This window comes from Parasteatoda tepidariorum, chromosome 7, assembly GCF_982258835.1.
Source record: "Parasteatoda tepidariorum strain Cologne lab strain chromosome 7, Ptep-v5.0, whole genome shotgun sequence".
Taxonomy (NCBI): domain Eukaryota; kingdom Metazoa; phylum Arthropoda; class Arachnida; order Araneae; family Theridiidae; genus Parasteatoda; species Parasteatoda tepidariorum.
Window position 1 is genome coordinate 64,737,722 of NC_141761.1, and position 72,089 is coordinate 64,809,810.

The window sequence follows — 72,089 nt, forward strand, 5'->3', positions numbered from 1 at the left end:
TCGTCTGTAATAAGAGACCTTATTCGCTATTTCCACCCTTTCACTCTTCACTTTTTCCCTCTCCGCTGTTAAAAAAGATGGGATGACTATTTTAAATTAAAATTTTCTCCATCGGTTGGCAAAGATAGATTATACGTATATATATAGAAAGGATATATCGCCTTAATTAGGTAGCAGTTATATCGGAATGATTAGTTAACAGTTTCTATCTGGGAAAAGACCGTTTCCATGCTTTTGACCGGTTTCCCCTTCCCTCTCCTCCTCTTTTCAGTTGTATAGGAATGTATGTACTACGATATTTTTCTGTTTCTTAATATTTTTTGTAATTAATTGTTTAAGATATTTTTTAAAACTTCCGTGATGCTTTATTTCAGTACAATGTTTAATGCAGTTTAGTATAGTTTCCTTACTTAAAAGATTTAAATCTACTTGAAAATCAAGATATTAACCAACGGACGCCCTCCTTTTATATAACTCTCCACACGCTAATGGTGAAAACATTTAAAGTGTTGCCATAGGTAAAGAACTTACGTTACCTGTAGCTCATGCTTCCTCTGCCCTCCCCAGTTCTACGGTCCCTGACCTTAGTGATTAAAAGATAATATTCTGACAGCCCAAAAATATGCCATTTCAAGTTTTTCACTGGAGAACAGAGCCAGTTGTCTTTCCGATTGGCTGCCTTTCTCCTGGCTAATTCACTGTCCTTAACTTACTATCTTTAATCCATGAAAGCTAAAAGCGCAATTATGAAATAAATTACTCCAAACCAAATCGTCAAATTACTTCTACTACAACTTCTTGCTTGATGTGTGTGGACTGTATTTTGTAAAAATTTCTCCTATTTTCGTCATCTGCACCTTAGAAAATTGGAGAAATTGTTAAAATTATAAACAAGTATTTTTTGACTATAAGTTTTGTCATATGTGAGTAGATTTCGTTTTTTTTTTAATTCTTTCATAATATTAATGGATATGTGTATAATACACGTGTTAGTTTTTACTATCGTCAAGCCGGTATTCTTAAAAAATAATGTGATTGCCTTTTCATTTATGTCCTGCTAAAATTTTGTGTTCATATTCATTCATCTTATATATATACATATGTTTATCATTCTAAATTGTTAAGAAAAAGAAAAAAGATATGCTATTTATTATTAAATTTGTGCTGAGCCGAAATCATTTTTTTTTTTTTATCTTCTTCTTTAAGATTCTTATTTCAGACGCTTCTATTATTGATCTGCAACATCTTAGAAAAAATTGTTATTTAGTGTGCAGATTAAATTAAGTATAAAAAACTATTCAGTTTATTTTTTAAATAAACAATGAAGGCGACAAAAATGATGCTTCAAAAACTACAAAATTCTGTGCAAATTAAAATAAATAAGACGTTATAAAAAATAAAGGAATTGAATAATACCAAATCAAATAATGTTTTAAGAAGTTGAAATTTCCAAAAAGAAGATAAATGGTCTGTCATATTGAGCTAATGCTAGAGTCTATTCTTTTATCTATCAATATGCATATGCAACCAAGTATTTCCTATCAAGATATGTTAACAGTCATAGCTTTAATTTAGATTGATCAAACACCTGCACTTAGGAAAAGAGAGAATTTGATTCTCAGCATTATTTTCTCTTTCTTTTCCCAGGCTACTTAAATCTACTAGCAAGATATATATATAAATATATATATATATATATGTTTTCCAGGATTGAGAATGCTAGATGTTTTCTAATATAGGATAGATAGTTAAAGGGGAGAGATTTATTTATGGCTTGTAATGTTATCTTTTAATGTTTAAGTTACTATACTATATACTATCAGGGGTCTGTCCAGCAGTGTTTTCATTACAGAAAAAAAAATGGTAGAGAATTTCTCACCCTTTCTCAAAAACAGGGTGAGATTTCAAAAAGTTAAGTGAGATTTCTAAAATTTAAAAAAACCAGAATAGACTTTTTAAGAAAATATTTCTTTAAATATAATAAATTTTTAACATCTTCTGATTTCTAAACCATTGAACACTGAATATTTTTGCTGCATTATCATATGGAAAATGTTCTGTATCTACTTTTTCATTAGCTATTCTCATTAGGTTTGCTCAAATGCTTACCAATCGATCTGTTACTATATTTTGTTTTAGTTCGGCTTGGGGGCTAAATAACCTTGCAATAGATGCTGAACTATTCGGAATCACTAATTAAATTTGTAGCATTGTGCAGACACTTTCCTATCCTCTACATCTGCCAGCATAGGTTCTTCACTTATTTCTGTTATGGAATAGTGAAGTTCGTTGAAGTTATTTCCATGTTCATACTCTTTGTCAGGTCTTCCAGATTAGTTTTCACAGACTTAAACTTTTACAAATTGCTCTAAATTGTCGATGAGGGAGTTTGGTAAACATTCATTAACAGCGAATTCTAATTCATTAACAGCAAAAACTAGAGATAACTTTAAACAACTTATTATAAAGAACTCACTTTTTTTCTCAACACTTGTCATAGCTGTTTTCATGTCTTATTCAAAATGGTGGAAGACTAAATTTTTTCCAGAATTCGAGAGATTTGTGCATTTTAAAACTGATAAATTCAGTGCGCGAACTTCTCGCGTTAATCATTCTTTAATGCGAGAAAAGAAAAAAATATGCGAGATTCTCGCGCTGTTGTGAAAACACTGGTCCAGGCTAAATTTACTACTGTTTAGCAGAACCTTCAAAGATACAACTTTAGGAAAAACAATTGTTTCACAAAATACTTTTTCTTAAAATTTTATTTTTGTATCCCGTAAGAAACGATCGATCCATATTTTTGTGTTGAATTTTTAATATAATTTTTAATTTTCACTAAATAAGGTACCTCTCAGAAAAACCTAGACAGACCCCTAATTATTATATTTGATTCTGTTTTGCATATTTGCTTTTTCAGCTTATTAATAAAATATTTATTTAGTTCAAAAGACACTATGGGTACCGAAGTGATTCCTGTTCCTGAAAATCAAGAAAAGCCGTCAGAATTGGAACAAAAAGTTATTCGACAAATAGAAGTAATTTGTTTTATAATCCTATGAAAAAATTTCTAAATTATGTTTGCATAGATTATGTTTCATAATTAACACTAAAATATAAAATTTATATTAATTTGTGTATTTATATCTTATATATTTACATTTATACACTGTAGCCTATTAAGTATTACCCAATATTACAACAGCCCTTTTGGTATAACTTAGGACATGAAATTACAGTTCTAGAGACAATGGCCGATTCAAAATTTTAATGTATAAAGATCTTTTTGTTCTTAAGAGAATCTTGAAATTTAAGAATCTAAGCATTTAAATCTACTATATAAATTAATAGAAATGGGATTTAAGAATCAATATTAAGACATTTTTGAATCTCGTATATAAAAAATTTTCATTGATCAATATTGAAACACTTGTAGTATATTTATTCTGTTTCTTTGAGGTATGATAATCTAAATATGTGTCGAGAAATCTAAAATTCAACAAGTAATTTACTAACTAGGCTTAAATATTTGAATGTCAGCGAAAGAAAATTTTGAAATTCAATTGATTTTTCTTGTGAAATGTTAGTATTCTTGGGTAGTTTATTATGAAGTTACGTCATGTGACTTATGAGAACTGATTTGTTATCGTGTTGTTTTGAGGGTGAATTCCCCCCCCCCCATCTCTAGCCAGTTTTTGGCACATTTTGATTGTAGACAATTCAATTTCACGGCGTCCCAGAACAGAATCTAGGTATCCAAACAAATGTATCGCGAGTACGAGAAATAGAAAGCAACTGTTTGAAAATATTTTAGCTCTTTGACCTGAGCATAAGAATTTACCGCCATTAGTATGCTTAGTATTTCAGAAGGGGGGAAGAGTGGAAAATTCAAAACTCACCCATTTTTCGCGAGGGGGGGGGTCACTTGTCTCAGCCTTAGAGGAGGGATTTGCATTACATGGAGAGAAGCAGTCCTCCTTCTATTGTTGCAGAGAACGTTGTCACATGGTTTCTGGATGATTTTCTCTCCAGTAAACCCTATCCTCAGTCTTTTACTATGGATGTGGATTGCTGAGCTTTGTTTTGAACAATAAAATTCAATAAAAATGGTCGAATACTGCTATGCATATGAATGTTAAGAAAAATTCATTAAAAAAGGACCTTTTACATTTCACAAATAAGATTTTTTATTCTCTTTTAAACAATTTACAATTTGTCTGTTAGCATGTTAGGTTATGGTTTTCAACAAGCAGAATAGCTATTATTTAAAATAATAGATTATAATGTAGTTAACATTTGTAGGTATTTTCATTACAATTAAATTTTATATTGATATAAATATTCTGATATTTTTACGGCGTCATCATCTATTTTAATGATGTATGTTCGTCAGCTTTGGCACATTTTTTTTCGTCAATATTTTGCAAGCAAGTCGCTTCTTATTTTTGTTCTGTAACTTATTTTAATGCGTTAAAATAACTTTTTTTTAGTAATTTCAAACGAATTTAATTATATATTTTAGTTATGCGAACTTAAAGATATATAAAAGTACATTTCATGTAATAAATCATTTTTTCGATCAAAAATAAAATTATATTTCAATAATATTTATAAGCTGAAGAATACCTTTTTTTTTCATTATTTAGAAAATTATTTTTTATATAGGAAAAATTGTTTGTATATTCATATTTATTTAAGAAATTTTATATTTTTACTTATTACTGTATATTTATTATTCAGGAAAATATTAACTAGATTATTATAGGTTCTATTATTAATGATAGGTCCTATTATTAACTAATTATTATAGGTTGTCAAAGGTTAGGCTATTTATTAATATTATATGTATTTTATTTTTATTTCTGAAAATAAAAAGGGAATATTTCTCTTTTTGATTATGAATAAATTTTTTTTATATATAAAATATTAAGTCGAGAAGTATCAATGTTTCAAACTATGTTCTTATAAGGTAATTAGTAATACTTTTTTTAGATGAAGAGACAAATAACAAAACCAAAATTTGTTATTTTAGTTCAAATACTTTTATCATTTTATGTTAACGTATTAAAATTTTTATTGTATACATTGGTTAAAATATATTACTATTGCATGGCAAGCAAACTAGATGCCCTAATTGTAGAACAATAGGCAATATTAATATTTATTTTAAAAATAAAACAAAATATTTTGCTATTTTAGTTGTCCTGTTAAATTTTTTTGTTATTATACATAATCTCAATTTTAAAAAAAATTATGCATTGATTAAAATTAATGATAATCGCATAATTTATAACATCAGTTCACAATTTGGTTTCTATCTTCGATTCAAAGAATCATTATTTTTATTTCATTGTTTGGTAAAGTCATATTTAACTAATGTATGTTATTAGCTTTTTGTGATTTAAAGTAAATATTTAAGTGTAGCGCTCATATTATAATGTATTTTGATTTAAAAACTTATCTTTTACAATCATGAATAAAGTTGGAAAAGCATTCAAAATAAATGAAAAAAACAGTGAGAAAAATCTTCAGGTACTCAAATATTCCTGTACAATGTAACCGCCAGCTATCAATTTTTTGCCAAAAAGGTGACCCTCAATCTTTGAACAAGTTTTCGGAGCCCAAACAGTAGACTGGCTATTTCTACCCTAATACCTCCTCTAAGGTCTTAGCAGACGGGCAAGTCCCTTCCATGTTCCTATTATTAAATCAAAGGCATATTTTACCTGTCAGAGAAACTTTCAGAGAATTAAATATTCGAAATGAAGTGAATAATACGAAATTTAGGACATTTTTTTTTCCTAATCAGCTTGTCTTTCAAGTAAAATGTCTTAATATTCATTTTTGAGACAAATAATTTTTTATGTGTTGTCCAAAAGTGTCGATTCTTAAAGCAACAAATGGGTTGTTATAGTTTAGTATTATTTTTTATGAATAACTGAAGTCACTCCTTTTTTTAGCTCTGTACTTAAAATAGAATTCTAGTAATGACAGTCAAATACAGTCTAAGCGACTCTATTATAAATCACTGTACCAATTTCCCCCTCCCTAAAGCCGATGCCCCTTGAGTGGGAGACTTACCACTGATTTTGCCTGTTCAAATTTTTTCTCTGGGTATGGCATCCTCTTAAGTAGCCCCTTTATCACCTCAGGACATCAAGTCTTTAACGAGGTAATTATTTGTGTAAACGTTATTTGATGTCTAAAATGTGCTGTGAATAATATTTAACATTTTTTCTTCATCATTGTATTTTTAACATTTAATTCATCATAAAAATCATATTTATAATTTTTATTCATATTTATAAGTTATCATCTTGCATGAAGTCCATTTTAAGTACTTCAGTTGAATGTGGATTTCAATTTAAATGAATTTATATTAATCTGAATGAATTAAATTTATATAATAATTATAACGAATATCTGCACAGATTAGATTTTTCCTGATTGCATTGCTGTCCAATATAGCATATTTTGTGTTATTTTTCTAGTATTACTTTGGAAACTACAATTTAGGAAGAGATAAATTTTTAAAAGAAGAATTGAAGAAAGATGATGGATGTATCCTTTCATTGGTTTAATTTTATGTTTTAAAAATTATTTATACTTTTCTTTTGTTTTGAAACAAATTTTAATTTATTGCAGATTTTAACTTCCTGTTACCATTGTTTTCCTAACCCTTGTGCAATATTTACACAACTTGTTTTCTTTTTCGAAATTATATATATATCCTGCTATCAATGCATAAGATTTAGTTTTTTTTTTTTTTTTTTTAATATTTCTTTTTCTCAAGTTATTTAAAAAAAATTTTCAAGTAGTATATTTATTGATTTTTAAATAGTCTTCTGTTCGAAGAAATTGTGAAGTAGAATTTTTGTGTGTGTAGTTTACATAATATAATGTAGTGTTCTGTTTTATTAGCATATTTTATTAAAAATATTTTAACAAAAAAGTAATTTTTTGTTGATATTTTTAATAAAATTTGCTATTATTTTTTACATGTTGTAAGCAAGGGTGCAGAAAATTATGAGAGCCGGATATTTCATTAGAGCAAGTTTTTTTGGTTTGACTTCCCTCGGTCCAAAATTATAGAATGTTTTTTCCAAATAACAAAAACATTTTAGAGTAAAGTTAGTATATTAGAATTTTATAATTTTTTTTAATAAGGGAAAAAGAAGTCATTGGTGAAAGATCTAGCTAGTATATTTGTTAACATTACAGGAATATAAATAATAGGTAATAGTAGTAATTTATATAGTTATTTTGTGTTATGTTTAACTTTACCGAAAGTATTCTTTTATTTTTCTTCAGACTGTAAGTTGTTATGGCACAAGGAATCTAAAAATGTATTAAAATTCATTTTAAAAATGTATTTTTTAATATTTAAATGATGCCTTATTTATCCAAATGCTAAATTTTTTATTTTAGCAACAAGATTTAACATAGAATGTCAAATAGTTTTAATTTGTTCTAACTACATAGCTACCAATCTTTCTGCATTTTTACTTATTTTAGCTATTTTCTCCGCTTTTGTGCACAGAAGATAAGGTTTTCCATAAACACGATTCATATTTACGCGATCTAAAAGTTATGATTTTTATTTACGCTATTTAAAATTTCTGTATCGCAGCTTGTATTTTCTCATTTTCAAAATCGAATATTATATATATGACTTATTCTTTCGACGATTATTAGTATATCTAGGCATTACAACGGAGCGAAACTGGGAGAGAATATATTCAAAACTTGCATTCTGTGCTTGCTAAGAATGAAAAATAGGATTTGTCAAAAGATATTTGAAGATGGGCTATCTGTTTGTGTCAGTTTTGCTATTACCACAAGAATATATGAAACTTCTCCCAACTGGAGCAACCCTCATTCACAAGCAATTTGACCTTGTTAAAGGATTTTTTTTTTTTTTTTGGTTACTTGTTTTGTGAAACATGAAGCATTTGCAGCAATCGGAAATTAAACAAAACAAAAAAAAAGATATAGCAAGTATAAAAGATATAGCAACAAAAGCAATAACATAAAAAGTGATTCAATTTTTTTTTGGAAAAAAAGTTCACTGATCACCAAAATCCAAATTTTAAAAAATAATGTTGCTGTTTTTTATGTTATAAAATGAAAAATAATTATCTAAACTGTTGTTAATTATCATGTAATTTTTCAAACTAAAATTGCAATTTTTGTATGTTAAAGAGTTACTATATATTTCTACTTCACAATTATTGATATGTTTTGCCGGGCTCTAGCTGGATTAGATTATAATATGAACATAGTGATTCCAATTGTAAAAGTTTATATCCTTCTCTAAATAATTTAATAGGTCATGTTACTGATATATTTGCTATAAATCACGTAACTGTTTTTATTAAATGTTAATGTATGTTCTCAATAGTTTTAATTTGCTAAACCAGACAGTTTCTCAAGTAGTAATTGTCTGGTATGTTAACTGAAGAAGAATATAATTTCTAGCTTTATTTTTTCAATTGGTAATTTTACTTTTTACTAAATGTTAGTATCGATGTAATCATTTATATAAAAATAAATCGCTACACAATTGCATGTCAACACATTGTTGTTATCTTAAATTTTTTGGAAAATATTATTAAACTACTTTTATTTTCGAATTGTTGTATGCTATATTTTTGTAATTTGTTAGATGAACATGTTTTTATTATCTGTATGTATATTTAGTTTGTTAATTTCCTCAATAGTACTTAAAGGGGTTCCTTTAGAAACTATGGTCAGGTTTCAACGTCTGAAGGTAATTTTTTTTCTTTCTCTGTTTCTCACTTTCTTAAAAAAATAAACTTTTTAAATCCACTTTCTCTAATCTAGTACTGATCACAAGTTAAAATTCTTTTACTGTGAAAAAAATGATAAGTATTTAGCAATGCAGATAATCATTGAATTTGATGGAGAGTTTTACTTATCTAGTTTTTATTTTTTCTCTCTTTTAACACCATATCACCATGCATCTTTTTTGCTTTGGAATGCTCATTTAGCATTATTTATTGGTATTTATAAAGTTATTAATTACTCAAAGTTAAATTATCTCCTAAGAAATATTGATGTTTTATCATTCCCGAATGTTTTAGGTTCATGAAAACTAAATCTAGTTTATAATAACCAACATTTATTTGTAGTTTGTTTTTATGATATACATACACATATATATATATAATTATTCCCAACATACTCTTATAGTTTATACATAGTACAGGTATTTTTGAAAAATTAGTTTGAGCTCTTGTGCATTTACATTTGAAACAGCTGTAGCAATTATTTGAAATTACCTGTATCTATTTTGTGTTGGAGAATTTTATTAATATTTCCCTTTATCATTCACACTTATGTGCCCTTCAAATTATGTGAATGCAAAAATTAATTGATTGTTTTCCAAGTGTTTTGGTGGCAGTACTTATAAGAGAGTTAAAATAACTATTTCAGTATTTCTATAATCGCTCTTACATAGTTATATGGTTTTATTCATGAGATAACATACAAACATAATGTAGCATATTTTATTCTTATTGATACTTACACAATGTAAGTATAGAAATTATTTTTCAAAAAATTTTACATTTATGTTGGAATCAATATATTAAATATATTGATCCTAACAATTGAATGTAACTATATTTAGGTTTTACTAATTGTTCTACCGCTGAGAAGATGTTAAAATATTTCAAATAGTTATGTGTATTCTATTTTTATTTCTGAAAATAAAAAGGGAATAATTCTCTTTTTGATAATGAATAATTTTTTTAAATGTAAAATGTTAATTAAGTCGAGAAGTATCAATGTTTCAAACTATGTTCTTCTAAGGTATTTAGTAATAATTTTTTTTTAAATAAAGAGACAAATGACAAAACCAAAATTTGTTATTTTAGTTCAAATACTTTTCTAATTTTGTGTTAACGTACTAAAATTTTAAATGTATACAATGGTACTGTGAGTTTTAGTTTGATTAGGGGTGATTATATTCTAGGGATACTCTGGAATTCAGTGTTGAATATTTGGAACTGTGCCGTTTGGTTCTATTTTTTATATTTGGAATCTGCTACCATTGCGATTCCTATTTGCACAGTTAGATAATCAAACATAGATTTTCTTATTTACCTAATTTAAAGGTTACACATAGAGATTTGTATGTATGTGGTTTAAAAATTTTATATTGCAATTCATACAGGGTTTAAGCTGAGTCTAAAAATTCATTAGCAAAAAAGCTAAAATCTGAAAAAAAGTTTTAGCAAAATGCTAAAATGCCATTAGGCTTATAAAATCACTTTATATCAAACAAGTACTGTAAGTTATCGGACAAAGAATAGCTTAATGTACAAGAATATCAAAAAGAATAACTAAAACAAAAAAAAACACTTATTATTTATCAAAACATTTTGGTTTATAATTAACAATCTTCCTTTCTTTCATGTTTGCCCATTTTACAAATGCTTCTTGAAAGTTAAATGCACTTTCAGGACCCTCAATATTAATCATTAACAAATTGTTTACATGGTTGATTAACAACCTGTTTCGAATATTAGTTTTAATCAAATTAAGGCAGCTAAAGCCCCTTTCACAGTCAACAGTGTGCATTGGTATTGTTGCACAATACTCTATAACAGAAGTTATTAATGGGTACTGTTCAGACGCATCATTGGTATATAAAAATAAAAGTAATTCATTAAATGACATGTTTTTACATCGTTGCATTAAGATGTGTTTAAATAATCCCCATTCACAAAGTAATTCAGTTTCTGTAAACTGAAAATCTCTTCTGGGAGATTCCGAAAACAGTTTGAAAATGCAACGGCCATTTTTGTTGATCGCTATGCTTCATCTCGTTTGATCACGTTTTTTTTCGTGAACGCTAGCGTCATGGTTCTTCTTGCGAAAGAGATTTTTCCTCCTTCTTGTTCGATCAAGTTTTTTTCATGGATGTTAGCGTCATGGTTTTTCGCGGAAGCTTTTTTTAAATGGAATTTAGTAAAATCCTTTAGCGAAAATGCTTTGTTGAATTTTAGCATTTTTGAGGGGTCTTTTCGCATTTTGCGAAAAAAGCTACCGTAGCGGAAACCCTGAATTCATATTCACTAGCTTTAAAAGTCCAATGTTACAATTTTTATTTGCACATTTTTGCAATTTGCGTTCACACCTTTTTAAAATCCTGTAACATGATTTGTATTCATTCCATTTAAAATTTATTCATTCGTATTCTCGCGTTTTCAAAGTCATATTGCACATGGTATTCATAAGTTTGTAATATCAAACATCGATTTTCGTATTTTTACATGATTTATAGGCTTTGAATTACGATTTGTATAAAAGTGTTTTTGAAATCCTATATTGGACTTTATATTGACCCAAATTTAAAATCCAATCTCGTTATTCATATTCATGCAGTTTTAAAATCCAGTTTCGCAATTCCCATTCACCCGATTTTTAAAAATACAACATTTCTAAGCACTAAGATTTTTCTTAAATTAGTTATGATAAAAGTTTGGTATTCTTCATTGGTAGGTAATTATAGATCTTATTTCAAAAAATTATGTTAAATACGCAGGGCCGTCTTAGCAGCATGCAGGGCCCCGGGCAAAGAAATGTTTTGGGCCATTATAGCATGTCGCACTGCTTAAAATCGAACTAAAATCATTTGATTTAATAAATGTGTTTAAATTTGGTTTTAGTAGACCCAAAAAAACCTGAATTCACATAAAAATTTCATTGGAATATAAAGAAATAGATTTCGGTTGCCTTTTTAAGATTCCCAGGTGATAAAATATTCAAATTATTGTTGTTTGCCAAAATAATAAATCACTATTTGTAGAAAGAAAAACTAACTACACACTTTATACATTATAATATATTTATTTTAAAAATATATATAAAGTAATTTTGTTTAGTCTTAGTTTTCTTTTTAATACAATTTATAAAAAGTAAGATTCTCAAGGGCCCCTTGAGTGCCTGGGGCCCTCGGGCACTGCCCGGGAGTGCCCATGCGTAAAGACGGTACTGTAAATACGAAGCATATATTATGTATAAATTTATATCGATTCTTTGGGCTTAAAATTTTTCGCCTTTTCTCATAATCACTCCTGTTTGATGTATTTACGAATTTTTACAAAATTATTAATTTTCAAATTCAAAGGAAATTATTATGGGGAAAACATTAGGTAACCTTTTACTGCTTTTTTGATTTGAAAGATTCTTTGAAATCTTGTCATTGGAGGTCGCAATTATAACAGATGAACTTGCACAGCATATATACTATCATAGTATTTACTTTCATTTCTGATATTAGAGAGCTATTCTCTTTACAGAGAAATAAGATTATGAAACTTTAGCTTCTTTGTTCATGCAAATGAGCTATTAAAAGAATATTTTTTCTCTCCTTTTGTTTTTTTCCCCTTAAATATAATGCATTTTTAATTCTTATTTTTTCAGCAAATGAACGTTGACTTTGAAACCATATCTGCTGCATTGAAAAAATCTCCCAATCAATTGATGGAGGTAATTATTTTAGTATTTTGTAATTAGAAAAAATTAAAGGCTAGATATTGCTATTAAAGTCAATGTAAAAATTCATTTTTCTATCTCAGGTTAGTGATGACTGTACTAAAATTCGTCGAAGAGCTCCTGTTCCGGAAAATGTAGATAGAGGAGAAATGGATGACAGATCATTATATGTGGTATGAAAGTTTTAATGAATGTAGAGTAACTTTTTAAAAAGTTCCCACCAAAGACTTATTGAGAATTTTTTCGATATTTATGTAATTCACTGACTGCATTAAATTTCATAATCTAGTATAAATATTTCTGCAGGCCTAAACCTTTTTATAAAAAAAAAAATGTTTTTTTTTTTTGGTCTTATTTTTTTGCCATTCAGTAAAATTCGACAAACTTTTTGGAGTAATTTAAAATCACAAAATCGTTGTTTTAAAATTTAAGAAAAAATTTAGAAAACATGTGCACAATACATCAAAATATATATATATTATTTTAAATACTTATATCTTGCTTATATTATCTAGAAAATTTTGGCAACCCTCACTATAATTTTATAATGGGAATAGGAAGTATGAGGGCATTTTGTGTGAATTTTTTAAGAAGCTCATATGAGTTTATGAAGGAAAGATTTTTTGATTTAAAGTGCTTAAAATAAAATGCTTTTTCATATTTTGTATATCTAGCTTCAAGATATCTTTTCATGTATATCTTTTCAGAAAGGATTCAAGAGAGAAACAACATTAGATCAAGTTCTTGATTTTTTTAAGGACTATAAAGTAGAGAATGTTATGATGCGAAAACGTAGACAGGGAGACAAATTCTTCTTTAAGGTAATATTTAAATTAATAATTGATGCAATTAATTGGCCTTAATAATGTTCCTATTTTTTTAAGCTCATTGCATTACTTTACTACATTTTTAATATGGTTAAATTACTTACATTAGCTTAATGTAAGTAATTCATCTCAAGTGCATATTTTTTTTAGTTTTTAGAGTCTTAGTATTTAGTCACTATTTGTCTATGTTTACTTTGAATCACAATGTGATATGACATTTTCATCAGCAAAAATACTCTACAGCTCTTTTTTTCTTTTTTGTTACTTGACTTCCTACACAGGGAAGGACAAAATAATTTAAAAATTCTTTTAATCATTTATAAAAGAATTACTGAACCAAGTAGCAATTTTATTCATAAAATTTATTAGGGGCCATTCACTAACTTAAATTTGTAATGTGAATTTATTAAAATTTTCTTAGTTTGCTTAATTCTTTACATATCTTTATAAATTCGGTATGATCAATAATATTGATCTTTGTTAATCGTTTGCTGAAAATGCTTTCATAAATAACTATTTAAATCTTATAAAAAATACACTGTTTGACCTTTTGAAATAATTGTTAAATAAATTGAAATTTTGAATTTTTTTTCCTTAAATAGTTGAAGTGAATATTAATTTACAAAATAAAGTTAACCACTCAATATTGAATGTAATTAATATTGTGTGTAAACAGGGGTCTGTCCGGGGTAAATTTACTATCTTTTAGCAGTACTTTCACATATTTAACTTTAAGAAAAAAAATACTTTAAAAAAACAAGTTCTAAGATTCTCCTCTCTCTGCCTCTTAAAACTTTTTTTTTTTTTAAATCCCCGCAAAAAAGGGACAAATCACGGATGAATTACGCATTTCAACTTGCAATGGAACACCCCTTCGGATTGTTATTATGATATAGAAGAATTTGCTTCCCACCCAGTTAGTAAAAACACTGGGTAATAGGAGCTTCAGCAACTCGATCCTTAATGGAGGTGGAAGAAAAGGTGCTAGTACCGTGCAAGCTCTGTTCTCAGTGCAATCTATTGAAATGACGGGCTTTTCTGCGAGCTGTCTTTTATGAATAGGTAGCATGTGTTTGGTCATATAGTGCGGTATGGTAAGCCTAACCAGTCACTTACGCCATATCTAAGCGAGCTTTATTTTAGCTCAGTTTTTTAGAATGAAACAGTAAGGCTCTCCCTCTGTAATTTTTACAGGAAGTCGAAATTCAATCATTATCGTAAATTTATTCTAACAGACCTTTATTTTTTTATGAAACATCTTTTTCCCCTCTGAAATTTTATTGTGTATGAGCTAGTTGAAAATGTTATAATGAAAATAGCTTTTAGTGCTAGTACTGTTAAATGCATGTTTTTGTTAAATTCAAGTTAAAATTTAACTATGAACAATGATTTTTATGACTTTTTAAATTTGGACAAAATTTTACAATACAATAGCAAAATTGTTTTTGAATATGTGAGGAAAATTTATAGGAATTTACCAATCATAAATGGTTTTTATGTTGATTTTTTAATATAATTTTTACAAATTGTATTTAGGATGCCTAATAGAATCAAGAAAATAGTTCTGTGTTGGAGTATATGTAAAGTCCGGAAATTATTTTGCACTTTGTTAATGTGTGCATGAATTACTTTCAACATTCGAAAGAAAAATATTTTTATTAGTGCGCATATCCTAATTATTATATTTTTTAAAAGTCCTTAAAAATTATTTTACAGTGCTTGACAGTTTTTTTTTTTTTTACTTATCTATAAACTCTGTGTGCTGCAAGTCCTGCTGCAATATTCAAACTCTTAATTTATGAAGTTTAAAATGGGTTTCTCTCAAACTCAATAAAAATTTAATTTAAAAGTAAAAATGAAAAAATCTGGGATTATTTTTTTTTTAATTTTCTGAAACCAATTTAATCTAGGCTAAAAATCAGTTGGTAATAATTTTTTTTTTCTAGAATGAAGTCATGATTTTTATTTTAGTTATTCATTGTTTTGGTTTACCTTGCTTCCCAGGTTATTTTGATATTGTTCATTGTAAATTAGAAAAAAAAAATAACCGTGTTGTTTCATGTCGATTTGAAGTATTAGTTTATTCATGGTTGATTTTTAACAATTGTAGGGTTCAGTCTTTGCCACTTTCGAGACTCAAGCTGACTGTGATTCATTTTTTGAGAAAAAAGGAATAAAGTTTGACAAAACAGAAATGTTAAAAGAACGAAAGTATGTATTTGAGCTAATTCTGTTTTTTCATTTTCCGGTGCTTATTTAATTATTACATTATTTATCATTTAATTATTACAGAAAAGATTATGTGAAGAGAAAAGATGAATTTTTTGAAAATTTAAGGGCGTAAGTTAAAAAGCTCTAATTTCTAACTTCCAGTTTGTTTTTATGTTTAAATAATATCTGCATTTTTTTTTTCAGGGAGAAGGCAAAGAAAAAAGAGGCCGGTGAAAAAGTAATTATTAACAGCATAATTTTCATCTCTTCTCCGATTAATTTTTTTTTAAATGTTAAGAACAAAGAAATTTTGCATAGATATTAGAGAGTGTTATTTCTTTTTTCAGTATATTTACAATTTTTAGTGCATCTATATTGTTTTGTTTTACTCGTATTTTATTTAACGTGTCAGTTGATTTTTTGACTAACTTTGATTTTATAAAACTTGCTTGTAATAAAGTTTCAAAAGACTGTTTTTAAAAAAGTAATTTCCATAGCTGCAAACTGTTCTCACGTTTTCTCCTGCATTAAGATTTCCGGATCTGGGGTAAAATCTTGCGCATTGTGGAAATCCGTGCAATGAATTTTTCACTGTCAGGGATACAATCTGCAAGACTTCATGGATTTCCAGGATAATCTGCACCAATTGAGTTTGAAGACCCTCGTGAATGCAAGATAGTCTTCTCCGTTAGAAAATCGAATTAACGATTACAGGTTTTAAAACGTGTGTTTAAAATGTCTGTGATAACTGTTAAATGCACTATTTCCGGGATTGGAGCAGTTGCTCAAGTTGTTTCAAAATGAAATTTCGGCCCCAAAATGCCATTTTTTCCTGAAATTACTACCAAACTCTCATATTATTGAGAACTTAGTTACATTTGATGTCAAATTTCTCCCATCAAAATTAGCTCATTTTAAAGTTAATGTTGCATACCTGGCAACTCTTCCTGATTTCTCGAAAGTTTTTACAAATTTTCCACCTTTTTTCAGATTTGTCCCGATTTATTTTTTTTATTTATTTATAATTTTTTTTAAAATTTTTTTTTTTTCTTTTTTGAAAAATAATAAAAACTCTCCAAATTCAGCTCTTACGAGCCTTTTACAGAGAGGTGTTCCAAAGTGTGCGCCTCAATCGAAACTGTACTGCCAACAGTTTATGTATAACTTTTGTATTATTTGTAGGATAAAGAAGATACACCCAAAGGTTGCTTACTGAAAATTATTGGAATAACTGATGAATCGATTAAACGTGACGATGTCAGAAAAGCTATGGAGGAGTATGGAAATGTTGCATTTGTTGATTTCTTTGCAGGAAATACTGACGTAAGCATTTGAAATAAATTTTTGTTTCATCTTCCTAATTTAAAACACTTTAAACATGCATAGTTGAAATACTTTGGTGGAATTGTGTAGAGTTCTACAAAATTATGGCATTCAAAGGGGAACCTAATTTTTATAGACATGAATTTTTTTTTGGGGGGGGGGATGTTAGCTCAGAAAGTTTTAGTATGTTTCTAATTTTGTGAAGGTATTGTCTGTGCTAATTAACTGTCTCTGCTAATTATCGTCTGTGCTAATTAAAACTGTGTATTTTAAGTTATGCTCTTATACTACAGTCGAACCCGCTATAGTGAACAGTCTGCGGACTCAGTAATGTGTCCACTATAACCGATGGTTCACTATATCCAAATTTTTTGAAGAATATTTTTTGCATAAGACAGTTGAATGATTGAAAATTGGCTTTGCAATTTTGTATAAGTTATTTAAAAAATTATTAACTAATTAATAGATAATAAAGCAAAAATTGATGGAAAAAGTAACTACGCCACTAAATATTAGTTTTATTTTCACTTTTTATGAAAAAAAATTTGTGATTTTTGATTGAACACAATTTGATTTTAAATTGAGTTCATCAATTTTCTTATCTACAGGGTTCCCGCGTCCTTGAAAAGTACTTGGAATTTCATTTTGATTTTCAAGAACCCCTAGAAGCACTTGAAAATGATAATAGATCCTTGAAAAATTCAAAATTACCTTGAAAAGTATCGAAAACTCAGGAAAACAGACCTATTTCTAGCATTTCTGTGATTAACTTTTGACGCGCGTAAGTGTGAGAGAATGACTCCTTTCAGATGATGACACATACTGTTTGATTTTAGGATTTTATGTATGTTTTGCAATATCAAACATCGATGTTGTAATATCAAACATCGATTTTCGTATTTATACGCGATTTGAAAACTACTTGTTGCGATTCGTATTCATGTGACCATGTCAAGTGCGTATGATTGATGCTACTGAAAAAAATTTTATTCAAGTGTGAGTGGTTAATTAAAAAAACAGTTAAAGTGACCAAAATTGTTAGTAAGAATCTGTCAGAAGATATTGAGTTGAAAGTTGGCTACTGTTTCAATTTAAAATGGTTGACCGATAATAAATTTAAAATTATAATTAAGCCGCAACATCCAATAATTAATTTTCTTTAATAGAAAAGTGGTCAAAATTTCAAATTACATTTAAGAACAATTTAAATTTCACTGTCTAAATGCTTCTGCCACTTTAATTATTAAATAAAAATCTCCCGGCAGAGTTGTTTTTAAGTATCTAATTAATATCACAGTATTATATAGAACATCCCCCTCCCCTGTCCTCTGCCCGAATCTTTGCTTATTCAGAGGTTGTATACCTAGCTTAAAATAGGCCATATGCAAAATTCAAATCCAACGTTTTTATGCATCATGAATTTTATTCTTGACTTGATGCCAATCACCCTTGCTTTTTTTATACTTAGATCACTTTCCGAAATCAAGAGAGAGAGCAATGGAAGTCTTATTTTTCAGTACTGCTATTATCGTCTGACATCTATCTTCAACTAACTATTATCGTCAAAACCTTTTAGTTTAAAATGTTAAATTTTAGTCTATCTTTTACTGAAATTTAAGTCCTCGAGAATTTTATAATAAGTCTTAAAAAGTACTTGAATTTTATTTTTAAAGTAGAACCCTGTATCTACAATGTGCAAAGAATGCAAGATTTTTACATTTTGAACAAGATTTCGAACCATCTTAACAAAGCATCTTCTACGTTTTCTCTTTCAGCTCCACGCAGTTTTTCCGATGAAACCATGTTTTTGTCATATGCCGCAAGAATTGCACTTCGATTTTTCTAAATGTTTGAAACTGTAGATTTTGACCAGGAAAATTCCTTACACAGTGTCGATTGATTGGTTCCATCATCAATACGCTTTACAATTTTAACTTTGTCCTCTATCGAAAACGCTTTTCTCTTTAGAGAATTTGCCATTTTCACTGCTTTTGAAATAAAAATCTTGTCTCAAATAGATAATGTAAGAATATGAAGAGAGCAGCTGTAGAATGAGTTAAATTGTTCCCCTTCTTGATTGTCAAAGGGTGATTTGTAAAGAATATGGTTTGAACAGATAAGAAAATTCCAAGTGGCCAAGTTAACTAGTTGTAAAGCAAGCTTGGGGAAAAGAGATAAAGCGAGGCCTGTCAGGGAGGGGGAAGTAAAAGATAAATGATCTGTTTGACATTTATTACAGTATAGTTAAAAGTGATAAGCATAAAGGAGAGTAATATGACACATTTTATAGGAATGCATTCATTTTCAGTCCCAACACCTACAAGTTTAAAGATGGAGGACTGAAAAAGATATTTGAAGAAATGAAATTTGAGTCCACTATAACCGAGTTTCCAAGTTCTAAGCTGTTCACTATAAGCGTTAAAAATAACATTATTTAAATAGGAATACGGACGGGATTGCTAAAAAAAAGTTCACTACCTCCGAGTGTTCACTATATCCCAGGTTCACTATAGCGGGGTTCGACTGTATAAGGATTAAGTACTGTTGGGTGAAAATCTGGTCAGGAGTTTTATAAGGTGTTCACTTTCTTGTTCTGTACATCATTAACTAGAAATCATTAACTACTGAAAAATAATTAAATCAAAGTTTAACTTCATTCTCTCTCTTTCTTTTTTTTGTTTATTTTTTTTAACTTAGCAAAATTACTTTTTTTAAGTATGATATGGGAACTTTCTCTAACTGACAAAATTTTTATCTAAAACAGCAGCACTATAAGAAAGGTTTTGAGTTTCTCCATGCTTTATAGAAGAACTATTAAGTTTCATTTCAATACATAGGAGGATATTACCCCAATATGAAATAATGCTAAATAAAAGTTTGCAGCAATGATAAGTTTCAAATTTCCATAAATGCTTATAATTTAATTTTGAAATTTGAAATCAACAGAAAATTTATATTTTTATGTATTAATGTAAAATATATATATTTATTTATTAAAATTAACTGATTTAGAGGCTGTGCATCTCTAAAGAGTAGGGCACATCGACCAGAGGTTTATTGTACCTGAACCCTAAATCATGATTAATAAGAAGGCCTTATGGCTGAAATAAAATTCAGCAAACACCTTACAGGAACATCTTGCTGTTCCCAGGCCTTAATGCAGTGTTGCCTGAAATGCTCAAATCTTTGAGCAAAATAAACCTCACAATCACGAAGAATATGTTGTGATGTTCTCCTCTGTATATGGCTCCTCTATATGTTGTTCTCTTCAAGATGACAACCTCTGCAGAGAGGATAAGATTCAATGCCCATTACGTATAGGCAGAGTGCGATTTCTTCTTCTGATCTCTGTATGAACCCTGCTTATAGGTGTCTCCTAAGGATGTAGTGAGAAGATCAATTATCTTCCTCAAACTGTTCCTGTTTAGTTTATGAAGCTCTTTTTGACGTACACTGGGACAGTCACGATTCAGGACTCTTTTTAAATTAAATAAAAAAATCTTATATCTATCTTTGATGAATTAAATGCCTATTAATATTTGAAATTTTAAGTAAGCATAACATTTCAAGTAGTTATGTTTAATTTCAATCATAACTGGAAAATATATTTTTTTTCCAATGCGCAACTGTGTTAACATCCGTCAATTCAGGCATTTACAGGGCGATTTTGTTGGCCTTTCTTTCAGGGGCACCATATTAGGTGGGCCAACTTCGCTCCCACAGTGAGGACAGATAGTACAGAGAATGAATGAACATCCATGCCTTGCCCGGGATTTGAACCCAGAACCTTTCTGATGCAAGGACAATTCCCTGCCCCCTACACAGGCCGGTCGACTAACTGGAAAATGTTGCAGTCTTTCTATTTTGATGACTAAAAATCCCTATCTGTAAAATATTTAATACATTACGCAACAATCATCATGAATTTTATATTTCGTAAAATCTGGAATTTTTCCTATCCATGTCTGCAGCTATGCTAGTAAGAAAATGGATCTTGAAGGGCTTGTGAAATCCATTCCTTAGTGACATATAATCAATAGAAATAATAAAAGAGAGAGTATCCGCCACTTGTGAAACAAGGTAACCCCATGACAAGTGTTTGGAATATTCTTTCCATACCAGTCTAAGCTTCAGGATAATCCCCAGATTTTACCAATAGCATTTCTGCAAGACCAGAAAATCTTCTTGGCCTTGTTGATACAGTATTCTAGATGATAACCCCAGTTAAGTTTCCTGAGAAACTTGACATTTTTAGTGAGTTCCAATCTATAGACTAGGTAATACACATTACCTAGATTAAGACTAGTGAACGCTACAAGACTTATCATGGCCGGGTTAACAGATAGGCCAAAGTCAGAGCACCATTCATGATTTCAGAGACTTGCTATGCTTGCTTCTGACTGCAATAACACCATCAGCATACCCAATACATGGAATGCCAAGATCAGTTAACCGAACTAACAAAGAGTCCATAACCATACACTATAGGACAGGGGACAAAACTCTTTCATTACAATGTTATTATCATGCTTGTTTAAATTTATTGGGTTTTTTTTCGGAGAAAATAGTAACTTTGGAAAATTTATCAGTCATGAAAAATTCTTACAGGGTTCCTACACGGTCAGGAAAACCTGCAAAAGTCAGGCTATTCTAAAATTAAGTTAAAAAGTCAGGATTATTCTTACATATTCATAAAGTCAGGAAATAGTCAGGATTTTTCTTACTTATTCATAAAGTTAGGAAAATAAAAAAAACTATAGTTCATTCAAAGACTGACAGGCAGAAATAAAGTTTCAAGGAAAAATTCTGTAATTCAAAATATGTAATTTCCTCATAATAACATACCCTTTTCCCTGGTAGAACCTGTCCTGTTAGCAATTTTCCTCCTGTTTATCCAATGATAAGGAATTTTTGATAGGGTTGCTAGGTTTATTGCTCTTTGTGTGAATAACTGGTTTACAGACAATAGTAGCTGAAACAACAGCTGAAAAATCAAAAAAGGAATTTTTACTGTTTTGTGATGCTGCCAAAAAAAAAGAAGAGCAAAAGAGTTTCTTAGAGTTTAATCCACAGCAAAAGATATTAGATAATTTTTGTCCCGCAGTGGACTGATCGTTAAGACACGGTTCCCAACAGATCACCGAAGTCAAGCATCACTGGCTACGGTCATTGTGCGGGTGGGTGACCACTTGGATCAGCCTGCGTAGGGACCGAGGGTGTGTGGTATTGGTCCTCGTTAAGCTGCTCTACCGTAAAGTGCTCGACTTCGCGAGCAGGTCGTCGGGCTACCGAAGCGGGGGTGCCATCCCCTCTGCAGAGGATCAAAAATTGTGATGGCATGTCTTCGGATCATCCTCAGGGATGTTTCCCAGACCGTCGCCAATAGCCCATTGTGCAGCTCTAGTACGACGTAAATGAAGAAGAACAACAATTAGATAATTTTTTTCGAAATATTTGCACAGAGAAAAAAAATGTTACAATTTGTGGGAGGTTATAAAAAAATTTTCTTATCCTCTCTCATGGTAACGCAACAGTTGAAGGGGGGTTTTCAATCAATAAAAGCTTATTGGTTGAAAACCTCAATGAAGACTATTATTTCACAAAGGCGTGTGTATGATTATGTTTCGTTTATAAATGGACTAAAAAACATTTACATTAATGAAAAGATGCTAGATGCTGTAAAAGGATCTAGAACAAGAAAGATGAAGGCATGCATTAGAAGCCAAAAAAAAAAAAGAAAAACGAAAGAATAAAAAAGCTGAAATTTCTAGAAAACTAATAAAAAAAAAGATAGATTATTTGAAATTTAGAAAATCTAAATTGGTGAAAACTGCTGCAACAGAACTGAATGTTCTTGATTCAGAAATTGTCAAACAACAAAATATGTTGAGAAATATTATATAACATAGGAGCCCCTGAGTTTCTCCTGAAGCTTACAGTATTACAGAAATAAATTTAAAAATACTGAAAAAAAAAGATTTGATTTTATTTTTCTCACAAGTTGCATAATTTTTCTATCTGAATTTTTATTTGTATATAATTAACTTTTTTTTACTTTTTTCCCCTTATTTATTTCCATTTTATCTTTTAAAGGAAAAGTCAGCTGTAAGTGAAATTGTGATTTTTAAAAATTAATACAGTGCACTCCCGATTATCCGGGTTAATCACCGGGACGCGACTTTACACATTGTCGACTCCCGGGCACCTCCACTCGCGCGGTTTTATTTGTCATCTGTTTCACCGCCTTATCTAGTAACCCTCACTCAGAGGCACCCCTACGCTCGCCGCAATACAGCACTCGCAAAAGTCATACACGAATCTTTGCGCTCATGGATATTTTTAAAAGTTGCTTGTTGAATTAAGTTAAAATTTTATCCTCGTTTAAGACTAAAAAAATTCAAATAACGAGATCAAAATACTTCGTCCTTCTATAAAGAAAAAGTTACATACACACAATTATTTCAGCTAATTACATACATATTTCGGTTTAAAAAAATTTCAAATAGAAACTATTCTTGTAAATTAAATAAAAATCTGGAGTAATAAAATATTTATATATTCAGAATAATCAATTTCTTTTGAATATCTTAATAAACAAAGTTTACAAAAATAATCCCCTATATAAATCATCACATTATTAAGTGTACATATTTTTGAAGATAAAAGTATTAAAAAAAAATTTACGCAGTTTGAAAAATAATTATTTTTATTTCCTTCATTTTTACCATGTGTTTTCAATTGTTTCTATTTTGGAAAAAATATGTATTCTTCAAAATGCTTACAATATCTTTAAAAAATTGCATATATTTTATACTGAACAACTTTTGATTGACAATATTTTCTTCATAAGTGAGTCCTTAAAAAAATTTGAAAATATTTTCATTTAATTTGTTCAAATTTTTTCTGTAAAATGCGTGCTATTATGAAAACAAGGAGAAAAAATATTTTTAGTAAAGTCATGACATAAAGAAACAAATCTATGACATATTCACTACTATTTTCGTGTAGTTAATTTATTTTTTATAACATCAAATCATATTTATTAAAACTTAAAGTTGTGGCTGCTCAACTTTTTTTAATGTTTCTTAAGTTTGTCAGGGAAAATTCCGATATTTTCCATTTTTCTTGCTTCTATCACTATTATTTGTATATATCTGAAATTACTCACCTTCGTTTTAATTGTTTCCTAATTAATTTTATCATATATTTTGCTACATATATTTATCCTTTCATTCTATGCTTCATTAATTTCATAACTTATCCATCTTGTAACTTTTTATTCATAATTTTATAACAACTTTAGCTCATTAGATTCTATAACTCAACAATTGGTATATATATTTTATAATTTCTTTATTCAATTTTTGGGCTTCTAAATAAGATATGGAAAAAATACTATGAAAATTATTACATTTATTGTCAATCTAAAATTAGGCCTTTTTTCCTCCTAAGTGCGTTAACTTAAAGTTGTGGCTGCTCAACTTTTTTTAATGTTTCTTAAGTTTGTCAGGGAAAATTCCGATATTTTCCATTTTTCTTGCTTCTATCACTATTATTTGTATATATCTGAAATTACTCACCTTCGTTTTAATTGTTTCCTAATTAATTTTATCATATATTTTGCTACATATATTTATCCTTTCATTCTATGCTTCATTAATTTCATAACTTATCCATCTTGTAACTTTTTATTCATAATTTTATAACAACTTTAGCTCATTAGATTCTATAACTCAACAATTGGTATATATATTTTATAATTTCTTTATTCAATTTTTGGGCTTCTAAATAAGATATGGAAAAAATACTATGAAAATTATTACATTTATTGTCAATCTAAAATTAGGCCTTTTTTCCTCCTAAGTGCGAAAACACATTTACTAACTTAATGTAACGTAATTTAATACGATTCATCTTTTTTAATAAGAACGATACAGAGAAAAGCAGGATCAGTAAAAGTGAAATGTGTATTTTAATTTATATTCTGCTTCAAAAATGAGACAAAAGAGGCACAGAAAACTTTTCTGTTATTATTTAATAGTATTCATTAGTCTTTAAAATTCCAAAAGAATTTTTAAGTTGCTGGAATCATACAATAGTCTCATTTGTAACAACTTGTTTTTTAATTTTTTTTCACACAATAGCTTTTATTGTATGTAATTTGCTTTAAAAGTTCAAACATTTATTCTTAGATTGTCATGCAGTTTGTGTGTCTGAAAACTGTATGACCTATTTTATTTTATTTGTTCCTTGCAGAATGGCAATAATTGTTTCTTATTTGGTAATAAAAATCTTACTTTTGAGTCTTGGCTACCAAAGCTGTGGAGTTGGCTAATACGTATAAAGGAATTTATCGTTTGGGACATAACATTTACAAAAAAGTGTCAAATCTAAGTACAATTGTTTGGAAGCAAATATTATTCGCACTGCAAATGGGAATCATTACATCAAATTTAATCATAGATATCAATGTCAGAAAAGTAAAAAAGAATAAATTCATGTATAAAGCTGACAGCAACAATCTCCTCATCATTACACGTATATAAAATGAAAATGCTTAAAACTCATAAATTGTGTAGTTACTTAAATTAAAGGTTTTAAAAACTAAACAATAAGGTACAAAACCCTGCTGCATTATTGAATATTGCGTCCACATGCTTGAAAAAGACACCATAAATTATTTGCAATAAATTTATAAAAATAATTATAAAGCTATATTCTACTCATGTATCCCACACCCACAACAAAACTTTATCCTAAAAAGGATATAAAAAAGTAAGAAATAAATATGTGTTTCAGGAAGTCCGAATAAAAAGATAATGATAATGCACAAAAACTTTTAAAGCAGCTAAATTTATTCACACCTCATGTTCACTCATGCGTTTTTTTTAAATCGTATGTCGCAAGTGAAACATGCGCGAATTAATATTCGAAGCTTTTCGCGAGAAAATTTGAAACCCGACTTGGCGAATTTCGAAATACGGTGCCAAAGAAGTGCCCGGGAGTCGACAATGTGTAAAGTCGCCACCGGGACAGGGAGCACGGAGAATCGAAAAACACGGAGAATCCGAAAACTCTTTTAATTAGAGAAAAAATCAATATCAGTACAAAAAAATATGAAAATTACTGACATTTGCATGCTGTATAACATCAAACTAGGAATTTTCATTTTAAAAAATTGTGTAATCGTCTTCGTCATATGTTTTACGAACCGCAGTAATGTCACTGTAATCAAATCCTCCCATGTAATCTAATCAAATTTCCACAGAGCAGCAGAAATAGAAATTGTATTTCCCTCATTTACTACATCTTCTGCATCAGTTACTATCATCCCTATTTGATTTAACAACATAACGATGTCTTCATCTGTCAAATACTGGAAGTCAGGCTCACATGCATAACTTTGAAACCAATCTTCAAAATTTTCTTCGTCAAGAATTTCGAAACCTCAGATTTCTTTTGCTTGTTTGAGAATACTGTTTTCTTATTTTTCTTGAACATCTGAAGAAGATTGCTCATCAAGCGATATTATCTTTCTCCAAGATCGTGATAAAGTAGATGATTTTACCTTTGACCATGCTGCTGATATTCAATATATTTCAATCCACTGACGAATATTGCTTCCAAAAATTTGGTAGTGTTGTGACTTCATGAATAAAATTTTTTTTAATCTTTAAAATGTTTCTCTTTATATTTTTCGCGCGACTCCGGAATGACCACAGATAATCCGCGCACGGATAATCGAGAGTTTACTTTAATGTAACAAATGTTCTAGTTTATTTTAAGAGTAACTATTATCTAAGGATACTGATACATATCTCGCAGATTTGATTAACCCTTTATATCCTGACGACACTCATGCATTTGGTTCTTCTTAACATTAAATAAAATAATATTTCCATAATCCAACAGAATTTCTTGATCTTTTTATTTAAATAGTTTTCGTATCTAACTACAAAAACACACTAAAAGTTTAATCTAATCATGATAATTAAAAATATGTTTTACTTTAATATATAAGTGTTTATCTTATTCAATCTATAATACTTATGACTAAGTAGCATATTATTACTAATTGAAACTGCAATGTTAAAAATTTTGTTGGAGTGGGAAACGGCGAGTCAGGAATTTTACTGTAAAAGGTCAGGAAAAACCTGCAAAAGTCAGAAAATTGTTTTCTCAAAATAGTGTAGGAACCCTGTCTTAGAATTAGTCATGAATTTGAAAATCTAAAATGCAGCAGAAACCCTGAATTTTTCTTTCCTGGTTTTGGGATGAAAATTACCCTGTTATTCCTCTAGGAGTGGGGTATATACCCAAAGTTTATGATAATAATAAGGACAAAATTAATAACTTCCATCATGATGTTTGCCTGCCATTTAATTATCCAGTGAGGCGGTATCTATGGGGAACCACATAGAGACTGCTGGCAAATGCCGTTTTAAATCGGGTTGCTTTATATTAATCCCTAATATTTTCCAGATTGCAGCTGTCCCACATATTTTGATTATCAAGAATCAAAACCTGTTCATAAAATCTTTTATTTGTACGGAAAAAGTGTCTTTTTAAGTTTGACTTCATAACCTATTGAACAGTTTTTAAACATCTGATTGTTAGAACGAAAATTATTTGTGGTAATTTTACCTGGTTTACTGTAATCTGCAGGCTATCACTAGGCAAATGATTTAACTGTCTGAATAATCACTTACAGATATTTGTGTGGCATTGGAGCCTCTTTTAACTGCAATATAAATTGGTTTGCACGGGCCACCAGCAACAACAATGACATTGAAGCAATCCCAATTGATATTGTTCAAAGTTGAATGAAATGGAAAAATTAAATGTGTACTCATATATAGTAAAATAAAAATCTCATTTTACCCCAAATATTTTCAATTCAAAATTTTGTTATTGCTTTCATATTAACATGCTTACGTGGATTAATTTTTGTAGCTTCTTTTACCCATGTTTTATTCAGAAATTTTTTTCTTAGGCTGTTATAAGATTCAAGGAAGGAATAGTATCTGAACTTTTATCTAAACTAGAAGAAGAAGATGGTGTAAAAAAGCTACAAATAGGATCTGTAAAAGCAACTCTTTCTCTGATTGATGGTTTGTATAACTTGCTGATTCTTAATTTCTAACTAAAATTTTATTTTTACTTTCCTCTTAAAATTAACTTTACAAATAGGTAGAAGTCTTTTGTTTTTAAAAAGATGTCTGGAGACAAAAGTGCGACAAGTTGGGCATTATGCATTAACATATTGTCTGCTCTAAGCAATTAGCCTGTTTGAGGCCACCCCATTGAACCATTGTTCATTAAGATTGTGTCCTAGATCATGCCCTGTTTGATCATTAGTTCAAAAGTTATTAAGGTTGATCCATATTTTTTTCCCACCTAATTCGAGTAAAAATATTTTTGAGTACTTTAACTGTGCTTATTTTTTTGTTGAGAAATTAGGCTTCTCACTTTTTGATCTTTGCTAAGGACAGACTTCTTTATTTCAATATTTTTTTTCTCTTTTTCTTTATGATTTGAAGAATTAGCAGTGCAGATAATCAGATCAAAAGAAGTCATTCAAATGTTCTAAAAGTAAATTTGTCTGATTTAATATTAAAAAAATCTCAAACACGAAACATTATTGAGTCATTTTCATGAAGATATCTGTAATTTAAAGTGAATTATCTCTTTACTGATGCTCTTTTCAAAATCTCTTAACATTCAACTTCATTAATATTCGTAGTTTATTATTCTCCCCAAAGTTAAACTTCTGGTCTTTTCAAAAAATTCTGTAAGTATTCTTAATAGGACAGAATAAATGTTCTAGGTGCTTCTGTCAGGACTGATTGTGCTCCGGAATTCGGGATTTTTCGCTAACAGTGATCCGGAATTTTCCGGAGATCGAAGGTCCAGACGTTTAAAAAAATCGTTGATCACAAAAGTTTCCGGAAATCAAATTTTTAAAGGTGGAGCTTAAAAACACAGGTTATTTTATTTGTTTGTAAGGGAGAGCCAGATACTTTATAAGCTTATATTCGTGATTAATATTCATTTTTTATCAGTAAATAGTTAATAATCATAAACTCAAGAAAGAAAGACATATCTGTGCATTTTAATTACTTCTCCAGATCATCATAGGTATGTGTAAAATTTTAAAAATATTTTAAGTAAACTAAGAGATATTGAGAAAAAGGAGAAAAAAACCTGGTTAAATTTTTTTTCAATTTAAACTGTCTTTTTTTTTTTAACTCAAGAAATTTTCCGGAATTTTGACTTGGCCTCACAATCACCCCTGTTCTGTTAAAGAGGTATCCGGGAAGAACCTTTGTTACTGTATGTCTCAGCTTAAATTCCCATTATGATTTTTCTGTTTTGGCCCTGGGTCGAAACCTTTATTTTTTTCATAGCTTCAAAAATTTTCTGTCTTATTAATAGTTCAATAAAACAGAAAATCAAAAACATTCGGATGTAATGAATAAATTTTGCGACAAAATTGTTTTGCTGTAATTTACTGTCCTAATATACAAGTAATATTTTTGTTCCCATGATAATTTGTCAAATAACTTTCATATATAACTGGTCTGACACTTTAGTTGATATGTTTCTGATTTTTCTTAAATTTCTATTTAAATCAAATAATTTTTTTTACAGGAGAAGAAGAAACAAAATATTGGGAAAAAATAAAGTCGTTTTCAAAACAAAAAGGGAGTGAGTATTTAAATTTTTGATGATTACCTACCATCACAACCATGCCAATTTTGTAGATAATGCAATAAACTAGTATCCCAAAAGGTGCCAAAGTACTGACCATTAGCTTCTTTCTGAACACTTTCCGCCTTATGTGTTAGTTATAAATGCTTGATGCGATATGCAAGTATAGGTGTGATATAACATATAATTTTTCCTCCTTTTCCCTTCTTCATTCAGATACTTCCCAAAATCACAATTGGCCAAATAAATGGTAACCAATTAACAACACAAAAGAAACATTTATTAATAACGATAAAAAATTAGAAAATTAATATGACCAAGACATCTAAACAATTTGCTTCCGCTCTCCATCAGAGCGTTCCCTCCTCTGTCTTTTTACAGCATCTACCTTGATGACAGCGCCCTCACAACATGGAGGCATGACAATAGGGATGCAAATAAAGGATTTACCAACCAATGAAAAAGATTTTGTGGACTTCCTACAAATATACTTTTCCAGACAGTCGGAATTGTCACCCAATGAAGCTTTATTTCGGAAATAAAATGTTGCATTCAATATGTTGTAATAAAAATTGGAAATTGGTTCGATAGAAGCTGTATCCTGTTATTAACAGTTTTGAGGTTCATTTATTATTATGGTGCAAAGTGTTATTATTACAATTGTATTATTTTTTTGTTTGAATTAGCTAGCCGGGATAGCTTTGATGGAATTTTTTTTTCTCTTTGCAACGGCTATTGTGTTATGTCAGTGCTAAAATTTTTTATTTCTAACTTACTGTTAGTTTTTTGGAACTTCAGTAATTAATATATTTCCACTGGAGGAGAAAACTCCAATGAAAGTTTGTTACTGCATTAATGGTCTGTTCTAACGTGGACACACATTGGGAAATTACTGTTTAAAAATTTAAAGTGTGAATTTTAAATTTTTATTAGATCATCTTATTTGAAATAATGCATTGCTGATGAATGGAAGAAGTAAAATTTTGAGTTTATTTGATTATGTTGATATTTATTATGTTGATATGTGTGATACACACGTTTTAATCAATATTGATATTAATGTTTTTTTTTTTCTTGTTTTCTAGACCAAAAGAATTTCAACAAGGGAAGATTTGGTAAGAAAAATCGAAACAGAAACCAAAGAGGAACGAAAAGAAATGGTATATTTTCTTTCAATAGTGTTTCTGTTTTAAAGTATTTAAACCATTGATGTTTAGCCATAAAAAATGGTCTATCTGGGAAATGCATATTTGCGAAAAGTGGTAGTGCATATTTGTTTTATTCCAATTGAATATTATTGTTACCATCTTATCTGCCACGTAATAATTCCATATGTAGATATGTATGTATATGCATCTATACATATAATGACGCCTAGTAATGGTCACATTTTATTGCCTTGCCATTGGTCATGGAATTACGAAGCCTAAGCCTATAGGCCCACAACAGTGTGTTACAGAAATGCATTACTTTAAAGTACTTAGATAAATTTGGCTGTGTTAGCTTTCCCATTTATTAAAGAGGAAAGAAAAACAATTAAGTAAGGGTGGGGTCCATAATATATCCAATTGTATGTAAGAAGTTCTAGGAAATTTAGGCCTGGGAAAATTTTCAATCTAATATAACAGGGTAGCCACCCACCTGGAATTATCAAGGAATTTTTTTATACTGGAAAAGTCAGGGAATTTTTAAGAAAAGCTGGATTTTTTTTATAGATTTTCCTATTTTAAATTATTTTATGATCGTTATACCCACTTTTTTTCGACGTAAATTTATTGTCAGACTGTTAAAATATCAACTTAGCAATATTTTGCATGCATCAAAATTTACTCAATTAATCCCTGTTAAACTAGAATGCCACATAAAACCCATGATTGCTAAATGAATGGAGAAACTTTTTTGGAAACAGTTTAGGGAAGGTAGAGATTGTGGTGGAGGTTGAAGAAGGAGTTAAGTTATTTGCTTCTGATTATAAAAGTAGCATTTGTTTCACTTCTAAACCGGTGGTTGAATCCATTTATCGTTTGTTCCGATGCTTTAAGATTTTTTTCTTTCTTCGGACTAGATCATTAAAAATGTTTTAGTATTTTTAATTTTATAAGATTCACCACAAATTAGTTGATCATAATTACATAGATTTTATGTTACACTCTTTTTCTAAACTTTTGTACTCCCGTCCAAATCGATGAAATTTTTTTCTCTGCAAAGCCAATCAATCACATATTTTTGTTGCGATCACTATCGGTAATGTTTGTCAACAAATCGTTAAAATTTTTGCATTCGCTAATTTGTATCGCATTTTGCTAATTTTCTCGATTTCATTTTAACCTTTTATGGCCTATTTTAATTTAAAAAAAGGTTCTTTTAAGGACCAACCATATGTTAACATTTTGTTGGTAAATATTTGATTTTTGATTCAAAATGAAGACTTTTGATTTAAAATTTTATTCACAATTTCCAATTTAAAAATTGACATTGTGTAGTAATCCAGAGATGATATTTCCGAAACTATTTCTCTTTTTACCTTAAGAAGCTGGTAAAAATTAGAGAATGTATGGGAAACACGTTAAATGTTGTATAAACATAGGATATAAAATTTTTGATTCATGTGTTTATTAGGAAGAATGAAACTTTTTTTGTTCTGCACTGTGCAGGTTTCTAATTGTAAAAACAAAAAGCTAATCTAAACTAAAAAAATCATTTAGTTCGATAGGAATTCTTTAAATATTTTAATTTCAAATTGGTAAAGAATAAAATATAAAGAATTTATCTAGTTTTTTTCTGTAGGAAATGCGATTAGAAATTTGACAATTTCGCCTTTGTAACATTAATTTTTTAATACTGCATATCGCTTAAAGTAATAATGCTGCTTGAAAACAATATTATTTAAACATTTAACTATAGATATTGGTTTAAAGAAAATGTGATCAATGAATTTTACATAGAGCACTGTTTGGATTAAATACAGTATAAAATGTAAATAAATATAAAAAGTTATTGATACATAATCGCCTGAAATTATTGATTTTTATTAATTAATATTTTGTTTAATGAAAATTAGGGGTGCAACAAATATTCGATTACTATTCGGCATTAGGTCTGCTTGCCGAATATTCGGCCAAGTATTTTTTGAAAGTTTTAATAGATTAAATAGAGTTATCTAAAATAGTATTTTTACTATGCATTATCAGATATAGTCTTTACACATCTTTGTTAAGTTTTTATATTGATGTGCTTGCAATATTATGTTATGGAAGATAAATTGAAAAGCAAAATTTCTGTTTTAAGAATCTAGATTGTTTACTTTTTTGTTTTTCTGTTTTGATCATAGTACAGCATTTTAACTGAGCATTTTATGATAGATTTTATTCTTTTATTTTTACTTTTTTCTAGTATGGTAAGACAGATATAGCTGGTAACAAAAAATTATGTGATTTTCAACCTTAAAGTTATATTTTAAGAAATGAGAATGTTTTTTTTTCTCTCTTTTTTGCCTTTTTTTATAAAATTATGATATTATTATGATTTTTTATTAAGAGTTTTATTATGGCGAAGCAATTAAGGGAGTTTCTATTAAACTTATTTCTTTTTTCTACCTTTAAAAAAAAAAATGCAGTATAATTGGAAAACAGATGTTAAGTTTTAAATACAGGGATGAGATTCTTCCGCGGATTCGCGGATTTCCGCTTTTTCTCAGATTTTTCCATTTTTCCCGCTAATTTTCGCTGAAATTTTTTTTTGCACAAGTTAAAATATTTTATGAGGAATTTAATTTTCCGGGGAGCGAAATTATTGAAGTCCTCATTCCTCCCTCTGAAGTTTCTCTAAAAATCATTTCCTTGGGATAAAACTGGTTGACCTTTATACGTGGATGAGATTTTTTTCGCTTTTGTCTCTCGAATTTCAGCCTTTTTATCAAAAACTCAGATTCTCTAAAAGTTTCGTTTTTTTTTTAAAGTTTATTTATAAATATCCCGTTTTTTTTTTTAAAAAATTCAGTCGTTGAAGTCAAATTATTATATTTATTTACGATTTTCAAAGAAAAACATAAAATTCAAACTACGTCCTAGCTGCTAATCCTTCCGCATGCTTACTTATATTAGCTATTTTCTCCGATTTCACGCACAGAAAATAAGATTTTTCGTATTTTTTATCCGCCGGCGCGATAGCTCGTATTTTCGTAATTTAGACGTCGCTGCTTCTTGTATTCTGGAGAGAAAGCAAACAAAAAAAGCGGAAAAAAATAGAGGTAGATTTGTGGTGAAAATATTTATTTGCTCATTCAATTCATCTTGTAAATTTTTATTTATAGTGTAAACAAAAAACAATTCAAACAAGCCTTTTAGAAATCCCAAGTCCAGACTCTGCAAATATCTCGATTTTTATTCACGCGATTTTAATATCAATCATCGATTTTCGTATTTACCTGATTTAAAAGTTGCGCATTGCTATTCTTATTTACGCTTTTTAAATATCGTACATTATGACTCGTATTTACGTGATTTAAAAATCAAATATCGTGTTTCGAATTTTTGCATTTTTAAAATCGCGATTTTATTATCAAACATCGATTTTCGTATTTACCTGATTTAAAAGTTGAACGTTGCGATTCTTATTCAGGCCATTTAAATATTGTACATTGCGATTCTTATTTACGAGATTTAAAAAACCAATATCGCGATATGTATTTACGAGCTTTTAAAACCCTATGTAGCTACGCGAGCTTAAAATCCAATGTCGTGATTCGTTTTTGCGGTTGTAATATCGCGCGATTTTAAAATTATGCATCTTGATCTAAAAATTACTCATCATAATTTGTATTTTCGCATTTTTTAAATTCGATGTAGAGTTTCACATTCACGTGATTTAAAAGCCTCATATCGGGATTTATAATCACATGGATTACAAGTTTAAGCAAAAATTTGTCAAAAAAGTGTGATTTATATATATATATATATATATATATATATATATATATATATATATATATATATATATATATTCTTGGATTTCCTCTTTTTTACTTTCTGACTACTCTCATCCCTGTAAATATTATAGTCCATCAGTTCAGCTTAATTATGATAGATTTTTATTTTTTATGTTTTGCTTTTGTGTATAGTTTTTTGTGGGCATTTTTAAAAGCTTTTTTGGTAGACTTTTTTTTCTTTTAAAGTTTTATGTTTACTTTTATCTCTTTACTTTTATTTTTTTTCTCTCCGGAAGATACAATTTTCAGCATTGAAGTTTTGTCTTAAAAATTAAGAGAATATTTTTTGCTATTTCTCTGTTTCTTTCTTATTCAAATTTACAACTTCAGTTTTTTTTTTTTTTATATATATATTGTTGTAGCTATTAGTTTTTATTTATCTTAAATATTTCTGATAGATAACTTTTATAATTTTTTCTGTTAACCCCACACCAATAATATAGCTAAGTTTTGATTACTATTCAAAAATGACTAAACTTATTTATATAAAAAAAAGTAATATAAATTAATGATTTTGTATTTTTTTAAAAGAAAAATGCTATTATTCGGCCACCAATTATTTGGTATTCAGACGATTTGTTTGGCCGACTGTTCGGCATTCAACAATTCTGCCAAATCACTATTCATTACATCCCTAATGAAAATATATTAAAAATACTTGTCAAGTTTTTTTTCTCTCTCTTTGTATTTGCCATTTGGTGCACTTTGTGCAAAAATTACTGAACACATTAAACTTTCTTTATTCAATGAAAAGAATGTATTTTACATGTTAAACATATTTTCTCCACATCCATCTTAATTTTTTTTTTTTTAATTTAATGTTGTGGCAAAACATTCAAAATTCAACAAAAAAAAATAAATAACAAAATCTTGCTAAGTAAATCTTGCGTTTAAAAAATAATTTTTTCAATATGATATATTAAAAAAATATTTAATTTTAAATAAAATACTTTGCACTATTAGTTTTTTTGTTGTATCCATCCTATACTTTATGAGAAGAAGGAAAAAACACGTTCACAAACAAAACTTATAAATTGTAATTTTTTGCCTTGAAAAATCAGGAAAATTTGAAACCTGATTTGAGTGGCCACCCTGTACAATAATAACTAAAAGAGTTTTTTTTTGGGGGGGGGCGAGTTATCCATGCAGATAAAATCTTATAAACAAGAAAAAAGAGGACTGCCATGATGAACAAAAATATTTTGCTCCTCCTCGACACACCAGGAACATTTCAATTTCCTGGAAACATTTATCTTCTAAAGGCTTGAAAGAAATTATTGTCTGTTATGTTAAATCAGTTGATCTCTTATCTACAGAATAACATAAATAATTTAATCTCAAATTTGTATAATAATTTAAATTCCTTGAGTGTGTGAGTGGGACTGTAAATTTACTTTTTAAATTATTACTATTCTATTATATTTTAATTTGTTATTTTCTATTAACACAATAGATAATTTTACTTTCTAAAAATATTTGAAAATTTTAAACCTAAAGAAACAATGCTCTGGGTGGGGAAATATAAGCTTTGAGAATTTTCTGCACAAGCTGCAATTAAGCACTTTAAAAAAGAATTAGGTATTTAATGCCAACTAATGTTCTGTTTTCAGATGCTGGAATGATAGATATTATATATTGCAAATTTAAGCATTTTAACATTTTAATTCTTTCAATCACTTATCTAATAACACTACATTAATTTTAGACAATGCAGGTGCTGAAAATGAGGATGAACCACCCAGTAAAAAGATAAAAACGGAAGAAGACAAGCCTGATACATCAGTAAAAGTTGAATCAGCACCCAAAGATATTAAATCCGAAACTATGGAATAAAACAAAAGAGAGCTTGCAGTAAAAATATTTGTGTGTATATATTTGTTGCATATTTTGTTACATGTAAGTTCCATCATGTCTTATGAAAATAGTTATTCATTCATTTCTTCATTCAGAAATTAAATCAATATTGTTAATAATATAAATGGGTGCATATTACATTTGAAGACTGTATGTACATTATTAGAATGTTTCGATGCTAAACTCTCTGCATTTGTGCAATTTTTTTTTATTATTATTTATTTAGAGTGGATTAGTCATTTCTCTTAAATTTAATCCTAAAGCATTCCAAATTAGTGCTATTTCTTCATCAGTTTCAAAATGCATTTCTTCTTGTTTTTAATTATTATTAAACATGACTTCATTTCATTCTGATCTCGGATAAATAAGTATTTCAGAATAAGCTAATTAAATCTGACTATTATCCAAAGACTGCCTTTTTAAGATTCTTTGTACTATTATAAATGAAAATGGTTGTTAAAGATTTTCTCAATTCATGCATGTAAAAATATTTTCATTTTAAAAGACTGCCTTTTTTTTCCAAAAGTGCATTTTTTAAACAAAATTTGATGGATATTACCTTTACATTAATTGTAAATTTTTTTTATATATAAATAAAGGATTATTTGTATTGTAACATTTTAATGATTCCATAATTTTTTTGTCTATTTCTTGCCTCAAATGGTTTCTTGGCTTATCCAAATTTCTATTTTAACAATACTATTCACCTTTATTTACTTTTTCCTTCAAAATTCAACTCCTGATCACAAGTTAGATTTATGGCATGTCGTAATATTTCTTTATTACACAGTGTTACCTTTGAACAAAAAAATTATATAATATGAGAAAAATTAGTAGTAGGCATTTATTTCCGGTTGATATATTTGTATATTTTCATTTATCCGCCACTTAAAATTTTGCTGTAACCTTAATATTCATGCAAATATGCGTCAGTTTTTTTCCCTAACGGTTAGCTACCCTTCTAAGAAGAAGGGTGGCTATTCTTGCCTGCCCTTTTACAGGGGTGATACACCCTCTTTGTTCTTATTGTAAAAATGTTGCTCTCCTTTTTTTTTCATCAGAAAAAGCCTTTTTTTATATTTTTAAGAGAAGGGATTGTATTAGCAGGAACTGGGAATTTTAGATTACCATACCCGAAGCAAATTATATTTAGGCTACATTAATCTTATATATTATTTCTCGTATTCAATTCTGTTTTGAAAGGCTCTAATCTAGCTAGATATAATTAATATCTAATAAATATTAAGATCTATATTAATATATTTAAGATGAGTGCCCTTCAAAACTGTTTCAGCCTTTGTTTTTAAAAAAGCAGCCTGCTCTCTTTTATTTTTAAGGCTATCTCGGTATGTATGACCTTAATATCCTCTACTCAAAAATTACCTGTACTGACATATAACTATTTTGAAAGGGCACTTAGTAGAAATTTATCGAAATGTGTAATATTATGTACTAACTGAATTTTATCCTCAACAATTTTTAAATAACCCTCTTATGCTATTTTATGTTAATACAGTATAGAACCCGTTATCCGGAAATCAGAAAACCAAAAAACCGGAATGAAATTCGATAAATTTTCCCGCCATTTAAAAAAAAAAATTTTTTTTTCCTCATAAGATTTTAGGATTTTTCTTTCTTTTTTGAAAGATGTTTACCTTACCATCATTTTGGAAATAATCATTAGTGTATTCAGGGTTCGTACGCCTCCTGAAATTCCTGAAAAACTCCTGAAATTAGCATTTTTTTTCTAAGGGCCCTTACAACTCCTGTTGTTGTTGTTGTTAATTTACGTCGCACTAGAGCTGCACAATGGGCTATTGGCGACGGTCTGGGAAACATCCCGGAGGATGATCCGAAGACATGCCACCACAATTTTGATCCTCTGCGGAGGGGATGGCACCCCCGCTTCGGTAGCCCGACGACCTGCGCGCGAAGTCGAGCACTTTACGGTAGCACAGTTTAACGAGGACCAATACCGCACACCCTCGGTCCCTACGCAGACTGATCCAAGTGGTCACCCACCCGCACACTGACCGCAGCCAGTGATGCTTGACTTCGGTGATCTACTGGGAACCGTGTCTTATCGATCAGTCCACTGCGGGACTACAACTCCTGAAATTGGCGTTTTAACTCCTGAAAATTAAGTTTTTTCTCCTGAAAAACTCGGTGAGAACACTCCCTGAGTTAATAACGCACAAGCGTTATTGACTCAGTACAGTGTGAATGGTCCCTAAGCGGAATGATCATTCAGGAGTGCCAGTGTTAACATCATTTGAAGTGAAGTGAAGTTACTATTGGCGATCGCAACACTCGAATACGCCATCTGGGGAGAGACCGGTTTCATGCTTTCAGCCCTTCTCTCTCCTCCTCTTTTCAGTTGTATAGGAATGTACTACGCTATTTTCCCTTTTCTTAATATTTTTCCTTTTTATTTAATAAAAATATTTTTTAAAATTTCCGTGATACATTTCCTTAGAACTATGTTTAATGTAGTTTTCAGTTCCATATAGTTTTCCAAATTAAAAGATTTTAATCTATATGAAAATCGAGAGAGAAACTAACGTACTTCCTTCCTCTATGACTTTCCACACGCTAATGGGGAAAGCATGTGAAGTGTTGCCATAGGAAGAGAGTTCTGCTCTACGCCACCTGCAGCCCATTTCGATCGCCAATTACAATTAATGTAAACAATCTGTTCACATGCATCAAAACCAATTGCGATTAAGTGTTGAACAGCATCTCCATTGTATTTACAACTTCAAGTATGCCTGGCGGAAAGTGTATTTTTAAAAGCGACTGGCTAGCGAATGAACTTTATAAAAATTGGCTGCTAAGTGTTCCTGAATCTCGGCATAAAGCACGTTGCTCTCTGTGCAATAAAGCTATAGATGTTTCAAATATGGGTGAAACAGCCTTAAAGTACCACATGAAAGGGCAAAATCATAACAAGTTGGCAAAAAATAAAGAAAAAGTTGTAGATTTAAGAACTTTTTGCTCACCTCAAGATCGTAGTGTTGGATCTCCTTCCCAACCAAGTACTTCATATTTAGTTCAAAGTGATGCTCCTGTGCCGGTTTATAATTTGAATCGAGCAATTAATTTGAATAGCCTCACTGCAAAAGCTGAAATTTTATGGACTTTAAAGGTTTTAAGCTCACATTATTCCTACAAATCTTGTGAAAATGCAAATTTTCTTTTTAAAGCTATGTTTTCTGATAGCGAGATAGCAAGCAATTTCAGTTGTGGTGAAAAAAAAACTGCGTACCTCTCAGTTTTTGGCATAGCGCCATATTTTTCGTCTCTACTTAAGTCAAGGGTGAAAGAGGAAACCAATTATGTACTGCTTTTTGATGAAAGTCTAAATGATGTTAATCAATTCAAACAACTAGATTGTCATGTAAGATTTTGGGATGGTAACCAAATAAATACACGCTACTATTCTTCAGACTTTCTAGGCCATGCCACATCTGAACTTTTATTTGCAAAAATAAATGAGAAATGCTTGTGCATAAATACTAATAGTTTACTACAATTATCAATGGATGGCCCGAATGTCAACCTAAAAGTGCTAGAATTAATGATGGAAAAAATGAAGAATGAACACAATGTGAGTCTCTTGAATGTAGGCTCATGTGGACTGCATATAGTGCATAATGCCTTTAGAGGTGGTTGCTCTACTGCTTTTCCGGAAGTAGAGCATGCTGCATCATCTGTTTACTGGTTTTTTAAAGACTCTCCTGCTCGAAGAGAAGATTTTGCGTCTGTAAATCCTGAATTTGTGAAATTCCCTTTAAAATTTTGCAAACACAGATGGGTGGAGAATGAAAAAGTTTTAGTTCGACTTTTAGAAATTTTGCCTGACGTTAAAACTTATTTGACGGAGATAGAAAACAAAAAGTTTTCTCGGCCAAACAATAAATCTTATACAATCTTACAGGACGTGGTTAAGGATGAACTGTTTATTGCCAAATGTAATTTCATTTTATCTGTTGTGAAAGATGTTGAACCTTTCTTAAAATTGTATCAAACTGATAAACCCATGTTACCATTTTTAAATGGGGATCTCTACTTGCTATTAAAAGATGTGCTGAAGAGATTTATAAAAGAAGAAAATCTTCCAGCTTCTTCATACAATGTGTTAAATATAAATCTCGAAGATAAAGAAATTTATAAAGAGGCAACCAAAATTGATGTTGGCTTTGTTGCCAGAAAAGAGCTGATAAAGAAGAAAATTTTGAAGAATGAAAAGAAAATAATGGAATTTTATTTGAGTTGCAGGCAATTTTTATTGAAGTTGTCAAAAAAGCTAATTGAAAAGTGCCCACTGAATTTTTCTTTAGTGCGAAATGTATCGTGCCTTGATCCTCGTACAATGCTTGTTAATAAAGAGGCAAACTTAAACAAGCTTCGAAAAATATTATTTCATTTGACCAATGCAGGTAGAGTAAAAGAAGAAGATTGTGATAGCATTCTGAAGGAATATGTTAAATTTGTTGAAGATTTTAACAACATGGATACTAAGACAAAATTTAGGCACTGCATTGGCGATAATTTTGATCCTAGCGTAGATCGACTAGATGTGTTTTATTATGAGTTTTTGTCAAATTCAAAATATCCCAATTTGTGGAACGTAATTAAACCTCTACTTCTGCTTTCTCATGGCCAGGCAACTGTTGAGAGAGGGTTTTCGGTTAACAAAAACCTATTGGTTGAAAATATGGCAAACCAAACAATTGTGGCTAAAAGAATAATTGATGACCATCTACGATTTGTTGGTGGTCTTGAAAAAGTCATTATTTCAAAAGAACTCATTGTTTCAGCTACAGGTGCACGTCAAAGATATCTTGCACATTTGGAAGAAGAGAAAGCAATTACAACTAATAAAGTTAAGGGTGAAAAAAGAAAGCTCTTAGCAGAAAATGTTGATAATTTAAAGAAGAAAAAGAAGCATTTGGAGGATGATATTCAAGAACTTAATAAAACTTCTGATGATTATTCTGATCAGGCAGAAAAAAAATGTGATCTCTCATTAATTTCAAAAGCAAACGCCTTAAGGCGTCATGCTAAAGAAAAAATGTCTGAGCTAAAAATATGTGAAGAAGAACTAAATAAGACATATATGTCTTTAAAAAGTGTTTAAAATAAATAATATTTTAAGATGCTTTTTTTATTAATTTACTATTTTATGCTTTTTTTTTTATTATTGTAAATTTAATTTTATAAATAGCTATATTAAAATTATACTAAGTATATAATTTTTTCTCGCACCTCCTGAATTTATTATATTGTACTCCTGAAAAACTCCTTAGAAACTCCTGAAATTGACTTTCTTAGAAAGAGTATGAACCCTGTGTATTACTCCATCGTTTTTTCTTCTTCTTAAGATTATTTCCAAGAAAAATTTCTTTTAGTTGGGTTTAACAATAAAAAAAACGGCTTTTTGTAGAGATTCAGAAAACCGGAAAAATCAGTTATCCGGAATCGATATGGTCCCGATCGTTCCGGATAATCGGTTCCCTACTGTATTTCAAAAAATAATTCTCTCATCATCAAAATCCAAGAAAAATTGGTAGTTTATTAGAACTTTGCTAAAAGACACTGCATAAATAAAATGGTTAATTGAAAAATTTGAAAGCTTTTTTCTATAATTTAAATTGAAAATTATAAGAAAAGGATATTTACAAAGCATTTTTAAAATCACTTAAAATATTTATTTTACCGCCCACCGAAAAAAGAGTTACTTATAAAAATTTAACCAGTTGTAAATAATCCTAAAAAAATAAATATTTGTAATAGTGATCAGAATTAAACCTATAAACACAAAATTTTTTTCCAGTGTGTGTTTGTCCAGATTTAAATAGTGAATACATTTTTTTCAAAATGGAATATGAATAAAAAGGCAGTGTTTCTTATTGTTACTAAGGGGGCATATTTAATGGGTGCTAAGTGCAAGCTGGGCATTGTCAAAATAAAGTCACTTCCGATTATAGCCAATACATTTGACATAGTTGTGTGTGTGTTTTTTTTTTACATGGTACCTAGTGTAATCAGGTAGCGATATTATATCATGTTTGAATGATGGTCGTCTTTAGATCTGCCACAGACGGAAACCACTTTTTTGTATATACGGCCTTGCCAAGGATAGCCTTTCTTGGAGATTGAGGTCATGAAAAAATAGTTATTCTTGTGTACCCTGATATCCGAAAATCAGTACTGAATATTTTGCAACATAAATGGAGGCCTTTCTCTTTCTGGAAAATAATACTTGAGCAACAAATTTTCTCTGCAAATGGCATCAAATGGATTTCTAAACTTTTTCAATTAACTGCAGCCTCCATACAGCTTGAGGATGCATGTCTGTGTCTTATCAGTTAGAGAAAACAAATAAATCGTGATGAACAAAGGGGGCCTTCAAATAAAGCAACCTGGAGAGTGACTGAATTGCATGGAGGAAAATGTAAAGATGTGCTGTTTACATAGCTACAGCTGAAGAATTTTTTGTAATATAAATTTACAGAGGCTGCATGTCCTATAGGGCAGAACAAAAAAATTTGGAACATAATATGTGCGCATCATAACATCTTATTCACATCATTAACTAAGTGGAAAACAAATGTAAGACTGTGCTGTTTATAGAGCTCCAAGATAAACGATGTTCCGTAATATCAATTTACGGATGTTGGTTTAATTAAGACTTCCTTGTAAAAAAGAACTATCATTAATTAATGTTTCACGGGAGTAAGAATGAATCAAATCGTATTAAAGAAATTTGTAACTAGTTCAAAGTATAGTGCATGTGAATTGATCCCTAATGAATGTTTGCATCAACAGTTTCGAAAAATAAAAAGGATGCATTAATGTAAATGTTCAGACGCATTGATAAATCTTATGATATATATTCATTTTAGTATCTGAATCGGTTGGAAGGCAAGTCTCACTCCAAATAAAGTGGAATCAGGCAGACAGTAGCTTAAAATGAAAGATGCATGAATATTTGTGATTAGGTAGTAGAAGCGTACATGATATTTCTCAAAAACAAAACCAGAGATTTTGAACGAAGTGTGTAACTGAATTTTGATTAGTTTTGTATATAATTTGCATCAGTTTCTAGAAAGAGATATACGTCACTATACCTAATAGGTAATTTATATGTACTCATATAGGGTAAACTAACCAGTGAAGGAACACTTGAGCTTCGCTTGTCTTTTAAAAAATCATATTAATTTCAAAATTCGTAATTTTAGTTAAATGACAGTGTCAACATATTCGTAACTTATTTCAAATTAAGTAAAAAAAATTGTAGAGAGCTTACATAATATTGTTTTAAAGTTTTGGAGGTTCAAATAACAAGTAGTAAGAAGACCAAGTGAAGGAACAGCTCTTATTTCATTTTATTATTCTTATTTGTTTTTTATCAGGTCAACCTAGAGTTGAACCATGAAGTTTCAGATACCTACAGGAGATTTTTAATTTTTTTTTTAACGGCAGGCACTGAACTTTCGTTCTTCGCCTAGGAAGATGCCGGAGTTGTTACTCATTTAACGTTACCCAGTGGGCACCTGTGAACCTAAGTCACGGAGGCGAGCAACATTACCCACGCCACACTGCCACATACCCGTTTATAGGGTGGGCCACATTCACACATCACACAATAGAGAACACACACAGAGAGAAACATCCATGCCCTGAGCGGGATTCGAACCCGCAACCATTGGCTTCACAGTCAGACACGCTGACCGCTCGGCCACCTGGCCGGCCTTCAAATTGTAAACCAATTAAGAGAGGGATAACTTAGGGTTATGCAGTGGGGAAGTTCACTTTCAATTTATTTTTAGCAATTAAAACTTTATGGCTTACTCTAGGTTTGTCTGCTCTCTTTTTTTTACATATTTTAATTCACTTAGGGAGGTAAACGAATATTAACGATGAAAAATTTCTTAAGCGGTATTATTACGTCCTCTTAACACGTTGACTGCCACATCACCCATATTCGGGTGACAGCAAAGTTTCTGATCGGGCCGCGTTGACTACTTGAGAAGGATATTCGTATGCATTTTATTTTTTAACAATCGTTGAACAGCCGATCCACGTTTTGGGTTTACGACTACTAATGTTCAATTCCGTAACCTTGTAATTTTGAACCCAATCTAGAAGACAAGGGAACTCCAAGAACAAGTATTGGAAAAAAATTGCCTTCGTGGAGGACTTTTTGATGGAACTAACTCGCATTTGTGCTACTTGGAGAGGAAGACCTCGAGAACCTTCCGCGGTTAGCCTGACTGTAAAAGGACTCTAACCTATGATCCATCTACTACTGATGATAATATTTCACGTCAGCCCTGTGGTGGGTGGAAGCCGGATGTGGATTCGAACCCAGTTGACCTCGTTGGAAGGCGAATTAGAAAAGATATTTCACAGGAAGTTACAAAAAACTATTGAATTGTTATAAAAGTAATATAAAAAAGTTTTATTAAGAAAATTATTGTGAGCCTCGTAAAAGCTTTCTTGTTCACTGTTATTGACTCACTAGGAAATAAGTTTTCCATTTTTCTTTTCGAAATTTCAACGAATTAGGGTAAAGATCTTAAGTTATACTCCTCTTTACTCAGCAAAGATTCAAACTGATAGTGTATAATACGGCTTTCAGGAGAACTCCTCCAGAAATTCGTCTAGCGTCGTGGCGGGTACTATGGTTACGAGGAAAGGTCACTTCGAATGGGAATGTGGGGTGATTAGTTTTGTCTTAATCTTAGCGTAGGTAGTCGTGAGTAAACCAATCGACACCTTCTTTCCTCCATTTCACCCCCATTAGAAATGTGCTCTCGCTTCTTACCATAGCAGCAGACAGCCCCGGACTTTCAATTTGGAGGAGTTCTTCTCAAAACCGCACTATAAAGTGGCGAGATGAGAAACAGATGCGAAGCAACGACGCAAATAAACAGACATGATACCATCCGAACAAACGGAGCGAGATATTGTTCTGACCACCTGAGTCTAGCATTATTAAAATATCGGTGAGAGTACTTAACAGAATACGCTTTTTACAGCGGTACTCGTGGCCTGAAGGAGACTTTACTGTAAACGCGTGCGGCAGTCAACATGGCCTTTACCTCGAGCCGCATAAAAACTACAGTTAACCAAAAAAAAAAAAAACAGGAGCTTATTAACTGACATTTGAAGCAAGAAGTTTTGACCCAAGTCTGATTTTCCACCAAAAGAGAAATTCCACAGTGGACTGATCGTGAAGACACGGTTCCCAGTAGGACACCGAAGTCAAGCACCACTGGCTGCTGTTAAAAAGCGAGTGGGTGACAACTTTGATCAGGGGCGTACGCAAGGGGGGGGAGGGGTTAGGGGTTTAACCCCCCCCCCCCTTGAGCTCAGACAAAGTGAATTTACAAAATAATACAGACAAAAATAAAAATTTTAGTAGAAATTATGAGGGTTATTATTTTTTAAGACTATATATTTTTATTTGCCTTATGCCTACTTTTTTTTTCTCACGGTATTTCTCAGAATACTGATAAAACATTTACTATAATAGGGTTGTATTTTTGAAACCAAATTCACGTGATACTGTTACGGGCGAGCCCCGATCACTGGTTCCTTTCTGACCTGCCAGTCGCGATAGTTTTCGAGACTGGCTAGCATTCGCGAGGTCTGGAATCCTAGACGTTCTGTTGTCTTTGAGACAATTCGAGAATTTTGTAGATGCGGTTAAAAAAAATTATATGAAAGGGGGTTACATTTATTTTCGATTTTAGTCAGACTAAGAGTTATCTCTGCCGCTTGTCCTTCGGAGCTTGTTTCTAAATCTGTTTTGTTTTGGAGACTCTGTGCTCGTTAAAGTTATTCATTCCAGCTCGAAACTTTGAGATCGTAGCTTAGTAGATATTTCTGTGCCAATATATATGTATATATTTTTGCTGTTCTTAGATCTTTAGGATGTCTAAACGCAAGAATTTAACAATTTTTAATTACTTTGAGAAAAAATCACGACCTGAAATTAGTGAGGTGACAGCATCTAGTACCAATGTAAGTTTTTCTGTGGAACAGAAATGTGATACTTCCGTTGAAGAAAACGTTTCTAGCGTAACAGAATCTGATGAATGTGAAAGCGGCCCTCAAAGTGTTACTTCCCACCCATATGACATTGGACTTTTTTCAGAAGATAATACATGCGAGGATAAAAAACTGGATATACTTAAAAATGTTTGGGAACCCAATCCAGCATTTGTTTTTCCTGAAAAAGGAAAAAGAAAATTGAAATTTCAGTTCAAATGGCTTTATCGCTGGAAATGGCTTGCATATTCTGAGGTTAAGGGTGGTGCTTTTTGCAAATTTTGTGTACTTTTCGCCCCAAGTGGTGCCGGTTCTGGAAAGCAACCTTTAGGCCAACTGTGCAATGTAAAATTTGACAACTGGAAAAATGCTGAAGAGCGATTTTCTGAACACGAGAAATGTCTTTATCACAAAAAATCGATCGAAACTGCTGGGACATTAAACGATATTTTATTTGGAAAGATGAAACCTGTGGATGAACAAGTTGACAGTGCAGCAAGCAGTAGAAAATAGAAAAAACATTACTCCAATCATTGAAACCATCCTATTTTGTGGAAATCAAGGTCTCGCTCTAAGAGGACATAAGGATTCGGGAATAATTGCTGAACAACCAGGTGAAGAGAACGACGGAAATTTTCGGGCATTGCTTCGTTTCCGGAGTAAGAACGATTCGACTCTTAAGAACATTTTAGAGTCAAGCAGAAAAAATGCTCAGTATACCAGCCCTCGATTTCAGAACGAAGTTATTGAGATTTGCGATATTTTAATCCTGCAAAAACTAGTCAGCAAGATTAATAATGCAACTTGCTTTTCCATTCTTGCAGATGAAACAACTGATATTGCAGGTATAGAGCAATTATCGTTATGCGTTCGATATGTCGATAAAGAAAATTTTATCATCACCGAACAGTTTTTGCAATTCATTCCGGTGCATGACTTAACCGGAAAAGCAATAGCAACAACAATATTAGACCAATTACAGTCTATGAAAGTTGATATAAAAAAATTACGTGGACAGGGGTACGATGGTGCTGCATCAATGAGTGGAAAAATTAATGGTGTACAAGACCACGTAAGAAGTATTGTCCCATCAGCACTCTATGTACATTGCTCTGCTCATAGCCTCAATTTGGCTGTATCAAATGCATGCGAAATAACTGGCATTAGAAATTGCTTAGGGACAATTAAAACATTATACGACTTTTTAAATTCGCCAAAAAGACAGTATGTCCTATCTTCAGCAATAGAGGAGATGGAAACCAGCTCTAAGAGGGAGAAAATTAAACAGCTATGTGCAACCCGTTGGATGAAAAGATACGACTCAGTAACCGCTGTGGTGGAACTTTTCGAGCATATCGCCGAAACACTACAAAAAATATCAGAATGGAAGGATAAGGAATCAGCTGCCCAGGCTAATTCTTTACTGTGCACAGTATCTAATTGCCAGTTCGTAATATCTCTTTTGTGCATTTACTAAGTTTTCACCATAACAATCCATCTCTGTAGATACCTACAAAAAACAAGCATAGATTTGATAGAGGCAGTGAGTCTTGCAGAAGATGTCATTTAAGATCTAAAATTAATGCGTGAAAATGCCACTGAAACATGCTCTGAAATATTCAGCTCTTCTTCTCTTATGCTAACAAGCATTGGATCTTCCACTTCCATGCAAATCCCTAGAATAACAGGAAGACAGAAAAATCGCGATAATTTTCCCTCATCAACACCGGAAACATATTTCAGAGTTAGTGTTTTTATTCCATTTATAGAAAATTTTATAACACAATTAAACTTAAGATTTGTATCGCATCGTGATATTTTGAAAGGATTTCAGTGTCTTCTACCTGCCGATCCTTTCATTTGCCAACCTTCAAACATAAAGGCTTTTGAAGCATTAGTGGAATTTTACGCTGGAGATTTGGATACCTGTAAAGAAAGCCTTAAGTCTGAACTAAAACTCTGGTATAAAAGATTAAAAAGGATTAGTGAAGACGGAGGTAGTGTTCCAAAAACTGCGGCGGATGCTCTTGGAATGTGCAATAAAGATATAACACCAAACATTTTCAAACTCCTAGAAATATTGGTCGTTCTACCTGTTTCAACGAGTGCAAACGAAAGATCCTTTTCGACTTTGCGCCGTTTGAAGACTTATTTACGCAACTCAACGGGAAATAATAGAATGAATGGATTGGCGCTCTTAAGCATTCATAGAAAATTTACACCAGCTGTCGAAGACATTTTAAACGAACTTGCAAAAAAACCCCGTCGTTTGGATATTACAGTATAAATCAATAAATTTTTAGCGTGTTTGTATACTGGTTTAATTCCCTATTTGTTGGAAAGTCATTTTTTAGTTAAATTCATTGGTTTTCTATGGAATATTCACATTTATATGGTTATTATTTAGGTAGCTGTTACAGTATGAGTAGTTTCTTCTGGCTTGATTTATTCCTACTTTTTAATAAAAATAAAATATTTTAACTCTTATTATAAAAAAAAATATATTCTTAAACTTAAAAAATAAAAACAAAATTTAACTAAACAATGTTGTCGAAATAAAAAGTCAAAATTGTCTAGCTGTCTAAATTAGGGAAGTAATAGTGCTTTATTACATACTCGAATTTCTTTTAGTAATTTCTGAAAATTATGAAAAAATTCTGCGTACGCCACTGACTTTGATCAGACTGCCTAGCAAGAGAGGGAGCGCGGAAGCGTCCCCATTAAACTGTTCTACCGTAAAGTGCTCGACTTCGCGTGCAGGTCGTCGGGCTACCAAAGCAGGAGAGCAATCCTCTGCAGAGGATCAAAATTTCGATGTCCTGTCTTCGTATCGTCCTCCCAGGAATGTTTCCCTGACCTTCGCCAATAGCCCATTGTGCAGCTCTAGTGCAACGTGAATAAAGTACCTACCTACCACCAAGAGAGAAAAAGTAAGTTTGATATTTTTGGTTTCAATCAGAATAAGCTTCCTTTTGATGGGACTCTTTTCCCACCTTTTTCACTTGTTTGATAGGTTTTTTTTCCAGTTCAGGTGGAGTAAAGAGTGAAAAACTTCTTGAACATACACTACCCTACTGTAATAGAAGAGACACTTTCAGTTTTTAACATTTTTCTAATATTTCACAAGAAATTCTAAGATAATTATTTCCAAATTTTAGAGTTTATTAGTTCGTGCGATTTTTCATACTTAGCAATAAAGTTCAAAGCTTTCAGAGGTTTTATTCACGGACAATAAATTGCGAATTAAAATATCTTTTTGCACACCATATACCAGAAAATCGAGCAATAAAGTTGTAAGTTGTACCGATTACTTTGGTTATTACTTGCAATAACTATAAAATTTCATAAATCTAACTTAAATATTTATGAAGATATGGACATTTTTACAAAATGTTTGTTTTTCTTTTTTGCAAAAAAAAACTTTTTTTTAAGTCACAACTTTAGAAACAAAACAGAAGCTTTAAAAATATTTATTAAAATTAAACAAATTTTTTGGAGCAATTAAAAACTAATTACAAAATTGCTTTAAAATTTGGAAAAAAATGTTACAAACTGAACAAGATATCACAATTTAAAATAATTATTTTATACCTCGCATGAGCAGAAAAATTTAAAAAAAACTTTTCAGAATTGTGCTGTGAATCGTATTTCGCAACTTATGAAAAAGTCTGATTTGAATATTTAAAGAGCTTCAAGCAATTTTTTAAGTAGATTTTGCACTTCTTCTTTTTTTTAAAAAAAACTCAAAATGAGAAGGGATTTTCCACAGGTTTCATTTCGTACTATGAGACAAAATTTAATAATAAAATGGTACCTTACAGCAGTGTTTCCCAAAGTGTGATACGCGTACCCCCAATGGTACGGGAACAGTTTAGCGGGGGTACACGTTCTTATGCGAAACATCTTGCAACAAACGAAAATTTCAAAAACTTTTATTTAAAAACAAAGCTAGCCATGAAAATTTACGATTATGCATTTTTCTATTGACTATATTTTGCAGAGTTAACAGTTAATAATTAGTGGTGTCTGTCAACAGCCAGTTATGATTTTTAACTTTTGTGCAATTGTTTTATAGTAAAAAATACATTCATTTTTTTATTAGTGATACACAGCGATACGAAAAATTTAGAAAGGGTACACAAAAGTCATAAGTTTGGGAAACACTGCCTTTCAGTAATCGTCCGGACACCAACTGTTGTGGTATAAGGAAAGAAAACAGGCAAAAGAAAAAAATATTATTACGGGGGAAGACCCCGCCCAATGCCGGCGCCCTTTTTAATAAATCTTGTTTAATAATGCAAAATAAAATTTGTGAAAACCCCACATCATTCTGAACTTTCTTTTAAAAAGTACAAAAACTACTTAAATTCTTAAGATATTCAAATCAGACTTTTTTTATTTGTTTCCAAATTCGATTCACTACAAAATTATAAATTTTTTTCTTGAAATATTTATCGCGCGTGTGCAGTATAAAAGAACTATTTTAAATAGTTATATCTTGCTCAATTTTAATGAATTTTTTTCAAATTTTGAAGCAATAATTTTGTAATTACTTTTTAATTGCTCAATATATATATATATATATATATATATATATATATATATATATATATATATATATATATATATATATATATATATATATATATATATATATATATCAGTTCAAAATGTAGAGAAAACAAGAGAAAAATTACAGAACAAAAAAGTAAGGGAAAAAGAAAAAAATAATAATAAAAATCCGAAAAAAATTACTAAAATTTTTATTATTTTTTTTCCATATTTTTTCCCCCTTTTTTCTACTGCTCTGTAGTTTTTTCCTTGTTTTCTCTACATTTTTAACTCATTTTATGAGTTCCATTTACTTGCAGCTTATGCACTGTAAATAAAACTTATTGTTTTGCTTAATTTTCTTTTTCTCCTTTTTGTATTTATTGTGCTATATGGCTATATGTATATGTATAATATATATATATATATAATAACAGGGCTACATCTCTGTTATTATTGGTGTATTCATATTAAGAAATGCAGTTGAAAGCCATGATACGTTATAAAAAGCTTTATTTAAAGATAGCTGGTGGTTACAACAGTTCACCTCTCCACTCCACACAGGAGGGGGTGTGGACAAATCTCCAGATGGTTATTGGAACATGTTATTCAGCAAGAGACATGCGAAAACGTTCGCTCTCACATTAAATACTACAGATATTGGTGTACTTAGGTCCCAGTCGCACATGCCTTTGTACACCATGGAAAATCATTTAATGCTTCCTAATATGGAAGTGAAAGAGGGACAAGATTCTAAAAATAACTCCTCCTTTCAAATATAAATCTAATTATTATTCAGTGGTATGTTTTCAGCCTTGAATTCCCAAAATAGAATATCTCTACTCTAACTCTTTAACAAAGACACTTTACGAAACCGAAAGAGTTTTAATTATTTTATTAACACAAAAGTATTTATTATTTTTGTATTACATATATATATATATATATATATATATATATATATATATATATATATATATATATATATATATATATATATATATATATATATATATATATATATATATATATATATATATATATATATATATATATATATATATATATATATATATGAATATATATATATATATATATATATATATATATATATATATATATATATATATGTATATATATATATATATATATATATATATATATATATATATATATATATATATATATATATATATATATATATATATATATATATATATATATATATATTATTATATATATATATATATATATATATATATATATATATATATATATATATATATATATATATATAAGCTAGCTTGATGGAATTTTATGCAGTTATTGCAAATAGCAACCAAAGTAATCTCTGTAAGTTACCAACTTATTGCTTGATTTTCTGGCATTGGGTGTTCAAAAATACTTTATTTTCTTTCGTAATTTATTGTCGGTCCTTAAAACCTCTGAAAGTTTTACACCTTATTGCTAAGTATGAAAAATCGCATGAACTAATTACCACTATCGTTCCAAAATAATCCTCTCAGTATTTCCTGAGAAATTTAAAAAAGTTTCAAAAACTGTTCACATTTCCTTAAATGTGGACAGTTTTTAAAACTTTGTTTTGTAAGTTTTTAAACTTCATGTGATTTACATCAACCATCCTATGTTGATGACGTTTTATGCAGTTATTGCAAATTACCAAAGTAATCGGTGTAAGTTACAAACTTATTGCTTGTTTTTTCGCCATAGGGTGTTAAACAATACTGGTTTTCTTTCGTAATTTATTGTCGGTCCCTGAAACTTCTTGAAAAATCGCATGCTAATTCAATGTAAAAAATAATTATTATTATTATTTATTATTGTGTCTATTAGAGGCACATAAATTTTCTCACAATTTTAAGTTGCCTAATTTTAATTGACAAAATGCAAAATTTGAATGAAGTCTCGAATTCGCAATCTAGAATTTTTTGAAATTTGTTGAAGCAGAAACCATTTAAACCAATTTCGTATTTTGTGGAGATTTTCGTATTGAAATAATATAGTTTGATTGCTCTACTATTCAAAATATTTTCAATTACTATTAAAATAAATAATTATAACGAATCGCACAGTTCAATTTCGCTAGAAATTATTGTTAGGTAAACATATTTTATAATCATGTCCAAGAAGATTTTGATTCACGTATGGCAAAATAAGCAAAAAGAAAAAATCGCATTAAAGAGTCCAAACTTTGGATTACTCTCCTGTCTTCGCTACAGGGACCATATTTTCTAGATTGATTTTCCTCCATATTTTAAGGGTCAAGAATCAAAATTTGTCCATGGGGGAAAAAAAGTCTGTTTTGTCAAAAGAAAAACAATTTTTATGTTCGATTTCGTTACTTAAAATATCGTCTGCAATCGTAAGCATTCAAATTATTAAGATTGACTTTCTAGTACTACGTTAAAATCCGATCAAAAATTATTCAGTTTTATCATTTGATTTTCGCATTGTACATTCAAAAATTATTATTATTAATTAATAACTATTTTTATAATAATTAAATATTGAAAAGGAATTAACTATCTGTGGCTCAATGTAAGAGCTTTCTATATGCAAAAGCAAATCATATAACCTTATTTCGAATAAATTTTAATAAAAAAATGCCGTTAGAAAAACTTACTAATTAATATGTAGGTTGCAATTTATTTTAAAAGAAATGAATGTTTTGTTAATATCTTTAATGAGGATATTTAAAAAAAAAAATGTAACGGAAATTTAGGAATAAAACATGATGAAATAGCTCACAGGTGTCAACTGAGGGTTAAAGTGTAACACTGTATCGAGAAATTATTTATTTACATTGATGTCATGATCAGGTGTGATCCACTAAATCCAAAGCATTCTTTGAATTTCACGCTGCTGGCGGTTAAGCCAAAAGGCAAATAACCTCTTTGCTCGACCGAGTAGCCCCGCCTCCATTCTCTAACACACACCAAACGAGAAAAATTATTCGGACCTCAGTTCTTGCTGTTGATCTGACGATATTTTCCTTTCTTCGTTTTTAGCAAAATATAGGATAGTAGATCAAAAAGAAGGTCACTTATTAAGGCCAAGATGGACCCTTAAAGAGGTTTCTAAAAGTAATCAATCCAGAAAGAAAAAGATATCACGTGACCTCTTACGTCGTTTTCATTCAACTTACCGGCGTGGAGTTGTTTTGTTTGTGGAAAAGAAAATCGTTTTCTTTCGGGAGTGATGTGGGTGCTTTCTGTAACGTTTATCGTGTGCTTCTTTTAATTGGTTATTCAAAAATTGCTAAGGATGGTGTTTTTAGTTCATATTTCCAACTTCGTATAATATTTAGTTTGCTTTCAAAAAGGTAAGTTCAATTTTGTTTATTTATTTATTTTTTTTTAAATGTAAGAATTTTCTTTTAATAAATGGGATTTTTTTTTTCTTCTTCATTTTCCTTACTTTAAAAAAATTGTTTTTAACATAAATTTATATAAGATTGATCTATATATTATTGAAAATGCATTAAATTATTTTAGAATACCTAGCGTTTTTAGTCAAGGTAGAAAATGTGGGAATTTTTGTGCAATTTGCCCAGTCTCTTTACAAATTATAAATACTCTTCACGCAAAGCATGAGCAACAAATCATGGTAAAGCTATAATTTAAAGCAAATGCTGTAAACTATTGCCGAGGTATTTTATGTAATTGGAAGTAAAGAAAGAGAAAAGATTACAAGGCATAAAAATAAAGGAAATCTAAACCCATTAAAAAAGTAACTATAAATTTGGTTTACCTTAACAAGAAGTTTTCTTATAAAACTTCGAAAAAATTTTTGATTCCGTTCTTTACGGTTTTCAACTTATTGCTATTCAATAATAAATGTTATGCGAAGATTTTTTATTCAAACTTTTCAAAATCATAACTTTAAGAGTAGTACGCATCATGAATCACAATTTAAAAGAGCAGATAGTGTCAATATAAGATATCATTCAAATTTATTTATCTAATATTTCAAAATAATAATTCAGACGTCTCATAAATATTGGTGCTCATTTTAAAGGTGGAGAGAATATAATTAAACGTTCCACCAAAGAAAATGGGGGTCGTACTGCAAACCGTAACTGATACAAGGGGTCTTAACGTTAGTAAATCAAATAAAAGAGAATAGTAAGAACCTGAATGTAATAAAAAATATTAAATTTTTTTTAAAAAAATAAAAAATATTGGAATTTTTGAATTGCGCATTTTTTAATGAACCAAACCTAAATCAATGGAGTTTTTCGATTGCTTTTTTCGGTGATTATCGCAACGAATTTCCAAAATCTTAAAAAATCCCAATATTTTTATTTCGACAGAATTATGATACGTGAATTTCGAATTTTGGTAATCACTTTTAAAGCTCTTCATTTGTGTCCAGTTTATAGTTAATCTAAGTGACTTTTCGATAGTATTTTATGAGGTTATTATCGGATTTACACGTGTTTTTTAAAATCGCGATCTCTTTTTAATGCATACATTACAACCACTCGCGAGTTTTGAATTGTGTAAATATTTATCACATTTGACCTGCTTTTTTTTGTTTCAATATTATCGTACTATTTTCTAAGTACTCTCTTTCTCTAGGTACTATTTCTGTATCGTTTCTCTAAGTACGTATATCTAGGTTTAACTCGTAACTCAGTTTTGACTTATACTCGTTTTTCTAAGTATCGTATCGTTTCTAATTTTTTTTTCTAATCACTATCTTTTCTCGGTTTAATTTTTTTCTATTGCTGTTTCACTTCTTATTGCTGCGCATTTAAGCATAATTTTGTAAATCCCGATATTTTAAATGTGTATTAATACGGCACTCGAATTGCGCATTTAAATTTGCCGCAAATAAAGGACACAAATCTGAGAGGCATCGCAAATCTAAAAGTTTTTTTAAAAATCGTTTTTCAATAGTTATTGATGCGATTTTTCACAGGATTTCGAAAATCTTGTTATTTTTAATCTGGTATTATAACGACTTGCGATTTTTGAATCAGGTATTTCAATAACTAGATATTTCCATATATTTTTTTTTAAATCTCAATATTTTTAATACAATATTATTAAATTTCGAACCTGAATTTTTTATACTGTTCACTGTTTTTAAAATTTGTTTCTAATTTTTGTAGCTAAAAAAGAGCTTGAAAAACCGTATTAAGATTTAACATTTATAAAATCTCTTATAATTCACTAAATATAAATGTCCTAAAGCTAAAAATATACCGAACTAAATCCCAACTGAATTTTGAATCTTATTTGTTGCTATAATGCGATAATTTTATTTTATACCATTTAGAATTTTAACATTTAAAGGACTTTAATTTTGCGCAAATGTATTACTAAGTTGATTGATGAAAAGAAAAAAAAAGAATTAAAATAATAAATAGAAAAATTTAGTATTTAAACGAGTTTAATTTCATGCAAATATTTTACTAAGTTGACTGATAAAAAGATTTGCGTCTTTCAGCACTAATATTTGTGTTCAGCACTAATATTTGTGTTAACATGTCTAGGTACTTGGATCTGCCGTCCTTCATTTAAGCACGGTGAATGGGTTGTGCACCCATTCACCGTGCAATCGATTTGCTTACATTTCTAGTTACAGTGTAAAAAATTAGTTAGAAAAAAAGAAATTTTTTTTGCGTGTAAAAGAAAAATTTTACGAATTATTTAAATGAGATTTTATCATTTAAAAAAAATTCAAGTTAGAATCAATAATGGAAATAGAAGATTTTAAACTGTGAAAGAAAAAAATTCTTCAAATTTCTTAATATTTTTTTTTTCTATTTGTTATTATAATTATAATTTGTCACCAATTATATATATATTTATATATATATATATAATATATATATATATATATATATATATATATATATATATATATATATATATATATATATATATATATATATATATATATATATATATATATATATATATATTATATATATATATATTATAATCTATATATTATAATCTATATATTATAATCTATAAATAAATATACGTGGTTGCTTCTCCTTTATCGTTGCTTTTTTTTTAATCAAGAGTCAATAGTTTTCAAAAAAGAAAAAAAATATTTTATAAAATAGATAATTATTATAATTTTATGTAAGAATATTTTGTTAATGTTAATCGAAAGGAAATGAAAGATCATCTGGACAGGAAAAACTATTATTTTCACTGTTATTTTACTTGTGAAAGTGAAATAGCTTTCGCAAAAAACTTCTCGTTAAATTCACAATTGAAAATAGCCCTTTCAACATGTCAATTCTTAATGCTGCTATAGATTTGCCGCTTGTATTTCCACAGTCTATAGATCGCTCCGCATGGTATGTTCTTTTCAGAAAATTTAACAGTTGATAATTTTCGAATTAATAATAGAATCTCGATTTTCTTTATGCGCTCATACCCCTTTTAAATTTTCCTATACATTCTTGTAATTTCAAATTTCTAAGTCCTTTTCTTTCTTTCTTTTTTTTTTTTTTTTTTGCAACTAAGCAAAATGTAAGACAAAGTCAACAAAGTGATATACCCCATCTCAATCATAAATCACTTAAAATTGAAGAACTTGTAAACAAACTGCTATTTCAAAAAATAAATAAAAAAATTCTAATGTTGAGTTTACAAAAAATGGCCCCTTTCAGCACGTTAAATTCCAACTCTGTAATTGTATTATTCCTGCAGCAATATTAACATTTTTGGTAGTTTTTGCGTTGCAAAACAAAATGCAACGTAACATTGAACACCCAAAAAATGGTGGCGAATTTTTAATTACAAGTAGAAAGACGTTATTACAAAATATGCTTAGATATTAGTAATCAAAATTAATGCTATTACATTTTCTAACATGAATTTTAAAGTTCATTTAGCAGGTACCCCATATATCTTGAGACATGAAAATTACAATTCGTTACGTTATTTTAATATTAAACTCGTAAGTTTAAAAAAATATATCCAACACACATACAGAAAAAAAATACAACGCACATTCAATAACAATATTAGTCTCACTTTGATTTTTTTTTCAATTGCCAGCGCACAAGATCAAAATTTATTCAGGATACTAAAGTTTTGTCTCCTTTTATTTTATATTATAAATTCGGTTTTCAATAACAGAGGCTAAGTTAAAAGGGTGGTTAATTCGACAGGTTAACTCTATGTATTCTAGTAGATTCATTTATTATTTTATGCTCTTTGCTAATGTGTGCTTAACTTGTAATACAATGCCCATCATTTCACGTTATTTTTAGTTGTTTTCTCACTAAGAAAGTTTGTATAACATATTTTATTAGCAAAAAAAAAAAAAAAAAAAAATAAAAAGCGCACGAACGTGGATATATGCTATGTGATAGACAGAATTGTTTGTAGCAATTTTGAAAATACATGATTATTATTAATTGCATTGCTCCACAAAAACTTTAAGAAAAGTTTTAAAATACACAAAGTTCTTAACTCTTAAGCAAAAATAAATAAATAAATAAATAATAATAATAATACCGTTTTTGTTATTTATGGTCTTTAAAAGGTTTTTGGGAATTCATGTTAAATATACAAAAAAGTTAATTTTAAAATAAATACAGAAAAGTTTCACAACCTTCAAGAACTTGCGAAAATTTGAATGATATGTTGATTCAAGGATAGAGTTTGGTTTTTCTTAGGTTTTCTCTATCAAAAAAGTATACCTTTTAGTTAATGAACTTTCAATATCTTTGTGTAATTTTTTACTCTATGCAAATGCTAGATCTGAATTTCCCATAGCTTAATCGTCCTGGATTAGAATTTTTTAATAACTCTTTTTTTTAATTATACAAAGATCTGTTTTTATTTCTAATTATAAAATAATGAGCTTATTTAAAAGCTTTCTGCTCCCCTTTGCATTGGTGTAGACCAGCGGTTCCCAAATGGTGTTCCGCGAATCCTTAGGGTTCCGAGTTAGTACTTTTTATAGCCAATGATGAGTTTTGAAACTTCTGAATATATTTAGATATACCTATAATTCATAATTTATTTAATCTTTAGGTTGCCTTTATGAAATTATTTCAAAGAAAATAAAAATGAAACGGAAGTGGTATTTTTTTAAAAGAAAGTATAGTATTTCTAATAACAATATAATGAACAAATAATCAAAATAGCCAAAAAATATTTCATGCGTATTTCCTATCACGCTTTTCAAAACAAAATACTCAATTCTTTAATAAAGAAATATGTTTGCCTAATAACCATTTTCAACAACAGTATTCATCTCGAAGTAAATCATAATTCGTTTATTTTATTCAGTTTCATTCATTCATTTTATTCAGTTTATTTCGTTCATTTTATTCTTTTATTTTATTTCATTCAGTTTATTTTATTCATTCATGTATATACACCAAAAACAAATTCCCAACCAGACTAGATATAGAACAAAGACTTTTAGTTTAACTGTCGGATATCAAAAGAAATTTAAAAATATCAATGATAAAATGATGAAAAATATTTACTCGTGTAATTAAATATTTTAGAAATAGTTTGTTTTATAGGTAACAATGTTCACAATTACCTTAATAAAATTTATGAAATCGGGGTTCCGCTGAAAGATGGTTCATTTTTTTAGGGTTCCGTAGCCGAAAAAAAATTAGGAACTGCTGGTGTAGGTTCAGTAAAATTAAAATCATTTTAGTAAAAATGCAAAGCTGAGTTTGTGAAAATGAAATAGAGTTTGTAGGTTAAAATAACAGAACAGTTTGGGGTTAAAATAACTTAGGCGCCTGCTTTTAAAAATCCGTATTTTTGTGTAAAATAAACAATTTTATATTGGCACACTAGCTGACAGTTTTTTTCTGTAAGTTTAACAGATATTTTTTACAGTGTTCTACCGCTAAATATTTAAAATTGGTATAAAATGAAAACAACGTAAAAATTTCAACATGAATGTTATGTGACATGGCATGGGATAAATTGAAAACGATTGGGGAAAAAAAAAAAGATTGTTCTTGCACAGTCTAGTATTACTTTCTGGATAGTTGTTCATCAAATGGGTGTTTATAGTAACAGTTTTCACTGGTGCTGTTGAACTATAATCGCCAAGTTCCGCTTGGATTGCAACGATTGACCGCTCTCTTGCCCTTCCAACTTCTTTGATACTCGGCGGGGCCACTGACTTCGTCGAGGTTGGTAGAACAAACGGAATCAGCGGTGAAATTTTAAGAAATAATGTCTGTATTTGATGCTCAGGATTAACAATACTTCATTTGCCAACTCTTCCCAAACGCTGTTTTCAAATTTCGTTAACTTCTTTTTTTCAGGTTCAGTTCCTTATTGGATTATTCAACAAATGTAAACAAGCAACTATTCAAACAACTTCTATGATATTTGAGTTCACATCACGAAGCAAATATTCTATTGTTTTTCCACAGACGTGTAATTTACAATTTTTTTTCTGCCTAAGTTTCATTTCTTGAAACGTGCGAGAATTTCATTTCTTGAAACGGAATTTTATGAACAATAAAAACTATTTAATGATGAATTAATGAGAGTGGTTGAATGAAAAAAATTTAAGGAAATAAAAATATCTTCTCAGATTTTTTATAAACTGAGAATAACAATAACTCAATACTGGCAAATTACATTAGAATACTCGCAAAGTACATTAGAATACTAGCTTGGTGTGTTCTGTTATAGTACATTTGTTAATACAGTTAGAAATTTTTTAATGTTCTCACATTCGAAGATTAAACGCTCTCTTTTTCCTAAGACAGTACATAAATGTTTAAACGCTTAAATATTGACCTCTGGAGTACGCTGTAAAAATAAATGTAAATTCTACAGAAAAAAAGGGATATTTTTTTCAGAAAAAAAAAACTTTTTAAAGATAAATACAGATCTTTCTGTTTTTGATCGTTACCCAAGCGCTGCAAAAAACTCTTTTTTTTTTTTCCCTTACAGATTTTTTTTCTCCGTATATTAGACTGTTTTCACAAAAAAAAATTTCTGTGCTTTTTATCCAAATCATAAACGGATTGAAACTGTCAATTCAAATTCTTCTTTTTGCCATACAGTTTGCTTACCGCAAAATAACTATCTTTTTTCAAATCAATTTACGATCACTTTCTACAGTTGTTTTCACTTAACAGAAATTATTTTATGTCTGCACATCATGTAAAAAAAATTGCGATTTAATTTAATCATTGAATCGATACTCTAACTTATCATTATCTATCTTTAGATATAATATTTCGGTGAGTTAAATTGCCAAATAATATATTTGTGCCGATATACTTTTAAACGCTTTCATACTTAAATATGATTTCAATAAGTAAGGCGTTTAATATAAATGCTGAAAAAAAAAACACAAATAATTAAATTCGAAAAAGATAAAACTTCTTTGAAAAAAACGCGCTAAGAAGCAGCAGAAATTTCAGAAAAAAGTATCAATACAAGAAACGAATGAAATAAAAATAAAAATATGACCACCGAAGCCGACGTCTTCAGGGGGTACCGGCCTTGGTAGCCATTAAAAACAAAACCATTTCTATTTGAGGGAGAAGCAAATGCTTAAAAAATCTCCCTCAGTACCCCGAGGTTTTGTATAGAGGTCCAGGAAAAACAAGATACATTCAAAATAATTAAATTAAGAAAAGAAAATCAATCAAAATCATCAGAAAAACTCACTAAGTCACAGGTCAAGCATCAACTTCAAAAGCAAGTAGAGGAAAAGAAAACACTAAAAACTGAAAAACCAACGTCCCCTATTATAATGCGCAGAAGAAGTTTAAAATGAAATGGAAAAGGTCAGGAAAAAGAAATACGTAGACAATACAAGAAAGTTTAAGATTTTTTTTCATACTATAACACTAGAACCACGGTTAGCTAGAGAATAGAGCGCTCGCCTACCGATGAGGTGATCCAGGTTCAAATCCCAGTGGTTGGTACGAATTCTGTATACAGTGCTGATGTAAAATATCTTCAGTGGTAGACAGATCATGGGTCAGAATCCATTTACAGTGGGGCAAACCGTGGGAAGTTTTCCTCTATATGTAACGGGTTAGTTCCATCAAAAAGTCCTCTACAAAGACTAGTTTGTTCCAATGCTTGATACAGGAGTTCACTTGTTTTCTAGGTTGGGTTCAAAATTACAAGACGACGGTACTGAACATTGATAGTCGTAAACTCAGAATTGGATCAGCTGTTCAATGCCGGTTATAAAATAAAATAAGGTAACCATGCTATAGTTATCGTGGCTCTAGGGACAGCGCTCGTGTGTTAATAAGATAGCCTGGGCTCGAATCGCCCGCGTTGACTGAGCTTGCACAGACTATAATGCTGGAATAGTTATTATATAGTTCTTTTTGTTAATATGACTGAGTTTTTTGTGAAAATAAGAGTTTTTTTTTGTTGTTAAAATACCAGAGTTTGTTGGTTAAAATAACAGAACAGTTTTAGGTTAAAATAACAGAAAGTAACTTGTGCGCCTGCTTTTAAAAATACGCATTTTTGTGTAAAATAAACAATTTTATATTGGCACACTAGCTGACAGTATTTTTCTGTAAATTTAACAGATATTTTTTACAGTGTACTACCGCTAAATATTTAAAAGTGGTATAAAAATGACAACAACGTAAAAATTTCAACATGAATGTTATGTCACAGTATAATATTTTCAAGAATTAATAATTTTGATATCGAGAAAGTGTGAAATTATCTTAATTTTCTCAGAACTTTTTTAAACAGCAATTCTGCTAATCTTTTAAAGAAAATTTTGTTTTAGGGATCACTTACTTTTAAGTACCCATCGTAGATTAATTTCTTTAGTGTTTTTTTTTTATTGTGTGAAATTACGTCCATTACATATACTTTGAGTTTTGGATTACATTGACATATAACATTTCTATTAAATTCTTTGTGAAGAAATTGAGATGTTGCTAATGATGGATTTGAACTGTGGTTTAAAAATAAATAATTTTTTCCTCGTAAATATGCGAAAAAAGCAGAATTTTGAAAACAATAAAAATGAAGTCAAGTTTCAAAAGCTGGAAATAAAACTTGAAGCATTGAAAAATTTATTATTAAGAGCATTGAATAATGACTCGATTTTGCTACAACTATAATTTATGAAAAAAATAAAAAATTCGATGCGTTGATACTCGATTCGTATACGTTGTTATAAGAGCTGAGATGTGAGAGTACGTCCATGTGATCTTGAGTCGCTAGAGTCAGAAATGCTGATTTTATATATGATGCCCAGGGCTGCGAAAGCAGAATCGCATGATCGCATACATGTGAACTTGGGTTGCTAGAGTCAAAAGTCATCATCATCATCATAGTTGGCCAGACAGTCCAATGTGAGCCAGTGCCTTCCTCTGAAGATTTCTGGACGACGACTTCCGATTTTTCTTTGATCTCCAATTATTTTCATTAATTGCGAGAAAATCAGACTCCACTGAGTCAGCCCATCTCAAACGCGGCCTTCCCCGCTTTCTTTTTCCAGTGGGTCTAAAATGCAGTATCTTTTTTATTGTGTTGTCGTCACTCATTCGAATCACTTGGGCGATCCAATTAATTCTATTTATTTTTATGTATTTAATAATATCAGGTTGTTTATAAATCTTGTACAGTTCAAAGTTAAATCTCTTTCTCCAGTTATTGTTTTCATTTACACCACCAAGTATACCCCGCAAAATCTTTCTCTCAAATATTGCGATACAATTTCCCTCGAGTTTTGTCATTGTCCAAGCTTCAGAAGTTTCAGAAGTGCTGGTTTTATATATGATACCCTTGACTGCGAAGGCAAAATCATGTGATCGCATGTATTTTATCTTGGATTGCTAGAGTCCAAAATGCTGGTTTTATACATGATACCCTTGGCTGTGAAGGCAGAAACGCGTGATCGCATATGTGCGATCTTGGGTTGCCAAAGTCAGAAAATCTGTTTTTTTTCTTCACATTATTATTTTTTTTTATTATTTTTTTTTGTTATTTTTTTTTATGATTCCCTGCTGTTCCATATTTTCCTTTTACTAATGAGATTTATCATACTTTTTAAATCTCTTGTTGAAACTGTCTTTGCTGCTTTTTTTAACGGAAGTTTAATTACAAAAATGTTGTTGTTGAAGCTCGTTTCGATGACAATCGAAGTAATATTTGAAAGGGAATATGGGTATGAAATCCAATCATTGTTTCGCAATGATTGTTTAGCAATCGTTTTTGTTGTTTCTTCATGATAAAAAAATGCCACATAGATAAAAATTAAAAATCAGTCTATAAAAATAGTGAAAACTATTTTGGTGTATTGATTAAATGGTTTGGTTTCACAGATTTAGTTCTTAATTTTATAACTACGAACAAGATTATAATTCACAAAATTAAAGAATAGCGTACCTTTTATTAAAATTTTAATTTTAAAGATCTGAAAAGAAAAGTGAAAATATTAAAGTCATTTTGCTGGTACACAAAATGAATTATAATTTTTAAGGAGGAAATGCATAGAGAAGTCTACAGATGAGATAATTTTTAAAGAGAAATATACAAAGAAATTGAATAGGAAAATGTTTGTTTACCGTTTCTTAGGAGAATATCATAGATTTCTTTTTATTTACTTTCCTTTCTTTTTTTTTAAATACATATCGCTTTTTCCATCTGTGCTATCTCTCTGACTATTTTATTCTCTCAACATATTTAACCAACTTCTCTACTTTATTATCCTCTACTACAAAAATACTTTTTTTTTTACTGTACTTCAAAAAACACCCCCTTGAATGGTAAAATTTAATCTTAAATTAAGAGTAAAGATCGAATCAAAACTTAACCAATCCTGAATTAGAAAGGGGAGCTTAAACAATTTACTCACTCATTGAGCCCAGCTGGTCCAAAGTTTTCTAAAACTCCTTAATTGGAGCTTTTCCCTCAGTTGGATAAAAAGAAAGGAAGTATCCTTTCTTTCTTTTTTCTAATTTAATTCCGAAAAACAAATAATTTAACTTTTTCCTTAATTTTTTTCTATCGCTCTGTTTTTATATTTTGTGTACACAAGATTTTTGACTGTTAGAAGAGAGGAATCCTTTTAGAACCACGCTTAACTAATCTTCTAAAGATGTTTCGATCATTTTATATTCGAATTCTATAATTTCGATTTGTATAAAGATCTCTTAGAAAAGACGAGATTGTTACTTTTCCATTTCATTTATATGATAAAATAGAAAACAAGGTTTTTAGGTTTCAATATTAAAAGTAAATTTAAAAAGAAAATTTTCATATTTAGTTTAAGAAGACTGGAGTATCCCTGGTGCAGAGCACTGGGCGATTTTTCCGCTCACCCCAAAAGACGGCCCTACAAACGTGGGTTAAACTCTTTTAAATCCGTTCAAGACTGTGATTACATATGCTTAATCACATGGATTTTGTTTTTACGGTATACTGCAGTGTTTCCCAAAGTGTGGTACGCGTACCCCCAGGGATACGGGAACAATTTAGCAGGGGTACGCTTTCTTATGCGAAATATCTTGCAACAAACGAAAATTTCAAAAAGTTTTATTTAAAAGCATGAAAATTTGCTATTACTTATTTTTCTATTAGCTATTTTTTGCAGAGTTAACAGTTAATAATTAGTGGTGTCAACTGCCAGTTGTGATTTTTAACTTTTGTGCTATTGTTTTATAGTAAAAAATACATTCATTTCTTTATTAGTGGTACACAGCTTTTACGAAAAATTTAGAAAGGGTACGCAAGAGTCATTAAGTTTGGGAAACACTGGTCTACTGTATCATATATGAAAATAGAATTTTTACTCCAGCGGCCCGTTATCACACGGACGTGATCTCAAATTGGTATCCTTGCACTACATATTGTATTAGTACGTATAGGTACGCTTTAGTAATGTATACTCTTGAAGTATACGTACTAAAGGAGTATTTAGCACTAGGGAAGAGAATCTTCCTACGTTTACCGGTTTCGAACGGATTAAGAAATAAAAATTTCTTCTCTCCTTTTCTTTTTATCAACGGTGAAGAGATCTTCATCGATGATAGAAAAAAAGGAGAGGACATCATTCGAGGACATCACAAATTCCTTTTATTCTTTTCTCAAAAGATGAGCCATCCAATATCAAGAGAAGCTCATGTTTTTTTTTCTTCTTCTTCTTGGTCGGCACGCAACGATAAGTAGAGCGATTAAAACAAGAAACCAATAAATAATTTAACTCTTTTGTTCCCTCGTATAAGACGACCCACGCAACTGTTGATGGTTTTATTGTTCCCTTGGCACACGACTGATATTGAACTGGAAGAACGCATTTAGTTAATTTCCGATAACATGCGATTCTTTTTTAGTAACGGAATGAAATGTGAAGCAGACCGTGATGAATTATGTGGGTTTGTAAAGTCGCTGTAGTCTTTCCACGTGAGAAGCTCGTCTATCATCATTTTAAACAAAACACAATATCAACAATAAATGATTTTTGTTTGCATGGAATTATCTGCGTAAAAAAAAAGCGTGTAAATCGAGGATACTTTAACTCTCGTATTTTGCTACTAACATTACAGCATAAAGCATTGGAATTTAATGTTTTATAAAGTTGTAACATTTATTAATTGTATTGTATTCTAAGCCTTATTATTAAAATTTTATTTCTTTTGAGGTTTTATTTTCTTTATTAAAATAATTATTAGTTTTATATTACTTATTAAAATAATTTTAAATTAATAATGATCTTTATAATTTTTTTAATAATACCGTATACAAAATTGGGTGCAGTTGCATTAATAGGAATCAACCGCCGATTCACCTCGAAGGGTGTTCGGTGTAAACGGAAACCCGAAGTACGAGAACGGTGCTACCCCGCAATAGTTGCACTAAAGTATATTACATAATTACAGAGTGATGTTTTCTATCTGTTCAGAGCTACAGATACACTTAAAATATGAAAGGTCGAAGAATGTAGCAAAGTTAAGCACTTTTTATAGGGTGCAAAATAAAAATCACATTTAAAATGATTTATTTATCATTTATAATTTATTACTGAATACTGCTCTGGTTCAGGTCAAAGTTACGACCTGTGAATGGAAATCTGGTGTGTGAATGTATCCTTCCTGTAAAATTGGATGTGACGTATGCATGTTATTTCCGGATCATCCTCAGGGATGTTTCCCAGATCGTCTCCAATAGCTCATTGCGCAGCTGTAGGGTGACGTAAATAAAAGTACCGTTAACTTTATGGTTAATTCATACTAAGTCATCTATGCAAGCTATAAGCTAGTCTTAGATTTCGCACATTTTCCACAAATCATCGCTTAATTTTCTAGTACACTTTGGAGGAAACGAAAACTTACCCTTTAATGGACAACAAATAAGTTTGAAATTAGAAATGAATTCATTTTATTCTAATAAAATGTTTTTCATTAGGATAAAATAACACATTTATACGTAACGTTATGAAATGTATGGGACTGGATGATTTCAATTATTTTAGTTCTAAGTCTAAAAATTTGCATCTGTTGATTGTTAAAAAAAATCAAATTTGGAAAGTTTAATATTTACTTGAAAATTAGAGACCTCTTACAAAACTATTGATACAGTTTGAAATGCGTCACATGAAAACAAATTTTTGTTTTCGGATGTTTAAATTTGACGAATTATAGAATACGAACTTGATGAAATAAATCGCCTTTTCGATCTCTATCAGAATAGTTTTTTTTTCTTTTTTCGAAGGGTTCGAATTTCATGTGTTGAAGAACATGTTTAAGTATCGTTATTCTACATGAAAATTGACAATGCTTCAAAATGTTTTTGTAAAATTCCTATTCGAGTTTAAACTGTTCGGAATCCATTTTAATAAAATATCCTGGAAAAATTTGATTGCAATAAATTTAACTTTAAGAAACAAATTTAATCTGCACAACAATGTAAGCAATTGCAAGATCAACCAAATCTCTGGTCCGAATTTCGACTTTTTTAAACGCGTTTATTTATTATTTTGTACAATATTCCATTGAGAATTTGATGGTTGATAATTTATATTCAAAATCAATTACATATTTCAAATGTAAAGTGTGTACATTTTTAAAACAAAAGTGTTCCATTTAAAAAAATAAAAACATTTAGTAGAAGCAAAATCACCAAGGTTGATTTATATACTAAAAGCAGCCTATTTATTATTTGCAGACAAAAGAGAAATGCTACTTTCGAAGGCGACGCTTTTTATGGCATTTAGCTTTTGTTTCATACAAGTGTTATGTTTTTAGAACAGGGAGAAAAGCTACAAAACAGAAGGTAATATGCCTGGGTGGGTGATTCATGCGATGATATAACAAAACACATCTTTCACAAATTCCATGGACACCTAACTATGAAGGACAATGACGGAAAATATCTTCACATATTGTGAGGTTTTGTATTATATTTCTGCGTTTGCTTTTGAAGAATGTTTTGAGGCGCGTAGGATGGAACACCTACCGTGTTTGATGGTGACGGAGTTCACTCAATAATCAGAAACTTCGTAAACTCTGTAGGTTGAGTTGAGAGGTATTTTCAGCATTCTTAATTAAGAGGATGAATGAATAACATTTATTTCGTATTACCTGACAGAGCGGAAGTTATTCGGGCGTGTTATTCCAAATGTCTACCAAGATGGATACAATATATCTTGCCGTAACTGATTCGTGGGTAAGTTTATTCGCATCATTGATTTACAAACCCAACATAATGACTATTAAATCCGTGTTTTATGGCTGATGTACAACTCGTGGAATGTATTTAATGTTTAGATTCATGCTTGTTGAAAGGGCATGAGTTGTTGGGTATGTAAAAAACGTTAAAAATGACATTTCCGTATAATTTATTCTTTGGCTGTTATAATGCATTTCCTGTTTCTATTAAGTAAAGCTTTAAATGTTGAAAGAAATATTATAGCTATATTTTAATATTTAAATAGCATTAAAAGAAGATGTAAATATTGAAATTAGGTCTTATTGATTACAGTAAATGTTTAAATTTATTAGGCAACCAGTTTTGTATTTTTTTTTAAACGTTAAAATCAATAAATGAAAAGGAATATCATTTAATCCTAAATGTAATTCTTTTAATGCAGCCTATTACAGTGTAGGCTGTTTGATTAATCTCTTCCCGTCTGTCATGACAACGAATCAAAATTTTTTAAATGAATAAAAATAAAAGTGAAGGATATCATTGTTTATTTTCTTGCGATGTATAAAGTATTCAGATATAAATTATCCACATGGAACAGATTTTTATTTGTTTAGTTCCGTTGAAAATTGTAAACATATATTCATGATATATATTCTGGATAATCATGACTTTTAAGACTTAAACAGAGATTAACTATCAACAAATATTATTTTCGCTTAAATATTTTAGTATTAGAGAATTTAGGTTGAACCCAATTGCGAGAAAGTTATTTTTCTTTAAAAAAACTAAATTTACAGTGTTGTGTTTTTACCATTTCATAATACGTATAAGGCGGTGCAAATTTTAATAATGTTAAAACTGATGGGCTTGGAGCAATATAATTATTAGTCGCATTTTCATATTGTTTTGGAGAAAATTTTTTGTATAAATGCACCACGAATTCCAAGACAATGATAAGATATTTCTGTATCTATGCTGTTATTTTGATAGAAATTCCGGGAACTTGTAAAGTATCTCTCTGGAAAAAAAATATTAAGGGAAAGTATAATGTAAAACTTTAATGCGAGGAAGTGTGATTTATCACTAATTTAAACATTTACACTAATCAATTCTTTGTTTGTATCACTAAGACCTAATTATTATATTAATTTTAAGTTTAGAAATATTCAAATTTATTCTCTTTTAAGTAGAATTCTTTCCCTAAGTAATTAAAATTAGATCAAACTTTCTTTTTTTTAAAAATGATTGGTCAGTTTATTAATTAGCTGCTTATTCATCATTAAGTTCAAATTATTTTATTCTTTAGAACATTTTCCATTTTTTTAGAACATTTATCTTTCAATTTAAAATTCCACAATTCCAAATTGCATATAAAACAGAATAAAAAGTTTTAATGACTATCACTTTATTTATATATATATATATATATATATATATATATAGATATATATAATTCTTTTTTCAAGTTTTTTTTTTTAGTGTCATTAATAGCTATGCTATTTAGAAATACAGTCCTATTAAGCACACACATCTTACAATTTAATCATTTTGCGAAAAAAGTAGCTATTATTAGGTATTTTGATCAAAAAATTTCCTTCAAATTCTATTTATAGAAATCGAGAACGAAAACCGATAATTGCTCCTTCTGTCAATATAGGTTATTTGCCACTCAGAATCTTAACCGAGTAGTAATTATCCTTATAAAAGTAAAATAAAATAAATAACAGCGATGATGTAAACTGACTATATTTCTTGATCATTAAAAAAGTTATCTTCCTTTTAATATGAGTTTCCGAAACTGAGAATTTTAGCTTTTTAAATAACCAAGCTAAAATATAATTTTAATAAGTTTTAAAATTATTTAAGATAATAAATGATCATAAACACATACAAATGTTTACAATGAAATTCAATATCAATTTTAGCATAATATTTTACTGTTTTTAAAAATCGTTTTTTTAATATAAATTTAATAAAAGATATAAATTATTTTAATTATTTTGCATTCGCATTTCTTTTATCAGAATTAAGTTGTTTACTTGAAACAACGAATTTTGTTTACCATATCTTTATTTTTTATTGTTTTAAAAGGTTTTACTTTGATATTAAAAATGGAGGCACCATTTATTTCTGATGTACAATTTATTTTAAGCACGTGTTCATGATAGAATTCTCATGATATAGCATGTATGAAATGGCTTGAGGTGTTGTAATTATAAGTTTTATTTTTAAATTGTCAAATATTCTTTGGTGAAACATATCACTTTTAACTAGACAATAATATGCTTCAGTGTTTAGTTTCCCTAAATTACATCCAAAGGAAATTAAGCACTCTTGTAAAAGAGCCTATCTGGAAATTATATTAAGGAGCAGTTTGATATAAGCATTTCACCTTTGGAAAAAGTATGGCTTTATTTTTTTCCAAGCCTTTAATATCAGATATAAGATCATAAGATATAATTGTGGTAAATGTCGATGAGCATCATTTTGTGAAATTATGCTTAAAATATTTATAAACTCGAATTCTTTCTGTATATTATCAGTAGTTCTCACGTCATTGCTGCTATCTGTATTTTGTATTATCTTTTTATGAAAGTTCATTATGTTATAGAAATATTATGTTACTAAATAAACAAGGCCGACTTGTTTGAAAAGTTCAAGAAGCTCAAATTCTAAGATATAAGATAATTCATCAAGAAGGTTAAAAAAAAGTTATTCAAAATTTAAAATTTCAGAGGAACACCTAAAACTTAAATTTGCTTTAAAGTAAAATATATATTTTTGTACCTTTCAAGGGATATTTTTTAAACTTGCATAATTGAATCCAGGCAGATATATTGAAAAAAAAAACGTATTCGATACATTTTCGGTAGCATCAATATTTTGATTGTTTCTATTGAACTGTTTAAGGCTTATAGTTAAATGTGAATACACTCTGCTATAGTTAATTGCTTATAGTTAAATGTGAATACAGTCTGCTATAGTTAAATGCTTATAGTTAAATGTGAATACACTCTGCTATAGTTAAATGCTTATAGTTAAATACACTCGAAAAATAAAAAAGTTTGAGAAAATGTAAGAAAGTATAATTCTCCATAATTAAAATAGAATTAATATTTAGTAAATAATAAAAGAAATTGATCATAGCTAATTTCGTTTATTAGCTCACATTCTGTATAATTAAAAGTTATGTTTTATTTTTGACTGTACAATTTTTTTGATTATAATTTTTATGGGATAACGCTATAGAAGGGCTGCGCTTATTGCTAGAAATTTAGAGAAAGGAATTTTGCTTCCGTAAGCCCCGTAAAAATATACTCTTATGAAATGAACTGAGGTGAAACAATTTCTTATATTTATAATAAGTTTATTTTTTAAATTATGTATTTTATGTGCGAAAAAGAAAAC

At 29.6% G+C, this 72,089-nt stretch overlaps 2 protein-coding genes across 3 annotated transcripts in view; both read left to right on the plus strand.

The window, feature by feature from the left end:
• The first annotated feature begins 776 nt into the window (after positions 1–776).
• La (La autoantigen-like) lies at positions 777–37,054 on the plus strand. The gene is made up of 15 exons (XM_016068650.4): positions 777–923; positions 2,945–3,038; positions 6,492–6,561; positions 8,730–8,770; positions 12,454–12,519; positions 12,609–12,698; positions 13,233–13,346; positions 15,463–15,563; positions 15,645–15,692; positions 15,768–15,801; positions 16,746–16,886; positions 27,880–27,997; positions 29,538–29,594; positions 30,683–30,757; positions 36,290–37,054. Exons 2-15 carry the CDS (start codon positions 2,958–2,960, stop codon positions 36,415–36,417), a joined length of 1,164 nt encoding a protein of 387 aa, XP_015924136.1. The 5' UTR covers positions 777–923; positions 2,945–2,957; the 3' UTR covers positions 36,418–37,054.
• A 16,814-nt stretch (positions 37,055–53,868) lies between these two features.
• The window catches only part of CalpC (calpain C), a 77,389-nt gene continuing 59,168 nt past the window's right edge, over positions 53,869–72,089 (plus strand). The window contains exon 1 of one of the 2 annotated variants that reach the window (XM_016068654.3): positions 53,869–54,394. Coding sequence is in view for 1 of the 2 variants with exons in the window: in XM_016068653.3 (XP_015924139.1) it covers positions 68,652–68,699 (48 nt within the window). In the remaining variant the exon portion in view is untranslated. Of the gene's footprint in view, positions 54,395–68,452; positions 68,700–72,089 lie in introns of those variants that run through there. The other variant, XM_016068653.3, reaches the window with a different exon arrangement.

Coding starts and splice junctions, on each gene's coding strand:
- La (XM_016068650.4), top strand. CDS start 2,958: ATGGGTACCGAAGTGATTCCTGTTCCTGAAAATCAAGAAAAGCCGTCA. Junction 6,562..8,729: donor ATTGAAGAAAGATGATGGAT/GTATCCTTTCAT, acceptor TAGTACTTAAAG/GGGTTCCTTTAGAAACTATG. Junction 16,887..27,879: donor TCTTTGCAGGAAATACTGAC/GTAAGCATTTGA, acceptor TTTTTTTCTTAG/GCTGTTATAAGATTCAAGGA.